The sequence below is a fragment of the Marmota flaviventris genome, chromosome Y (genome assembly GCF_047511675.1).
Source record: "Marmota flaviventris isolate mMarFla1 chromosome Y, mMarFla1.hap1, whole genome shotgun sequence".
NCBI classification, from domain to species: Eukaryota; Metazoa; Chordata; class Mammalia; order Rodentia; family Sciuridae; genus Marmota; species Marmota flaviventris.
The window spans coordinates 17809628-17879342 of record NC_092519.1 but is presented as its reverse complement, the minus strand read 5'-3'; the positions used below and the strand labels follow the sequence as shown (position 1 = coordinate 17879342).

Here is a 69715-nt window from a genome sequence, read left to right as displayed (position 1 = left end):
TGGATGACCCAGGTAAGTGCCCATGTTTTCAGTGGGGCTTGGCCTGGTCCCCGCTGGGCCAGGGCTCTGGGGTCAGCTGGCAATCCCTGGGGGCTGAGGTCTGCTTTCTCTCCAGGGAGGCCAGCCTCCTCGGGAGACCCACAGATGCCCTTCTAGAAGCCTGTCTGCAGAGGTCCACTTTGGCCATCGGTTCCTACCCTTGTCTCGCTAGATCTGAGCCTGTGGTCCAGGGGTACGCAGGGGACTTTGGTGAGGCACTGGACTCCTGAGCCCCGTCCCCAGCTTAGAAGAGGAAAAATTTATTTGGGGCTCATGGTGTCCAAGGTCCAGTCCCTGGTGGCCGACTCCATGGCTCTGGCCCAAGGGGAGCAGAACAAGATGGCGGCAGGGCCTGGAGGAGGAGAGCAGCTCAGGACAGGGCACCAGGGAGCAGAGAGAGCTCTGCTCACCAGGGACAGGACAGAGACCCCAAAGGCACAGCCCAGGGACCCCCCTCCTCCAGCCACACCCCACCTGCTGCAGTCACCACCCAGTGAGTCCAAACAAGTGGATTAATCCACTTATTAAGCTACAGCTCTCATAACTCTATCATTACACCGCTGAAACACAGGAGATTTGGGGTGTCACCTCCACCTAAACCATAGCGTCCACACAGACAGGAAGTAGATTATGGGGGGCTCTGGGAAGGAGGACTGGGCATGCTGCCCCCCGGTTCCCGTTCTCCAGCCACTTCCTACCAAGGGAATGCCAGACAGCTTTTCAGACAGAACTTCCAGTAGACACTCGGGTCCTTGGAAGGACTCTGGCCGTTGGACACCCGGGATGTGTGTCCAATCTTCTCTGCTCTGTGAAGACTGCAACCCCCTGCTGCCCCCACACGCCCACCTGCACCCACACCTAAGTCACAGAGCAACGTTGCACCTTGAGCACTCCCCACCTGATACCCGCATCCATGAATTCTGACCACCCAAGGCTCCGGATGTTCCCGTGTGCACCGTGGGGTGATCTGGGTGTCCAGAGGGACCGGCACCTCTTCTGGTACTAGTGGGCACCCAGCTCATGTTTGCAGCGTGAATCAATGAGTGGGTCAGAGGGAGTGAGGAGACGCACCATTTCGAAAGCTGAAAATATCTCTTGACTTGCTTTTCCCAATCCTATCAAGGGTGGCTTTATCTAAGCTTCACAGATGCAAACACCTGCCGTCCCAAGGCCCGCGGCTCCCGTCCTGGGTGCTGTCGTCCCTGCTGGCCATCTGTGGGCACCTACACAGCCCCTGGGCAGCTGGCGGACAGACAGCCATTCCTTATAGCTTTGCAGTTTCTCTTCATGGTTTCTTTTGAACGAGGACGTGGACGCCCTTTCTCCGAGCAGCCGATAAATCTTGGCGGCTCACGGAATCTGTCTTCTCTCTTTGTTCGCAGAACCTACCCCGAAGCCAAGCTCAGGTGAGTGGCCGCTCCGGGCATCACGGGGGGCCGCACCCTGGGCTGGAGGCTTTGGCAGCGATGGGTGTGGACGCTTTGTAGGGCTGTTGTAGGGTGTCGGGGGGAGGGACGGGGGGCCGGTCAGTGGACGTTACAAGCAAATGCAGGTCACCGGGCAAATGCAAATCAAAGAAGCCACCGTGAGAAGGTCCATCGTATTCACTAGGAGGGTTAGGCTTTTAGAAATAGATAACGTCAGGTTTTGATAACACAGCAAGCCGTGTTTGTAGAAGCACGATTCGGTAAAGCCAAAAGGTGGGCATGGGGCCCATCAAACGATGGATGGATGCACACGATGTGGTCCGTCCACGCTGTGGAATATGACTAGGCCATGAAAAAGGAACAAGGCGGCCCATGTACCCTGGAATATTACCGAGCCATGAAAAGGGATGAAGCCCCGACACCAGCTACAACATGAACATCAGTCTCTCGGTGACAAAGGCCAGACCCCAAAGGGCACAGAGCCCAGGATCCTGTTTATATAAAGTGGCCAGAACCGAGAAATCCAAAGAGATGGGAAGTGGGTGACTGGTGGCCAGGGGCCGGCCCAGGGGCGCACACCTGTCATCCCAGCGGCTCAGGAGGCTGAGGCAGGAGGATCACGGGTTCAAAGCCAGCCTCAGCCAGAGCGAGGCCCTAAGCAGCTCAGGGAGACCCTGTCTCTCAATAAAATGCAAAACAGGGCTGGGGACGGGGCTCAGGGGTCGAGTGTCCCTGGGTTCAGTCCCTGGTGCCGCCCACCCAACCCTCCAAAAAAGGGTCACCATTGCCCGCCCTGCAGTTCCTGAGCCGACCACTGGGGGCGGTAGTGAGCTGCTCAGGTCGGTCTCAATGACAACTCGCGGATGCAACGCGTTCTGTTTGGCGCGCTTTGGGGACCCGGGGCTGGTTCCCGCCCTGGGGGCAGTGCGTGTCCTGGTCCATCCAGCTCCTGGGCAGCTCAGAGTACCAGTCAAAAGGACAATGCCAAATAATCCTGGGGGCCGCTGGGTAAGTCAGCCAGCGACAGTTGGGGACACCTGCCTTGGGCCCCAGAGGGCGTATTTCGAGGACCAAAATGATGTAGGGGACTGACCAAGGAGGCCTTTAGGAAAATGGCCATGCGTGGGTTTAGGGTGATGTGAGGCATGGAGGGGCCCCAGGCTTGCGATAAGTGACAGGTGTCCATGTGGAGTTGGTCACCGTTGAAATGCAGAGGGACCCGGGTGCGGGGCGCACGCCTGTCCTTCAAGCCACTGGGGAGGCCGAGGCAGGAGGATGGCGAATTCAGAGCCAGCCTCAGCCACTTAGTGAGGCCGTAAGCAGCTCAGGGAGACTCAGGAAGGGGCTGGTCAGGTAGGAGCAGGTGGGTACCCAGGGCCAGGGATGGGGTCCCCCAGGAGCGTTTCACAGAGTCTACATCCACTATGAGTCTACACCTCTGTAAGGTGGTCATGTCACCTCTGAACCTTCCTGCTTGGTCTCACCCGTGACCTTTGGGGACGCCACCTGTCTAGACGGTAGCAGGACGTGCACAACAACTGTATAAAGAAATATGGAAACAGAGGGCGAGTGGCACCCGAACTTGGAGCCCGGGACAGGGCGCCCTAAACAGGACTCGGTGGCTCTTGGGCGGGGCTTGGAGCTCCGTGGGGCGGCACCTGCCGGGCGCCAGGCCCATCCTGGGGAGCCACTCGTGGGGCGTTTTGCAACCAGGGACGGAAATGACCTGATGGAGGGTGACAGTTATGATCATTATTTTTAAATGATAAAATACTTAGCGACATGTCAGTCAAAGGCAGACGTCGGGGACCTGGCGTGGGGTTCCCCGTCACCAAAACCACCACAGTCCCCCGCCCGGAGCTCCGTGTGGGACGTCCCGGCTGCGGGGACATCGTGGTGGGTGCCACACGGGCCGCGGCCGCGCTCTGGGAAGACAGGACCCGGTCGGTGTGGTTTGGATACGAGGGTCTCCCGGAAGCTCATGGGGACCCCTGCAAAAGTGCTCAGAGGTCAGACCATTAGATGAGGACAGGTGTGACCTAGAAGTGGATTAATCCACTTGGATGGACTCACTGGGTGGTGACTGCAGCAGGTGGGGTGCGGCTGGAGGAGGGGGACCCTGGGCTGAGCTCCATCTCAGAAGCACATAAAAAATAAAAATTAAAATTAAATAAATTCACGGAGGACAGAGAAGGAGAGCGGTGTGGACACCCGGGAAGGGACTTTGAGTGGACTGTGTCTGGGGACTTGGGAACCGTCCTCGTCGCATAGAAAACAGGGCAAGAGACCAGGAAGCAGGGTCAGGGCCGGGCAATGGGCTGGTCCTGAGTTGCTTAGAGCCTCGCTAAATTGTTGAGGCTGGCCTCCAACGTGCCATCCTCCTGCCTCAGCCTCCTGTGCCGCTGGGAAGACAGACGTGGGCCATGGCACCCAGCCTGAGGTGAGTGTCCCGCAGAAGGGTCATGGAAGGATTTGGGGGGTCTTCTAAGCCTGCACCCTTGTTCCCACAGATATCTACCCCAAGCCCAGGCCCCCTCACGGCCCCCAGCCTGCAAACCCGGACAGCGGAGGCAGTAAGTTCCCTCGAGCCAGCCTCGGCCCCAGGAGGCTCCCAACCCAGGAGCTTGGGGAAGACAAAATTCAAGGGACACTTTTTGTTCTTGTCCCTGACACTGAACGGGAGGGACCGCGGGTCCTTTCCCTAACACCGGGGGCCGGTTCTTCTTCTTCCCAGCTCTGACCACTTGCCCCGGGGCTTTCCCTGCGCAGGACCTGTCAGAGCCACGGGGTCTGGACGCTGGCCCTTCCCCTCCCCGAGTGACTCACCAACCCGAGGGCCTGGCCCAGGTCCCAGCTCGGGCAGGGCCCTGTGTGACTCAGAGCTGCATGTTCCCATTCCTGCCTCCGCGCACAGGAAGGCGGCTCCCTGGCTCCGGTTCCGGGGTTTGAATGTAGCGTGCAGAGCTGGACGGTTAATTTGCAGCCCCCCCCTGTGGCCGGTATCCAAGAGGGTGTGTCCAGAGCATCCCCAATGTAGGCAGTGCTGCCTGCAATGTCACTCCAGTGGTGACTGACAATCCAGAGGTCCTTTACCCCACAGCCACAGAGGCATCAGGCAGAGAGATTCCCGCCGAAAGAACACCCCATGCAAAGGTCCTGGGGCCGGCAGCTGGTGGTGTGCAAAGGTCCTGGGGTGGGCACACGCTCGGGGTGAGCGTGTCACGCTTTCCCTGAAATCCCCGCGCTCTCTTCCTGCAGATATCTACCCAAGGCCGAAACCCCAGCCTCGCCCACAGCCTGGGAGCTCCGATAACAGCGGAGGAGGTAAGGACCTTGAGTCCCCGTTCCGATTCCGGAGGTGACTGATCCGGGAGCACTTGAAACTCCATACGCAGCGCTCCTCGGTGAATTCCCCTCTGGAACAGTTTCACAGCGGGCTACATGGGTTGCTGGCCAGCGCCCGGGGATTGCATGACATATAGGTCCGTCTGGCTTTGCCCGTGTCACGTGCTGACATATAGTGGCTTTATCGTGAGGGAGGTCATTTTGGACCTGAAAGAGGAGGAGGTTCTTGGGCCGTGGGGAGCAGGGGCTGAGGCTGGAGACCCCTCCAGGGCCGAGGTGAGGGTCAGGGGGCTGCATTGGCCATTGGAGGCCCCGCCAACCAGGGGCGGGAGGAGATAGGGTGGCGCCTGGGCAGGGAAGGGGCACAGCATCCTGATGGGAGACTCTGAGCAGGACGTGCCCCAGGACCCTTGCACGGGCCCTCCCAGGTGACAGCAAGGCAGGCCCCTCTGTTTGCAGAGCGCAGTTCCTGAAGGCTGGTGGCCAGTGTCCCCGTCTGCCCACAGGACACCCAGCCGACGTGTCTGTGGGGTCCCTGGGTGTCCTGGACCTGCACAGGGCTTGTCCCCGACACAGGCTCCCGACCTGTGGGTCCGGCAGGGGTGTGTGGGCGGGACGTGAGCCTCACGCTGTGCCTCTGCCCCACAGGGTACCATCACAACGACGATGATGGACGCTACCCGCCCAGGCCCAGGCCGCCCGCAGGTACGTAGGTGCAGAGCTGCTTTGAGCCTCAGGTGTGTCCAGAGAGGGTGGGTGTGGACAGACCCCATGAGGACGGAGGTCACACCTGCAGGACACAAACAGGGTCTGTCCATCCCTGCATCGGGGGCTTGTGCACCGACCCACCTCTCAAGACCTGTGCTCACTCAGGGCACCAAGGTGCATCCCTGGGACTCGGGAGGCAGAGGCAGGAGGACCGCAAGTTGGAGGCCAGCCTCGGCAACTTAGCAAAGCTCTAAGAGACCCAGCGAGACCCGGTGTCAAAACAAAAACTCAAAAGGGCCGTGGGTGTGGCTCAGAGGTTAAGCTCCCCTGGGTGCAGTGCCCAGGACGGAAGGAAAAGAAAATCATGGTCATTTTCAGGTAAAATGACCTACCTGTGGCTATACAGAAGGGGGTTAATAGACCTTCATGTGTATACAAATGGATAGAACTTTGTGCATATGGACCATCTTTCTATATAGGTCTATGAATCTTTCTGCATTCAGCATGTGCAGAGCTGCCCCTAAACACACATATATCGTGTCTGTGTGTACATTTTATGTGTCTATTATATGTTCATGCATATTCACATCATATTTGCATATAATATCCATATGCAAATATATGCCTGATATTTGCACATATTATTTATATGTAAATATATGCACGATATTTGCATATAATGTTTATATGTAAATATATGCATGGTGTTTGCATATATTTATATGCACATATATGTATGATATTTATATGCAAATATATGCATGGTATTTGCATAGACATTCATACGTATATATGCGTGGTATTTACATATGATAATTATATGCAAATGTATGCCTGTCTGACCCTGCAGGTACCTTTTTCTGTGAATTTGCATGAATGTCTGTATGGCCCTATACAAAGCATGTCTACCCTCAGGTATGCACCTTTCTAACACGTATGCACACATTTATATGTTTGTACCCTTTAATGTCACATGCTTATATCTCTTGATGTGACTTTAGGTATCCACAGATATCTTTATGCAAAGATCTACATTTTTCCACGTGTGTACCCACATATGCGTATATCTAAAGAGGTATGAAGACATTACATATATATAGGATTTTTTTTTGTACTAGGGATGGAATCCCTAAGGGACAATGTATTGCCGCACCCCCAGCCCCTTTCTACATTTTATTTAGAGACAGGGTCTCGTTCAGTTGCTCAGGGCCTCGCTAAATGGCTGAGGCTGGCTTTGAACTCACCAGCCTCCTGCCTCAGCCTTCTGAGCCGCGGGCATGACAGGCGGGTGCCACCGCGCCTGGCCAGAAATAGATCTTTCTGTAGGTCTCTATGTGAACTTCTAATGCAAATTCTCTGCGTTTGGAAGGGGACGGTCCACACAGACCCATGCACCAAAAAAAATAAAAAATAAAAAAATAAATAAAAAATAAAAAAATAAATAAAAAATAAAAAAATAATAATAATAATAATGAGAGCGTTCACGATCGGGATCCTCGGAGGGGCTGTACTTCCGAAGCGGGTCATTCTGGCCCGGGGCTGCCGGTCCCTCAGAAGTCTCTCTGCAGTAGCAGCATGCACCCATAGTGATTCAATGTGGCAGATCCGGTCGTGTGAAGCCAAGGAGTCTCCACAGCTGGTCCTGGTGTGAGATTTATCACGTGGACGACGTCACTTTGGCGGGATCACCTTGGCCATCCTACCCGTCGGTCACCACTGCCCGTGAGACAGGCTCGGCCTGCTGACCCTAAGTCCCTCCTTCTCTGTCTGACAGGAGGAGGTGGCAGCGGTGGATATAGCGGTGGATCTGGTGGCTACGGACACACAGACGGTGCGTCCCGTGGGCTCTGGGTGGCGCTGGGCAGCGGGGACCCAGGTGCTGGAATTTCTGGTTCCCCTTGGGTTCCGCCTGGGCCTGGTATCTGGGGTCCTCTGTCAGCTGGGCCGCCTTGGCTGGGGTCAGGGCCTCTGAGCATCTGTCTGTGCTGGGAGGACCCCGTCTGTCCCCCGGGAGCCCAGGCTCTGCACCCACAGCTCTGTTTAATGGGGAGCGAGACTCTGATGCAGCGTCACCCGAAGGAGCCCACGCGGTGACATGGGAATTCCTTGGGTGGTTGGCCTCCAACTCGTGATCCTCCTGCCTCAGCCTCCCGAGCCGCTGGGATGACAGGCATGCACCTGGCCCGAGCTCAGTTCTTGTAACTCTGGTCCCAGGAGACTGGGAAGCTTGGGGCGTGAGAGAGACGCGGTATTTGGGAGTCTGCAGTTGGAGCTCTGCTTGCTAACGTCACTCTCCACCCAATGGAAGGCCCAAAGCAGACTTCATATGTCAATAGCCTGTGGCATTTCACTAATGCAAAAGGTGGGCCGTGTTATCAGTGGACGTTGGCACAACCCTGCAGGCTCCTCCCGAGGCCTCTCTCTCCCCTGGGCTGGCAGCCGCCGTCTTCTCCCTGTGTCCTCCCGGGGCGTCCCTCTGTGTGTGTCTGTGTCCTCATATCCTCTTCTACGAGGACCCCAGTCCTGCTGGGTCAGGGCCACCCTGGGGACCTCAGTGCACCTCCATCCCCTCTGCAAAGACCCGTCTCCACACACAGCACGTCCCAAGGTCCTGGGGCCAGGGCTGCATCATAAAATTTATGCTGGGACCTGGTGTGGGAACAGGGTCTCTGCAGAGGTCGTTAGTGCAGGGTCCCGAGATGGGCTCCTCCTGGGTCAGGGGACCCTCATGCAATGGCCGAGTCCTCCCAAGAGACAGAGGAGGGGACACAGGCACAGAGGAGGAGCCCCGTGGAGACGGAGGCAGAGACGGCAGTGAGGGGCCACCAGCCCAGGGCCACCTGGAGCCCAGGAGCTGGACAGGCAGAAGGAGCCCCCTGGAGCCCTGGAGGGAGCTCAGCCTGGGAGCCTGGTCCAGCCTCTGCCCTAGGGGCTGCAGGAGCTGTGAGCTCTGGCGCTGTCCTGCCCGTGTGTGTCCTAACCTGGCCGGGAGCCTTGGGGACTGGCCCTGTGTCTGGTCCAGTGGTCTTTGGAGCCTCACAGGGAACAGGCCCGGGAGCCGCCTGGACGGGGCCTCCGCTGCTGGTCACTTACGGGGTCCTGGCTGGGTCACTCCTCACCGCTGGGCGGGGCTGCCTGTGTCCTCCGGAAGAGGGAGAGGGTCGCAGGCCCTGGAGGCCCCGGGTGCCCGGGAGCCAGTCCCTGGGGGGCTTGGGCAGGGCTGGGCTCGGGTGTGGGGCCTGCGCCCTGCGGGTCCCGGGGTCCAGTCCCGCCTCTCACGGGTCTTTCTGTCCTGCAGGCAGAGGGGGTTACAGACCCAAACCTCGTTATGGAAATCCCTATGGTAAAGGAAGGGACGCGCTGGGCGACGCTGTCCTCGCGCCCCACTAACCCTCGGCCTGGCGTGGGAGGGGGCCCGCCTGTCCCCCCGCGGGGCCACTAACGTACCCAGGTCTGCGATCCCTGTGCTCACGCACCTTGATGCTCGGGAGCTGTTTTGCACGCAGCCTTAACATCTTGAGGGGAGCTGCGGCCCTCGGGTGCACGTGTGTGGGCACCTGTGAGCACGCTTTGCGCTCACACGCGTGTGTTTGGGCACGCACACGTGCTCGTGCAGAATGTGCATGATTGCGTGCGTGCACGCAGGTGCGTGTGCATGCACTGTGTTCTAGTGCTCGGTGTGCACGTGAATTGCACACGTGTGTTCTTGCGTACGCGTGTGTGTTTGACCGTGGAGCTGAGGGGTGCGCACGTGTGCAGTCGTCTGTACTATGGTGCGTGCGTGTAGGTGTGTGAGCGCGCGTGCCTGCGTGTGTTTTCTGTGCACACGGAGGTGTGTGGATCCACACTTCTGCACACGCTTGACCGAGTGTGTCAGTGCTGTTCTGCCCTCGGAGGTGCAGCGGGCACGGATGTGTGCGCCTGTGTGTGGACGGGCACACGCGTTGCTGTGTGTCTGCGTGTGCCACGTGCCGTGGTGGGTGTGCGTGCACACTGGTGTAGCTCGCTGCGTGTGTGTGCCTGCGCTGTGTGTCGCACACCCGAGCGCCCCTGCCCACCCCGAAGTCCCTGCGCCTGCCCTCGGCCGGGCCACCTCGCCCCCGTGGCCCGTGCGCTCCGCTTCCGAGCGCGATGCAAACCCTCCGCAGCCCCGCGCCTGCGCCCTGAGCCTCTCAGACGTGCGAGGGCGGAGCTAAGCACGTGACCGTGTCCTGTTCTGTTTGCAGGTGGAGACGGACAGTCCACCTATGGCAACCCACAAGGTGAGCCAGCCACGTCTCATCGGACGCGGGTGGGCGGCTGCGGTATAGACAGGCGCTGCGCCCACCCCGGTGGCCGTCCCCTCGTCCCCCCCGACTGCACTTTTCACGTGTCCTGTCCACAGGCTGCGCCACCCACGGGCATTCACAGGAAGCAGACGTGGGGACAGCCAGGGACTGAGGCGCCTTACAGCCCGGGCTTGGCCTGAGGGTCCTCATGGCGCCTGTGCAGGGGACACTCACTCAGCACCCGGGACAGACAGCAGCGGGCTGGGGGGGGGGGTGTCGTTCTGCTCAGTTAAGCCCTCAAAACCCCCATCGGCCATCTCAGGGCAAAGGACAGAGGACGCTGCGCTCAAAAGGCCAACTAGCAGGGGGACAGGGTCCCCGCCCTCCCAAGGACCTGGTTCCAACCCGCTTGAGCGCAGACGGAGGATGATCGCGACCGTGCTCCCAACCCCGAGGCTGTCCTGTCCACTACGGGAGAGGACAGCGGGACCGGGCATGCCCAGCGGTCACAGTGTCGGCGTGGCCATATCTTAGGTGGACTGGGAAGCAGGTGCCCGGGTTTGGCATCTCAGGAGAACCCCTTGATTCCTTATCATAGCCCCGCTGTCTCGGCCATCTCTGTCCCCTGACCCTGGGAATCGGGTGTGGAGTTCTGGGTGAGGACACCTCGTGTCCCCCTAAATCACAGAGAGCCGAGAACGGCAGAGAAGGCCCTGCAGCCCAGGCTGACCCACCATTAGGTGCCGCCCCTGGGATCCTGTGACTCATGGGAAAGAGGGAGTCTACACGGGGTGGGTGGGGGCCACTTGGTAGAAATGACGCCCCCAATGACGTCTAAGGGGCGCAGAGAGGAAAGCGGTGAGTATCAGTCAGCTGCGCTGCGTAACAAAAGAACCCCCCCAACTGTTTGCTACCCTCGCGGTATTTGATGATGGTGGTTTAAGGCCCACCTGGCCTCCCTGCTCCGAGGTGCTCGGATGGAGGCGGTTGGCCCTCTTGGTTGAAGGGCCGAGTCTCCCCGTAGACCTGGGGCTTCAGCTGAGGCCGCCCCTCTCTGCCTTCGCTGGGATCTCACATCCCTGCAGGGTGAGGCTCGTTCCCTTGGTGGCCAGCAGGGCAGGGCGCCCGAGAGAGAGAGAAGCCACACCCAGCTGAGACCAGCCCAGCCTCCCTTCTGCCAAAGCCCAGCCTCCGGGGAGGCCCACCCAGAGCCCGCCCCCAGAGGAGGAATGCAGCCCAGCCGCCCTGCACAGGGGTGTGGACCTGGGCAGGCGAAGGAGGGAGGCCGGTCCCCCTGGGGAGGCCTGAGAGGCAAGGTAAACAGATTGCGAGGTGACAGTCTTCCCGCCAACACGGTGGCCTCGTCACGGGACATCCATGTCCGTCACCTCCTGCACCCAGACCTGGGCTGGGCGGCTGGAGCCTGTCTGCAGGGACATCGCTGGTGACTCCAAATGCAAACTAAGCTTCCTCCTCTTCTCATTGATCAATCTATTGATCAATCAATCTATCAATCAATCAGTCAATCAGTATATGAACCTACCTACCGATCTACACAGGGATAAGTGTAGATAAATATAAAAACAGTGACATAGTGACATATACGCACCTTTTCTCTTCATAAATACACATACATACGGCTGTGTATGTATACAGAGGTCCCCAACCTCTGTTCTCTGTGCGTGGACACTTTGTAGGAAGGGAGGGTGTTTATGTTTCAGGGCACCAGAGAATCAGCCTGGTTTTGGAAACAACTCTTAGCAGGAATGTTCTAGTTTAAAAAAAAAAAAAAAAAACTATACACACAGCCGGGCACCGAGATGCACGCCTGCCATCCCAGCAGCTCGGGAGGCTGAGGCAGGAGGATGGCGAGTTCAAAGCCAGCCTCCGCCAAAGCGAGGCCCTAAGCAGCTCAGGGAGACCCTGTCTCTCAATAAAATGCAAAATAGGGCTGGGGACGGGGCTCAGGGGTCGAGTGTCCCTGGTACCCAAAATAAAACAAAATAAAACCCTATATACACACACACATGCACACTTATAGATGCACACATAAGTATGTATGTAAATGCATTTAATAGTTATGTTTGTATACATGCAAACACATCCATCCATGTGTGTGTCTATGCATGTATGGGAGTAATTATAGATATAATACATAACGATACATTATATATATTATATCACATAATCACATATACATCACATATCTGATATGATAATGAAATATACATCTCAGATACTATATATATATAATATAATATAATATAATATATTGTATATATGTATAACTATAATATACATCTCATATAATTATGATATATAATTATCTACATAATTATGTAGACTTGATATATTTTACATATTATTTAATATAATTATGTGATTGTTATATATTATACAATCACATTTTATATGTTGCATATTACAATAGGATATGTATCGCATGTGATTATATAAGCTATATAATCACGTGTATTGTACGACATACATTATTTATGCAGAATGTGCATTATGTATATTGCATATTAGATTTTACATGGTCAATTATCACATGTCACACACATAATTCACATATAATTAAATGCTTCTGTTATGCGACACTTTTCTGCCCTGTCCCCCCATGTCTGTGGATTCTACGGCCACAGATTGAGCCCACCAAGCACGGATTGAAAATTGTCCTTTAGCTGGGTCATCAGCTTCCAGCCACCCTAAGTCACCTAGAGGTGGTTTCAAGTGCCCCGGAGGACAGGGGTCCGTTCTGAGCATCCGGGGCTTCGGCAGCCCCGACAGCATGCTGAGGCACAGCCCTGCGGCTGAACCCGAGCCCGTCCATCAAGGGCTGCAGACCCCGGAGCGGACCGTGCAGATCGCGGCCCTGGGTGTCTGTCCCCTGAAGGACGCGGTTCACCAGGCGGCTCCCGGCCAGCGTCCAGGCGCCTCTCCAGGCCCTTCTCCGACCTGCCCTTTTTAGCCGCGACCTGCTCACCAATTTTTTGTCTCAGGCAGACTTTCTTTGTCCACCCTGCAGGCAACACGGTGGCCAGAATCGTGTCCCCGATCGTGTCTGTGGTGGTGGTGGCCTTGGTGGGGGCCGGGGTCAGCTACTTCAAGTCCAACCAGAGGAGAAATTGTTTTCGGGCCAGTGGTAAGTTCCTTCTCTTGTCCCTCTCGTGGTACGGGCTGCTTTAAGCCAGCCAGCAAATGCTTGCTGGTGGCTGCTTTTTACAAACTGCAGGGGCTTAGCCCCTGGGGACCGAGGGAGCCATAGACACTCTCCAACGACAGAACCCAGAACCGGGGGTGGGCCGCTGATGGCGAAGGACCAGTCACATTTTTCACTGGCGTCTCTGGGGTCTGGACGGGAGACCACCCACGTGGAGGTCTGCCCGGGCCTCCGCGGGCGGCCTCCCTCCGGGAGTTTGTGAGGGTCTCCAAAACCTGGCCTCGCGCGCCCTCTGCTGGCCGAGACGCGGTACTGACAGTCCCTGAGCCACTCAGGGAGCCCCTGTCTCTCAATAAAACACAAAATAGGGCTGGGGACAGGGGCTCAGGGGGTCTGAGTGCCCTTGGGTTCAGTCCCCCCTGGTACTAGGAAAAAAGAAGAAAATTACCCTCCGCACTTCGGATCTGATGAGGCCGCATTAAAAAAAAAAAAGAGGCTCACACAAATATTAGTTTTAACTCAAAAAGCAAAGCTTTCGCTGAAATCCCCCGAAATGCATTAGGGATGATGGATGCAGCTTCTCCCCCGGCCCCGACCTGAGACGTCTTCCTTTGGCCCCTTCCCTTCCAGATCCAGAGACGGTGTGAAGGGGGCCAGATCCTCCCGAGGTCCTCAGAAGGACCCCAGGACACCGGGGACCGTCCCGCGGAAAGGCTCCTTTTATATTTCAGTGCATTCCCACCTGCGGAAGGAGGCCAGCTGCCTCCAGAAGGATTCTCTACCTGTGGCCTCCACCCGGCAGCTCCTGCCTTCACGGGGCAGAGCAGGGGGCCTCCACGGAGGCTGAGCCCGGCTGCGGAGGCCAGGGAGCAGATGGGTCTCGGGCATGGAGGCTGGACCTGCAGCCCCTGCTCGGCTGCGGCCATAATTAGTGACACTGACCCTTCGCCCCCTGCAAGGGGCAGGAGGGATTCCCAGGGCTCTCGGTCCCCTGTCTGTCCCCTCCAAATGGAATTTGAGGTTTTAAAATGTAAAGTCACGGATGTTAAAATCCACTTCGTGGAAATGGGCCTTGCAAGACTTTTTTTCTAGAAAATTCTTTCTTTTTTTTTTTTGTACTGGGAATGCAATCCAGGGGTGCTTTACCACTGAGCTTTGTTGCCAGCCTTTTTTTTCAAAAAAAAAAAAAAAAAAAAAAAAATTAAAATTTTGAGACAGAGTCTCGATAAGTTGCTTAGGGCCTCACTGAGTGGTGGAGGCTGGCCTCCAACTTGCCATCCTCCTGCCTCAGCCTCCGCCTTTGGTTTATACCTTTGTCTATTCACGGAGGGGAAACCTCCTAGATCCTTCAACATCTAAAGAGTGTCTGAGCCATTTGCTCTATTTTTAGGGACACTTTGAGGGACAGGGGAAAAAAATGGCCTTCGGATCCAGTTTGATTCAGGAGTGGTTTGTAATGACGTAAGTTTTTACACTTTGACCCAAATATCAGAACCAAAGTTTCTGGAAGTAATGACAGGCTGGAACTCGTACAGAAGACCCCCCCCCCCCAAGTCCCCAACACTGACACTTTGGGTTCACCTTGTCATCCGGTCTCCAGAGAGATGAGTGAAATAGCCTCGATTTGAAAAAGGACACAAAACTTGCAATCCTGGTGGCTCGGAATCAGGTTCCTCATTTTTTCTTTTTTTGGTACCAGGGATTGAACTCAGGGACACCCGACCCCTGAGCCCCGTCCCCAGCCCTATTTTGCATTTGATTGAGAGACAGGGTCTCCCTGAGTTGCTTAGGGCCTCCTTTGGCGGAGGCTGACTTTGAACTCGCGATCCTCCTGCCTCAGCCTCCCCAACAGCTGGGATGACAGGCGTGAGCCACCCAAGAGTCTCAGGGAGACCCTGTCTCTAAATAAAATACAAAATAGGGCTGGGGACGGGCCTCAGGGGTCAAGAGCCCCTGAGTTCAATCCCTGGTACCAAAAAAAAAAAAAAAACCAACCACCCTGAGATTCCTACCCGCACACTGAGGTAGAATCTAAACATTTTTGATGGACAGCTGCCCATTTCCATGACTGTCCTAAACCACTTTTAATTCCTTCACATAAGAGTGGGCGCTGGGGGTAGCCCAGGGACAGGGCGGGCACTTTGCAGGCTCCGGGCCCTGAGTGTGAACCTCAGCATGTCCTCCAACTCTCCAATCGACAAATAAATAAATACAAAAGGAAACTCTTGGCTTTGACTGTTGCCCTGTGTTAAGTTTCACTTTAATGAATCCCTTTCTGGGTTGAGGATCAAGGACTTAAGAACATATAAAATAGGGTCAGACCGTGACAAGATCAAACCCCGCCCCAGGACAAGAGGGTGAAGATATTGGGATATATGTTAGATCTCCGTTACTGTGACAAAACACCCGAGGTAAGTCAACTTATCACAAGGATTTCTTTGCGACTCACTGTTTCAGGGGCTCAATCCGGGATTGGGGGGTTTGAGTGACCTTTTTCATCACTGTCACCAAAAGACGTGAAAAAAACAGCTTGTTAGAGGAGGAAGAGTTTATCTGAGGCTCATGGTGTCCGACGTTCTGTCCACGGTTGGCCGACTCCATGGCTCTGGCCCAAGGGGAGGCAGAACAAAACGGCGGAAGGGCCTGGAGGAGAGCAGCTCAGGACAGGGCACCAGGGAGCAGAGAGGGAGGAGGAAGAGGAGGAGGAGGACGACAAGGAGGTTTCTTGAAGCTGTGCAAACTTTTATAAGTTTCACAACCTCTCTGAGTCTTAATTACCCCATTCCAAAAAAAAATAAACACGTTGGGAATTTCTTAGAAATGACTGGAAACTCTACACCATGAAATCAAAACCGCAGAGGAAAACTATGGCTCTGGAGAGTGGAGAATCCAAGCTGTTTGGCCCAGTTTTTCCTTCCCAATAGTTTTAAATCCGCTAAACTTGACCAATGGGGCCCGGTTCCTGGGCTCACAGAAGAACTACATTTCCCAGAATCCCTTGCAGTCAGGCATGACCATGTGACTCGGTCTGGCCAATGGCAAGTCGCCTCCGTTTTTTGAAGCCTAAAACTCTTATAAAATCCTAAAAATCGTGTAAAGATTTCTAAAAACATGATACTAAACACAATAAAAATTATTAAAATGATAACATTTTAAAATCATTTCTAAATTATTAAGATCATATACTTGAAGAATCATTTTAAATTATTAAAATACTTTTTTTTTTTTTTTACTGGTGTATATTAATTAAGCAGAACAGCGTGTTTCACTGTGGGCTACGCATATAACATAATTTGCTTAAAATTACAGCCCAGTTCTGCCCCATTTCTTCCCTTTCCTCCTCTTCCTGCAAATGTCATTCTTCGTGGCTGAGTAATATTCCATTATATATCACATTTTCTTTATCCGTTCATCCACTGATGGATCCCCAGGCTGGCTCCGTAGTTTGGCTGCTGTGAACTGTGCTGCTCTGAACCAGGGTGTGCGTGGATCATTGCCGTGAGATGACTTTCATGCTTCAGGATAGATGAAGCTGGCCTTTTGAGGAACCCCCCTACCGAGTTGCGTAGTAGTTGTGGGAATTTACAGCCCCACCAACCGTGTAAAGAGTTCTTTTCTGCCCCCACGCTCTCCGCCGTCCATTATCACAGATGTTCTTGACGAGCACCATTCTGACCCGCGTGAGATGAGGTTTTTCAGCCTAGATTTAATTTGCATTCCCACCGCTCTTTTCCCCACATTCATGGGCAGCCTGCGGTCTTTCTGAGCTTGTCAATCAGAGAACACACCGGGTACCCCCGCCCCCCAGTCGAGCATTCGACATCCCAAAGAGGGAGAATTGGATCTTCCTTTTTTGAAAAACGTTTTTATCATCGAAATACCCCAACAGTAGTCAAAGCACGCTGTATTCTGCTTGTTTGCAGAGATAAACCTTTTACATGCTGAAGACCAATCCAGGTCACGATTTTGCCCAGGCAAACAGCAAGAAAAAAAAAGTTCAGGGTGTGATTGCCCGCACCTGACATCCCAGCGGCTGTGGAGGCTGAGGCAGGAGGATCGTGAGTTCAAAGCCAGCCTCAGCCAAAGCGAGGCCCTAAGCAACTCAGGGAGACCCTGTCTCTAAATAAAATGCAAAATAGGGCTGGGGAGGGGGCTCAAGGGGGTTTAATCCCCAGGAAAAAAATATTTTAAAGATCAACAATTGCTAAGGAACAACTTTTATCGACATATGAACGATTGATACAAAGTGGCGACTCTGACACACAGAAATTTGCATATTTGTCACAAACACTTCCTCTCCTTTTTTTTCTTCTTTTCTTCCGGGTGGCAAACTCATAGTGTCAATCAAATAGGTTGTCCCTTTTTTTAAAATGGCTTTTCAATTTGTCATCTGTCTTCTCAGCTTGCATTTGATGTTAGATCAGGGTCCCCTGGATTCTCCAGTGACGTCACCCTCTCCGTGGTGAGGACATCTTGAGGACATGTCTCCAGGGGCTCCCTGGGAAAGCGCCCGCTCAGTGTGGCCGTTGGCCAGCGCCTTCTCTTGGGAACCCTCTCTCCCTGGTCTAAACGCGCACCTGCCCTTTCACCCGGGAGCGAGGGGGCTGCCTGTCCCCTGCTGACTGGGCACAGTGTCATTTCGAAAGAGGCTTTTGCTCTGCTTGGAGAGGAAACCCAAGAGTGACTGTGGGACCCAAGAGTGACTGTGGGGCAGGGGACGGCAGCACATGGACAGAAGCTTGTGTTGCAGACCCAGCACCTCCAACCTCTGTCCAGTTTCCCGCCTTCCATTTCCCTCCCGGGCTGACCTTGAGTGAGATGGACACATCCAGCTTCCATGTTCCCAGCAAAGACACCTGAAGACAAAGTCCAAGGAGCTCTGGGGGGTCAGAGGTGAGTGGAGAGACGGGCTGTGTCCCCCGGGCCTGGCAGAGGGATCCAGCCAGGTGGCCTCCCACCCAGAGGCCTCTCCAGCCTCTGGGCACTGTTTCCCCACAGCCCGGAGTGTGGCTGGTGTAGTGTCACCTCTAGGGCCATTGGCCATGTCTGGAGAAGGTTCTGGATCTGACTGTTGGGGAGGGGCCGCTGTTCCTAGTGTCTGGTGTGTGGAGCCCAGAGAGGCTGCTCCACTCGGGGTGCATGCACAGGATTCAGGCCCACACCTACCTGCACCCCTCCTCGGCCCGCCCACGAAGGGCCCTTCACCTGAACCATCAACCCGGTCCCCGCAGTAACCCGAGGCTTCAAGGACACATTGTGAGGGGCCACCTGGCCCCGTGGGTCTCTGCCTGTCCCCCAACTGGATGCAATAAGGTGCTTGGTCCGGCTATGCGCTGTCCCTGGAGCCGGCCAGGCCCACTGGCCTACAGGAGGGCCAGCCTCTTGGGTCTTGTGACCCCGGGTTGAAATACACTGTCACTCAAGGGACCCTTCCTGGGCCACTGGATCCTTTCTCTAGCCCAGCTGCAGGCTCTGCAGGGGCTCCCACCTGCTGGGTGGGGGTGGGGGTGGACGCAAAAGGCCCAGGGGAGGCTGGTTTGCATCTGAGGGCATCCCGCACCCCCACGGGGGCCAGGTGGGAAGTCACCTTTATGTATTCTACTCGCCCCCATCCACAGGCCACCTGCTCCTTCCCCCAGCTCACCTGGATGCTCACCTGCATCTGTCCATCCACCTCGTCCCTCACCTTCTCATTCACTCCTACTTCCTCCAACCCGCCTGCTCAGGCCCGCATTCCTTCAGCGGAACCGCTCCTGAGCCCATTCGTCCAGCTCGCCTGTCCAGGTGCGCATGCGCACATCTATCCATCCATCCACCCATTCATTCATTCAACTCAGCAGCTCATTCATTCAGTGAAACCTACTCCAACACCCATTCGGATCACTTGTCCAGGTGCGCATGCGCTCATTCATGGATTCATTCATTGATTCACCTGTTCATTCTGGCACTGATTCATTCATTCCCCTCACCATCTACTTAGTCAACTTAGCTGCTCCTTCAGGCATTCATTCATCTGCTCCTTCACTCATTCATTCAGCTGAAACTGGTCGTGCATTCTTTCAACCCATCTGTTCACGCAACCGCGTGCTCATTCATTCATTCATTCATTCGACTCACCTGCTCCTTCACTCATCAGTGCAGTCGTTCTTCATTCAACTCACCTCGTCCATCCATTCATGCATTCAAGTTATCTGCTCATCCATTCATGCATTCAGCTCATCTGCTCACGCGGAAGTCTCTCATGCACTCATTCATTCCGCAGATCTGCTCGTGCATCTCTTCATTCCGCTTGTCTGTCCACATGTGCAGGCGCTCACGCCTTCATTCACCTGCCTGTTCATTCATTCATCCACTCAGAGGAATCTGGTCATGCTTTCACTCAATTCACCGGTTCATGCACAAACGCGCTCATTCATTCAACTCACCTGCTCACTCATTCATTCATTCACCTACCCGTTCACTCATTCATTTGTTCATCTGCTCATTCATTCACTCAGCAGGATCTGCTCGTGCATCCATTAATTCCACTAGTCTGTCCATGTGTGTAGTGCTCATGCATTCATTCCACCTGCCTGTTCATTCATTCATTCATTCATTCATTCATTGGAATCTGCTCCTGTACCCATTGGGTACAACTCATCAGTTCATGTGCACACGTACTCATTCATTCATTCACCTGCTCACTCATTCGTTCCCCTACTCATTCATCCATTCCCCTGCTAACGCATTCATTCATTCCCCTGCTCATTCATCAGCGGAATCTGCTCACACAATTCATTTAGCGCAACAGTTCATGCGCGCACGTGCTCATTCATTCGTTCGACTCACCTGATCAGGCACGCATTCATTCATTCAAGGCCCCTGCTCATTCACTGTTTCATTCAACTCATCTGTTCATTCATGCATTCATTCGCTTATTCGCTCAGCCGAATCGGCTCGTGCACCCATTCATTTTACTCATCTGTCCATATGTATAGGGGCTCACGCATTCAACCTGACTGTTCATTCAGTCACTCAGCGGAATCTGCTCGTGTACCCATTCTTTCAACTCATCTGTTCATGCGCACACATGCTCATTCCTTCGTTCGTTTGCTCATTCATTCATTCACTTGCTCATTCATCCATTCACTTGCTCATTCATTCATTCACTTGCTCATTCATCCGTTCACGCGGTCATTCGTTCATTCACACGCTCATTCATTCAATCACAGGCTCATTCATTCATTCACACGCTCATTCATCCATTCACGCGCTCATTCATTCATTCACTGCTCATTCATCCATTCACGCGCTCATTCATTCATTCACGCGCTCATTCATTCATTCACTTGCTCACTCATTCATTCACGCCCTCATTCATTCATTCACGCCCTTATTCAATTCATTCATTCACTTGCTCACTCATTCATTCAATCCCCTGCTCACGCATTCATTCATTCCCCTGCTCATTCATCAGCGGAATCTGCTCACACGATTCATTTAGCACAACAGTTCATGCGCGCACGTGCTCATTCATTCGTTCGACTCACCTGATCAGGCACACGTTCATTCATTCAAGGCCCCTGCTCATTCATTGTTTCAATCAACTCATCTGTTCATGCATTCATTCATTCGCTCATTCGTTCATCGGAATCTGCTTGTGCACCCATTCTTTCAACTCATCTGTTCATGCGCATACGCGCTCATTCCTTCCTTCACTTGCTCATTCCTTCCTTCACTTGCTCATTCATTCATTCACCCACTCATTCATTCATTCACTTGCTCATTCATTTGCTACTCATTCATCCAAGCGCTCACTCACTCATTCATGCGCTCACCCACTCATTCATTCATCATGTCATTCCGTCACTCAGCGGAATCTGCTTGCGCATCCATTCTCTCCACTCATCTGTTCATGCGCGCGTGCTCATTCCTTGGTCCACTCACCTGCTGAGGCACGCATTCATTCATCGGGGCCCCTGCTCATTCACTCTTCCTTCGACTCTCCGCTCCTGCACCGGCTCACTCAGCCCACCTGCTGATGCAGCCTTCTCCCAGGGCCTCCTTCATTCCCCAGCCCATCCGCTTAGGTCCGTGCACGTGCTGACCGGATTCATTCATCATCCTCCCACTCATCCCCCAGACACCCACGCACTCCTCCCGCTCCTTCACGCATTCGGTTCATTCCTTGGTGCATGCACGCTCCCGAGCACTCGCTCATCCTGCCGGCCGGCGTTAACACGCGGATTGACACGCTCGGCTCATTCATCTGCACGCTCATCCACACACTCACTGCTCCCGCGCCCACTCGCTTTGCAGTCCGTTGGCTCACGCATGCGTCGTTCCTGCGTTCCATTGGCTCGCGCACGCACGCGGCCTACTCGGCGTGGGTTCATTCACACATCCACGCATGCACGCCCCGTATCCATTCACTCATGCCCGCATTTATTCCTGCACCAAGGCGTGAGTCTGCTCACTCCATCCTGCACGCACGAACTCAATCGGCCCTTCGCTCCCCCACGCACGCACGCAGCTCTTTCGCTCATTGGCGTAGCGGGTCTTTCACGCACGCATCCGTTCACGCTGTCAATCATTGGCGCCTTCCCAGCCGGGGTTTACTCTCTGGTGAGTCCCGGGCTCCCTCCACCATTCTCCTCACGTGTGCTCAGGAATGCGCTTTCTCTCTCTCTCTCTCTCTCTCTCTCTCTCTCTCTCTCTCTCTCTCTCTCTCTCTCGCAGGCATCCACCCTCCCACGTGTGCACGCGCTCAACCACCCACGCACCCAACAGCTGAGCCGGGCTCGCTCATTTATTCCCCTTCTCTCCCGCGCGCATTCAATCAGATGGGGACTGGAATCCCGCCTCCCGGGCAGGGGGCCTCCCAGCCTGGCCTCCGCCGAGCCGCCCGCTGGCCTGGGGCCCGCGCCGGGGAAGCCACAGCAAACATTTGCTTAGGGGTTGGCTGAGTAAAGGTTAAATGTCCAAACCCGGGAGCCAGGAACCGCTGGCTGCGGCGGCGGGGAGCGGCCCCCGGGGGAGGGGAGGTGGCACTCGGGAGTGGAGCGCAGCCAGGTCCCCTCTTCTGTCTCTTGGCAGCCAGCCCAGGCTGGGCGACAGGCGGCGCGAGGGCTCTCTGGCCGGGGCTGCGACACCGCTGGGCGAGACGAGTGGCGGCGCGGAGGTGGGGCCGGGCTTCCTGCGACAGGCCAATCGTGCCGCGCGGGCTGCGGGGCGGCGCGGGGGCACAGGCCGCCCGAGGGCCGCGGAGGTGCGGGGACTGCAGGGGGAGCGGGGCGTGGAGTCCGGGCAGCCGCGGAGGCCTGGGATGGAGGCTGCCGAGGGCGGCGGGAGCTGGGGGCGCGGGAGGGCAGAGGGCTGGGGAGGGGGCGCGGGCCCTGGCGCAGGCTGCGGGGCGAGCGCCCAGGAGCTGTGGAGGGAGCAGAGGAGCGTGGTTCGTGGAGGTGGCCTGGGCGCAGCGGAGGCCGGGGACGGAGGCCGCCAGAGAGCGTAGGGGACGCGGGAGGGGTGGAGGGAGCGCGGCGCGGCCTCTCCAGGAGCCCGCGGGAGGTGAAGGCGGCGAGGGTCCTGGGCGGGCCGGGGAGGGCCAGGGCTGCTGCAGGGTTCAGGCATCTTGGGGGCAGCAGAGGGGAGGCTGGTTGGGGAGGCAGCGGGAGGCGCCCGTGGAGGAGGTGAGCCGGGCGCTGGGGACATAGAGGGAGCAGGGATGGCGCGCAGGGTCTGGGGGGGGGGGTGCTGGGGCGCCGCAGCGGGAGGCCCTGCGCGGGAGGCTCGGGGGAGGCTAGAGGCCCGGCGAGGTGGGAGGACTTGGGGAGTGCAGCGCTCAGGGCGCAGGGTTGGTGCGGGAGAGGACCAGGAGCCCGGTTCGCGGTCCGCCTTGGTGGCAGAGGATGCGGGCACTGGAAGGAGGTGTGGGGCGCGGGTAGGCGACTGAGGACACCCGCGTGGGGCCCTGGACACACCGGGTTCAGAGGCTGCCCTGGGACGCACAGGGGCTGAGGTTCGCGGGGTGGGCTGCACCCACCCGGGCCACAGGTGACTTTGGGGAGGTGGGGAGCCCAGGTGGAGGGTGGAGGCTGACCCTGCGCTGGGGAGGTGTGGGCGCAGGTGACAGGGGCCTGGGGTCTGGGGACTGTGGCCGGAGCTGCTACCCAGGGTTCCTTCCGCAGGCCTGAGCCAGGAGGATCCATCCACTGCGCCAGGGTTCAGGCTCTTCTGGGAGCCCGCAGCGTCCGCGCCTCCCAACATGTCCGGTGAGTAGCCACTGCTGGCTCCAGAAGACCCCCCTCCCCCCGTTGACCCTGACCACTGCCCCCAACCTGAGTCCCCAACTGGCTGCCGCGCCCAGGTCTCTGGGGCCCGAGGGAGGAGCGCTTCTGATGTGGCCGGAGCTGGGGGGGCGGGGGACTCAGCAGCCGTGGGAGGGGGTGATTTATGGCCTGACAGAGGGGGGCCTCCAGATGTCACAATTGTCCTCCTGTGAAAGTGTCACCTACAGGATCAGAAGAGCTGGGTTCATAGGAGTAATAGTAAGCTGAGAGTCTCACTGCGTGGGAGAGGGTTGGGAAGAAATCGAGGCTCCATAATGCAGGAGGCCGGTTCAGAGTCAGAACATGAGTTTTATTTATTTTATTTAATTTTTTGGGGGGGTACCAGGGATCGAACTCGGTGCTTAACCCCTGAGCCCCGTCCCCAGCCCTATTTTGCATTTTATTTAGAGACAGGGTCTCCCTGAGTTGCTCAGGGCCTGGCTTTGGCTGAGGCTGCCTTTGAATCCACCATCCTCCTGACTCAGCCTCTGCTGGGGTGACAGATTTATTTATTTTTTCTTGTCCCAATGATTCCCCCAACAGGCAGCAGGCCTGGGCTCGATGACCAACTTGCAGGGATTGCAGCCTGCTCGGCCCCGGGTCTCCCTGCCCTTGAGCTTGGGCAGGGGACATTGGGACAGTTGACCAGAGACCTCGATCCTGTTTCTCCGAGCTCCGGGCTTTGCAGGGTCTCTCTCTCTCGGGGTGGACTGGGAGTCTCTGTTCCCAGCAGCCACAGAAAGGGTCCTCTGTTCCCAGAATCACGGTGGAGCTCTCCTGAGTGGCCACCACATGTCCCCCGCCCCCCGAGGCCGCTGGGGGTGTGTACAATGCCAGCATTCAGCCGGCCCACCGCAGGACACTCCTTGACCAGGCTCGGAATGTCCTGCTGGACCTGCTTTGGGGGTTTTGAGCTCTTTGCAGGAATCAAAAACCACCTTTGAGCAGAGAAGACGCCCCGGGAGAAGGCCGTGGTGTTATTTGGGGGGGAGAGATGGAAGGTGGATGCAGGGCGGAGGCCAAGAAATAACCACTTTTTGGCAGACTCCGTTGAAGACTCTTGGCTGAGCCTCGAGTTGATTTTTTAAGAGTGACTCTGCTTTGCTGACCTGGGGCCTGGAGCCTGCTCCTGGGTGCTGCCCCCCAAAGCTGGTCACCCCGATGTCTTAAAAGCAAACTGCATTCAAGTCTGTGGAGCTGCTTTTGCAGCTTAGATGGCCTCCAAGGGCCCGGGGGAGGCTGCGCTCCCTTCACGGGTGAATGTTCTTGTCCGGAGGGACAGTTGGAGGCCGGACAGAGGGCTCTTCCACTCGCGGGTGCTGTTAATATGAGTCATAAGCCCGGTCTGTGGTTCTTTCGTCCATCTTGGGTCCTAGGACATTTATTGCCCCTTGGTCCCGGAGGCTGGAGGCTGGAGGTCCGAGGTCCAGGCTGGGCAGGGCGGGCTCCTCCCGAGGCCTCTCTCTCCCCTGGGCTGGCAGCCGCCGTCTTCTCCCTGTGTCCCCCCGGGGCGTCCCTCTGTGTGCGTCTGTGTCCTCATCTCCTCCTCTACGAGGACCCCAGTCCTGCTGGGTCAGGGCCACCCTGGGACCTCACTGCACCCCCATTCCCTCTGCAAAGACCTGTCTCCACCCACAGGCACGTCCCAAGGTCCTGGGGCCAGGGCTGCGGCAGAGGACTTTGGGGAGATGGGGTTCAATGTGTAATATCCACCAGGGTCAGCGGTCCTTCCTGCTGTGCTCCTGTGGAGCTACAGACCCAATGTATGAAGCTATCAATTGCTGGTTTGATAGCTGACGCCCGTGCCCTCCCTGTCCCTTGCTGTTAGGGCACCCAACCCCGTCTTCCTCCTCGCTGGAACACGGTGTCCATAATGCTATTTGCAACCCTCTGGAATTAAAGGACCTTTGGGAGAAAAGACGCTATGGTTTGGATACGAGGGGTCCCCCTAAAGCTCATGCATGAGACCAGGTGTGAAATGTTCAGATGTGAAATGATGGGGTTGTGAGACGTGTAGACTCATAGTGGATTAATCCACTTGGATGGACTCCCTGGGTGGTGACTGCAGCAGGTGGGGGGTGGCTGGAGGAGGGGGTCCCTGGGCTGTGCCTTTGGGGTCTCTGTCCTGTCCCTGGTGAGCAGAGCTCTCTCTGCTCCCTGGTGCCCTGTCCTGAGCTGCTCTCCTCCTCCAGGCCCTGCCGCCATCTTGTTCTGCTCCCCTTGGGCCAGAGCCATGGAGTCGGCCACCAGGAGCCCAGATCAACTTCTCCTTGTCAGCTCCTTTGATCACACTGATGGGGGGTGGGGAACAACTAAAGCCAAAGCCAAATTCTGGGTGTCCCCTTCTTACCGGCTTCCCACCACCCCGTCCCCGGGCTCCATGGAGAGCTGTCTCTCGTGGGACCCCACATCCAGCCTGCGATCCCCGTGTCTACTTCGCTGGGACACTCGTCTGCCTTGGGTGGCCTCGTCCCTCTCGGGTTATTTTTAATCTAGTTTCTGTTGGAGGCTGGAGAGAAAAGTTATTTTGGGGACTTTTGTGGCTTTGCAATTACAGGTGACGTTCGGCTCAGTGAGGCACGGGGGGCCCCGATTTCTCTGGGCTTTGAAACCCGTCTTGGAGTTGGGGTGGGAATGGACGATGGGGCGGACACACGGCGTGTCCCCGCGTTCCTGGGTGGACGGGGGTCTCTGGATTGGCGTCTGCCAATCAGGTGTTGGGAGCTGCGGTAAGTTCTACTGGTTTTCAGCCCTTAGCCGCCTCCTGGATCAATGTCCATGTGGCTTTGAAAGTGTTCATGGCTCAGGTTACTGTCCCCTGTTGGACTGCAGCACCTAAGGACACAGATTGTGGCCCCTCACTGCAGTCTCTGCCTCTGTCTCCACGGGGCTCCTCCTCTGAGTCTGTGTCCCCTCCTCTGTCTCTGGGGAGGACACGGCCATGGCACGAGGGCCCCCTGACCCAGGAGGAGCCCATCTCAGGGCCCTACACTGACGACCTCTGCAGAGACCCTGTTCCCACACCAGGTCCCACTCCCAGGTGCTGGGGTCCAGCTGTGGACAGGACCTGCCTCTTACCATGGTGTCCAGCTCCCTCCAGGGCTCCAGGGGGCTCCTCCTGCCTGTCCAGCTCCTGGGCTCCAGGTGGCCCTGGGCTGGCCCCTCACTGCAGTCTCTGCCTCCGTCTCCACGGGGCTCCTCCTTTGGGTCTGTGTCCCCTGTGTGTCTAGCAGCATGGACTTTGGGAGGGATCTTCCTCCTCTCAGCCTAAGGGGTGGGCATCAGAGGGACATCAACGCCAACTTTTTGTGTATTTCTTTTGGGTACCAGGGATTGAACTCAGGGGCCCTCGACCCCTGAGCCCCCTCCCCAGCCCTATTTTGCATTTTATTTAGAGACAGGGTCTCCCTGAGTTGCTCAGGGCCTCGATAAGTTGCAGAGGCTGGCCTCTAACTTGCAATCCTCCTGCCTCAGCCTCCAGAGCTGCTGGGATGACAGGCGTGCACCACGGTGCCCGGGTTTAAGTCTTTCAAGGTGCAGCCTGTGATTGAAAACAAACACGAAGACGTATGCTTCCGAAAACATGGGTTTTCAAATGAACTGAGTATCATCCCATAGTGGGATTCAATTTCAAAGTCCCCTATTTTCCAACCCGAGATGACAGTCATTGCATTTTAAACCTTGCGCCCATTTCATTTTACGATCATCGCCTTTTTAATCGGACGAGCCGCGCCCATCTTTTGGCAAAAAAATATTCGAAGATGAAACCAACCCTTTCTGTGCGGGACCTGGGTCATGCAGTGGCTCCGTCCCACAGGAGGGAAATTTGGAGAAGCCTGGCTCTTTAAGGTCTGGGTTTAGGATTTTAAGTTAAAGAACGTGTGACTCAGGATTTCAAGGCCGGTGCCGAGGAAGATCAAAAGTCTTGTTCATATCCCAGAGATTGAACTTGGGGACACTGGACGGGTGAGCCACGTCCCCAGCCCTTTTTTGCATTTTATTTTGAGACAGGGTCTTGCGAGGTTGCTAAGTTGTTGAGGCTGGCCTCCAACTTGCCATCCTCCTTCCTTAGCCTCCTGAGCTGCTAAGATGACAGGCGTGTGCCCAATTTGTTCCTTGGATGTCTCTCGCGTGGGACGTCCGGTCCTCTGGGAACCCTCCTTCCTTCCCCCATCCCTTCCTGCCCTGTTTGGGATTCAAGTTCTCGTGCACCTTTCTGTCCCCATCAGCTCTGCGTCCGGGTGTGTTAGCTGAGCAACTGTCCACGTCAGTCCTGCCCGTGGGCGGGGCTTATCGGTGGGTCTGAATTTGAGGGGTGACGTTGTGCATGAGGGATTAGGGGCTCCCTCTTCCACGTGGGGGTGACTTTCTCTCGGGGACCTTCCCTTTTCTTTAGAGTCGATTCCACTTTGAGTTTTCTCCTGGGGATGGGGGGGGGTGTTGGATTCTGAGGATCCCATCTGTGACCATCCTGCAGGGGACACCTGGTCTCTGGCTGTCCATCGGTTGGGTCCTTTGGTCCCTTCCCACCAGAGCTCAAGCCACCTGCTGTCCTAACCTCCTCCGGGCTCTTTCAGCCACAGACCTGTGCGAGCCACGTGGGCTGCTGGTCTCTTTCCTTGCTGGTGGCTTGGGGTGACCACCTGGCTTTGTGGGAAGCCCTTTTAGGGTTTTTTCCCCCGTAAAGTCTCAGGGGTGCTGGAGGGGAAACCCAGACCCTTTCATCTTCCCTGTTTCCTTGGGAGAATCCCCCGAGCATCTCGTCAGATGGCTTCGCTCCATCGTGGACAACCCAGTGCTTTGGAAATATCCAGATCAATGCTGGTAGCGGGCCAATGTGGCAAGGTGACACTCTCTAGGGACAGAGGGGACCTCTCAGAGAGGACAGAGACAGCGTGCCCCTCCTGCCCTCCAGTTTTATTGGGGTCCCAGGGAGTCTCCAGAGAGCCCCGCCCAGGTCCCCCTCCTGACTTTGACGGACAGCAGGGTGACATCCCACTCTCCAGTCCCCACGGCCATGGCCACTCTGGGTCACCCTGGCCCCTGCTGCCTGGTTCTCAGTGGAACCTGTTCTTGCAGATTTTAGGGTTGGAGGAAGGATCCTCGTCCCCCTGGGTCCCGGGACCTGGTCTGCGTCAGGGTCACCTGGCCCCTCTCAGGGACATGACTTCCCGCCTGCATGTCCCCTGCAGGTCACAGGAGGTGTGTGAGGAAGGTGGCGGAGACTGTGCCCGGAGGCCAGGCAGGGCTGCAGGTGCAGGGCTTCTGGGAAGGAGGCTGTGGGGTCAGCACCGGGGGCCATTGATAGAACTGTCCCCTGGACCTCGGGTCCCACCAGACAAGGTGTCTCTATCAGCTTTTCCCTGATGTGACTAAGTGACCTGAGAGGAGCTAAATGGATCCTCTTGGGCTCATGGCTTCAAAGGTAAACTCCATGGTCAACTGGCTCCAAGGGAGAAAAAAAACATGGCGGAAGGGAATGGAGGTGGGAAGGTCCTGTCAATCAGGAAGAAGAGAGAGGGGGAGGGAAGGGAAGGGAAGGGGCTGGGGAAAAGGTCAGCCCAGGGCACACACCTACTAACTAGTTTCCTTTAACTAGGTCCCACCTCCCATCATCCATCCAGCCCCAAATGGATTAATCCTTTTGATCCATGGGACGCTTGATAGACTTCAGAATATAGTTGTGTGGACTTTATCCAGGTGTTCTCAGAAGTGTGTTATTAGGGGATTTTTGTGGTGTGGACACCGTAGCCATTTCGTCGGTGTAAGTAGATTGTGTGATGCCCACACGACAAAATCCGTCAAGTGGATTAATCCACCCATGAGGTCAGAGCTTCATGATCCCTCATCACCTTAAAGCCCTACTTCTGAACCAGTGTCTTAGGGAATCTCTCAGGAGAGTAACCCTCATGTCCTTGTCCTACCCCCAGTGACCACACAAGCCTTCGTCACGCTGGCCACCAACGATATTTACTGCCAGGGGGCCCTGGTGTTGGGCCTGTCCTTGAGGAATCACAAGACGACGAGGAAGCTGGTGGTGTTGATCACCCCTCAGGTGTCCAGCCTGCTCAGGTAAGAGCTGGGGACTCCGCATGCACCCCGATGCAGTAAAGGTCACCATGTCCAAGGGGACCCAGGACATACTCTCAATCCCCACTTGCAGGTTGGTTCCCAGGAGCCGATGAGCATTTCTGTCTCCAATGTGGATTTTTCAGTCCATCGGAACCACCTAGAACTCAGGGGGGTCCTCCTGAGGCGGAGGCAGGATTGGAAGTCTGGTCCTTTCCTAAGGAGTGGTCGAGAACCACAGTGTTAGTCAGTTTGCATTGCTGTAGCAAAATACCTGAGAAAATCCAGGTTTATTATGTTGGACGAAAGGTTTATTATGTTGGCTCCTGGTTTCAGCAGGTCTTAGTCCGTGGTTGGTGGCTCCATTGCTCTGGGCCTCAGCCAATTGTTTCTTTCTGGAATTTTCCGCCGAATAGCTTGGGATCATGGTTGATGGCAGGTCATTGAAACCAGGAACAACCCCACCCAGGTTGTGACAACCACGTAGAATTGATGGATGAGAGACAGATGATAGGTAGGTAGGTACACGTCCTTAAGATATTTAGATGGTAGATCGTAGCTGGATGGAGAAAGAGATCGATATGCAAAGTGGGAGAATGCAGAGTTTGGCTACCATCCTTCATATGTAAAGAACTCTTATAAATCACTAAGCAAAGACAGAGTAGCGGGCGTGCGTGTGTGAGATGAGCACGTCTCCATCCCTCTCAAATAGTCACACCGTATCAGTCTTTGCTTTAGTCTTTGAGGTCTTTGCCTCCCGAGGTTGGCCAATGTCTTTTAAAATGGTGGCCTCCTTGGGTGGATCTCTGAGCTGGATGCCCAGCAACATGATCAGATTTGGACCCTCTTGGCTGTGACCCATTCTCTTGAAGGTCCTCCCAATGAATGGGTGCCGAGGTTGTATTTCCTCTTGATCCAATAAGTCTGTCAGCGTCCAAACAGAAAGAGATCAAGGGAAGAAAATACATTTGGTCACAGTGGACATTGGCCCTGGGTCCATTTAACTTTCGCATTCATACAGGAGATGTCAGATCTGGGCAAAATGACCATGCATGAGAAGTCAGTGCACCCGGGTCTCTGGGGAGGGGACCCTGTGTGATCTGCTCCCTGTCCCTCCATCCCTTGAATGATGCCCATCTATGGATTTTTGATGCAATCCCACAACCCTTGTGTGATTCTCATGATTTCTATGTCCTTAGCAGGGGTCAGTGTTGTTCATATTTATGTGTCTCTCTCTCTCTTTTTTTTGGGGGGGGTACTGAACATTGAGCCCAGGGGTGCTTAACCCCTGAGCCACATCCCCAGCCCTGTTTATTTTTTATTTGAGACAGGGCCTCTGTAAGTTGTTGAGGCTGGCCTCCAACTTGTGATCCTCCTGCCTCAGCCTCCTGAGCCACTGGGACGACAGGCTTGCACCACCGTGCCTAGCCATGTGTATACGTCTTAATGTTGACTCCAAATGGTCTTTTAAATATTTAGAGAGGACAGCACAGAAACCGTGGGTAAGGTAGGACGTCGCAGACCGGGTTGAATTTTCATGCACTGGTTAAGGGGGCAGAAGACAGCGAGTGGCTCCTGACCACAAACCACCAGGGGTGTGAGGCCAGGAGACCACCCCTCTCCCAGGCATTGTGGTGCAAGCCTGTCTGCAAAGGCACAACCTGAGTTCTTCCTGACTGTATGCACGAAACATATTCCACTTCTAGGAGATGGGCAGAGCCGCACAGCAGGGTTTGAGGTCACAGGCCACAGTGCGATTTATGGTTGGAGGAAGGATCCTCGTCTCCCTGAGTCCCGGGACCAGGTCTGCATCAAGGTCACAGAAGTCCCCCCTTCAGGGTCACCTGGCTCCTCTCAGGGACATGATTTCCTGCCTGCATGTCCCCTGCAGGTCACAGGTGGTGTGTGAGGAAGGTGGCGGAGCCTGTGCCGGGAGGCCAGGCAGGGCTGCAGGTCCAGGGCTTCTGGGAAGGAAGCTGTGGGGTCAGCACCGGGGGTCACTGATAGAACTGTCCCCTGGACCTCGTGTCCCAGCACCCAGGTCTGTCTGTCCCCTTCAGAAACATTGACAAAGAATAAATGAAGTAGGCATAGTTGGCATTCTCCGTTATCAAGTTATGATTTTTCCCTTTATGGAGAATAAATATCCTGGGACAGACATACGAGGTTTATGCAACCAAGTGTTTCTCCTCAAACATTCACGCACGTATCTAAGCATCCGTCAGTGAGTCTGGCTTGCAAGAATTATTATGGTGCTGTTTGCTTACCGTAGATTTTCTCTGTTCCTCATTCATTCTGTATTTATTATGTGGAATTCTTTCCCAAGATCATCCTCCTCCCTCTTCCCTGGTTGTCCATTGCAAAAACTTTTGAATAGAGACCCAGAAACATTTATTTTAATGCTTTGTGTATGTTATTTTGCTGACCAAATTGTTTCTGCTCTGGAAATTGGAATCTTTTCCTCGTCGGGTCTTGGTGTCCTGTTCTCATACTTTTATCCATTTTCTAGCGCTTGCTCAAATTAAAAAAAAAAAAAAAATTATCATCATAACATGTTCCAGGTCACTGTGAAGTAGAGTGTCAGCCAAATCTAAAAAAAAGAATAATCATAATGGACCAGGGATAAGTTTATTTTGATAAAAAATATAATATTTCAAGATCTGAGCTTCAAACTTGTATGCAACTAACAATGTGGGTTTTGAACACGTAAAGCAAAAACTGACGGGAGATTGCAGTGGACATCTGTGGGTTCCCATCACTTTGGCGTTCACACCTCCCTGCCCACACATTTTATGAAGGGAGCTACCTTTCTAAGAGATGACCTGAGTCAGTCTATCTAGAACAGTTCCCTTCAATCTGTATGCTTTTCCCATCTGGGGTCATTTCCAGAAGGAGTGCAAAGTGTGCCCAGTTGAGAGACAGCCATGGAAGACAACCCCAAATGCTGAGTCTTCAGTGGGCGTGGTGGGAATTGGAGCTTTGTTCCGTGTTTGGGAGCAGCTCCAGGGTATCTTCTGGCAGGACAGCGTTGTCCTGGGCTAATGGTCCTCTGCTGACCCATGTCTTTATCAGGGATGTCCTCTCACGGGTGTTCGATGAGGTCACTGAAGTCAATCTGATGGACAGCGAAGACTACATCCACCTGGCATTTCTGAAGAGACCTGAGCTGGGGGTCACCCTCACGAAGCTCCACTGCTGGACCCTCACTCACTACAGCAAGTGCGTCTTCTTGGATGCCGACACCCTGGTGAGTGCAGGGAGTGGAGAGGTCCAACTTCTCGGCTTGATGAGGAGGCTTTGATGCCTCTAACGTCATAATATGACCCTGTTCCTAAACGGCATGGCAGCTCTTGCGGGTCAGTTCTCAAGAGGTGGTGAGCGCTTCTGTCTGCACCATGGAGATTCAATTTGCCCAAACCACCCAATAACATAGGGGCAGTAGGCTAGACCCTGGTGAGGACAGGAAGGATTTGAAGACTGATCCTTTCTCGAAGAGTGTTCGAGAACCATGGTGTTGGCTTTCCATTGCCATGACAAAAATACCGGAGAGAATCAACCTAGAGGACGAAGGGTCTATGTTGGCTGATGGTTTCAGAGGTCTCGGTCCATGGTTAGCTGGCACCATTGCTCTGGGCCTGAGTTGAGGCAGAACATCATGGCGGAAGGGAGTGGTAGAGGAAAGCTGATTGGCTCAGGGGAGCTGAGAAAGAAATAGAAAAGGGCCAGAGATATGATGTACCATTCCACGGTCTACTCCCCTCAACGAGGTCCCACCTCCTACAGCCTAGACCACCTCCCAATAACCCTTTCATCTAGGTAGCCATCAATGGATTAATCCATTGATGAGCTCAGAACCCTCACGATCCAATCACTTCCCAAATCCCCAGCTCTGGACATTGCTGCTTCGGAGACCAAGCCTTTAACACAGGAGCCTGTGGAGAACATTCCAGATCCAAACCGTTCCAGCCACATTATCTCATCTGCTCAAAAGAGCATAAGTGGAAAAATATTTTTGTCTCGGCTGTGTATTGAATTGTAGATTCCGGATTGGACAGCGCGCTATCCCCGAAATTGCAAATGGTGGCATCCCCCGATGTCATTTGGGGGGTAGTACCTTAGAACTATCATGGGATGGGCATTTTCAAAATGGCCACTGGGGATTTGGAACGCAAGACGGAGTTGGTCTACCGCGAGTCAGTTTTGGTTAAGCAAAAGCACCTCTTTAGGAAGAGGTAGTGAAGCACCCTGTCTTCCAAAACACGGTCGCCCCCTGCCAAATGGCATGATTTAGAAACCAGTACGTGTTAGACGGAGTTGCAATTAGGGGTCAAGTTCTCAAGGGCACAGTGTGTTGCTGAACTGGGCTGTTGGGTAGCCTAAAGGTACTAAGTGCATTTTGGTCTCGCTCTGAGTTTCGTGGAACGGAAACAAATCCTAAGCGGTTTTTGAATGGGCTCCAGGACACAGGAGGCAAGCTAAGAGTTTTGCAAAAATAAAAGAAAGTTCTAGAACCCCCAAGAATGGGTGCTGGCTCAAGATGGCGTATCCCAGAGGCTGGCATTGAGGCTGGGGAGATCATTTCCACTCCGCGACCGAATTCACCCAGTATCTGCTTGATATGGATGGTCTCCATGTCCCTTCCTGGGATCCCAGTTCCATTTTGCACACTTGCTGATGTAAGTAAGGATGATCCTCCTCACTCTAGAATCTTAAGATCCGTGAGAAAATCGTTCCAGACCCAGTGCAGACTCAACAACTGCAGGTAAACTGGAGAGGAGTCTTTCTCACCAACGTTTCTCATTTCACCTTAAAAGTTTTAAGAATCTCACAAAAAAAAAAAAAAAAAAAAAAAAAAAATTGGTCTAAGGTTTCCGGGCACCAGAGGTGCATTGGGCTCACTCTAGGCCCCTGTGGAATTTTTCGGTTGCCCAATGGAGGCGACAGATGTGTGGCTTTGCCTCGCCAGGTTCTGCACAACATCGACGAGCTGTTTGACAGGGAAGAACTCTCCGCGGCCCCGGATCCGGGATGGCCCGACTGCTTCAATAGCGGGGTGTTTGTCTTCCAGCCTTCCCTGGAGACCCACCAGCTCCTGCTGCAGCATGCCACGGAGCACGGCAGCTTTGACGGTGAGTGAGGGCAGCCTGGAAGTCGGCAGGGCAGAGAGGACCCGTTGCCGGAGTCCGGTTTTATACCCAGCTCAACGTGTCTCTCGCATCCACGAGCTGCAGCCTGGAGACAAAGGTGCACATTGAGAAGTGAGCCAGGCAGGGTGACAGGGAGACATCAAGAAGCTATTATGTCAATGTGCAGCAGCCAGGAGAACCTTTGGAAAACTCCCTCCCAGGTAGAGAGAGCACCTTGGCAATGCCGATCGTATACAACAGGCGTTCCAACCTTCCTCCGAAGGACCAAATAACCGATGTTGTCCGCTTTGCAGGGTGCACGGTCTTGGTTGCAAACACTGTCTTCTGCACGTGTAACTTGGAGGTGGACATTGGAAGAAAAACAGTGAACGTGGCTGACTTTCAATAAGACCAGTTTGGAAAAAGGGGCTCAGGGTGATCCCTGAGAGGGAATTAGGGGGGGGAAATGGTTATCATCAGATTTTTTTTCATCACTGTGATCAAAAGACCTCATAAGAACAGTTAGAGGAGGAAAAGTTGATTTGGGCTCCTGGTGTCCGAGATCCAGTCCGTGGCTGGCCGACTCCATGGCTCTGGCCCAAGGGGAGGCAGAACAAGATGGCGGCAGGGCCTGGAGGAGGAGAGCAGCTCAGGACAGGGCACCAGGGAGCAGAGAGAGCTCTGCTCACCAGGGACAGGACAGAGACCCCAAAGGCACAGCCCAGGGACCCCCTCCTGCAGCCACCCCCCACCTGCTGCAGCCACCACCCAGTGAGTCCATCCAAGTGGATTAATCCACTATGAGTCTACACCCAGTGAGTCCATCCAAGTGGATTAATCCACTATGAGTCTACACCCAGTGAGTCCATCCAAGTGGATTAATCCACTATTAGGTTACACCTCTTCTAATCATTTCACCTCTGAACCTTCTTGTCTTGTCTCACACATGAGCTTTTGGGACATACCTCATATGTATACCATGTCATTGTCCCCCCAGGTCCCCCAAAATCTCATGCAAAATTCATGTAGCCCATTTCCAAGAGTCTGCACGGTCCTAACATAACAATGGGGAAGCCATTTTAACTACCAGATGGAATTCACTGGGGGTGAGTGGAGGACGCTGGAGGTTGTATATAGTTTTATTATTAATTTTGGGGGGCAATGGATGCAGATCTTGTAGGGAACACACCCTGATTTTTAGTAATGGTATGGGTAGCCGATCACTGTCAAGAAGAGCAGGAACACTGTAGCTGGCAGAGAGGACCTCTCAAGGCCAGTGTAGACCTTAGGTCCTTCTCATACCTCGGGCCAACCTGAGAACTGCACCCAACTCTACTGACCTCTGTTTGTGTTGGCGGGTGGCCCAGGCGCAGATCAAGGCTTGCTCAACAGTTTCTTCAGTGACTGGCCGACGGCGGACATCCATAAGCATTTGCCTTTCATCTACAACCTGACCAGCAACGCAGCCTACACCTACAGTCCAGCCTTCCAACAGTAAGCCCTCCGCCATCTTGAACCCCAACTGGCCGTAGCCACTTGGTTGTTTTTATCTCCCAGATTAGATATCAGCTGTTCGTAGAGGAAAGGGAAATAGATTACCCTGTCCCCGTATGCCAGGCAAGTGCCATACTCCTGAGCTATACCCCCAGGCTTTTTTAAAAAGTTTTATTTTGAGACAGGACCTCAGTAAGTTGATAAGGCTGGCCTCTGACTTGCGATCCTCCTGCCTCAGCCTCCTGAGTCACTCATATTCCAGGTCTGTGCACCACGGCACCCAGAAATGTGTTTGTTTTGAATACAGGGATTTCCTTTTTGTTAAAAAAAATAATTATGAAATTTATGTATAGTGGGTTGCTTTTAAGGAATGGATGACGGTATTCCTTAATTTTTCAGTCTTAGATTTTATGATGGTAAAGTAGAGAAGATGAATTCCATGGGGTTGTACCTCTTTGGGTCTTCAGTGATTTTTTTTTTTCTTCCCTGGGGTCCTGGGACCCCAAAATTTGGAGCTCTGCTGCTAGAGGAGACGTTAAAATGAAATCAAAATGTGATAATGATCCAGGAGATGAATAACTCCAGAGTATGCATTACCCAGCAGGGGTCCTGCTGCTTCCAGGGAGGCAGAAATTGGTTCTGGGGACGGCAAATAGTCTTTTTTTGTTGTTAATATATTTTTTTTAAAAAAATAATGTGTGTGAATCTCAGACCATGCGACTTTGGTGTTAAAATTTCATGGGGAGTTAATTTTTTTTAAAAAAAAGTGTCCAAAAAGCACTTGGGGAGTGATAATGAATGGCACCGGAAAAAGGTTCAGAAGGGGAGATTTCAGAATCTTTGATCCTTTTTCTTTTATTTTGAGAGGCGTTTGGTTTGCAGCTTGTGTTATCTGCCACGAAAGCTCTTTATTTTATTTTCTCGTCCCATCCTTTGAAGGATGAGGTCATTGAAGCTGCCCCAGCGTTCCTGTATATAGGACTGATGTGTGGACGCGGGGTGCAGCTCAGAGGTGGGGTGCTGGACCAGCCTGGGTACCATCCCCGACCGTGGAAAACCAGCAGCCGCAAATCACCTTGCAGTCTCCTTCCAGTTGGGAGGAAGACCTCAAGGGAGACGACACAGGTCTCTCGGTTCATAGAGAATGAATTACCAGCCGAGCGTCCTTTGTCAGAAAACCCCAAATCTGACACACTGCAGAACCCAAGATCTGTACCCACATGTCATATTGTGTGTGGGTCCCGGGCAGAGCGCAGGTGTGCTCCAAATACCGTGGAAAATGACCTTCAGGCTGTGCGTGTAAGGTACAGGTGAAGCAAATTAATTTCATGATGAGACGTGACACATACCCAAGACATCTTATGACGTTTTCATTATTTATTTATTTATTTATTATTTTGGGTGTCAGGGATGGAACCCAGGGGTGCTTAACCACTGAGCCACATCCCCAGCCTCGTTTTGATATTTTATGTTAAGACAGGGTCTCGCCAAATTGTCGAGGACCTCATGAAGCTGCTGAGGCTGGCCTCCAACTTGAGATCCTCCCTCAGCCTCAGCCTCCCCAGCTTGCAGGGTCGACGGGCATGTGCCACCCAGCCCAGCTCAGGATATCTCATTATGCACCTATGCTGTTTCCAAGACCTGATAACATCTGAGATCCAGAACACTGTTGATGCAAAGCATTTCAGGGCAGGGATGCTTTTTCTAAAAACTGCACATGTGGATTTTTTGAATGATCTTTAGGGGGCCGGCGCGGTGGCGCACACACCTGGGAACCCAGCAGCTCGGGAGGCTGAGGCAGGAGGATGGCGAGTTCAAAGCCAGCCTCAGCCAGAGCGAGGCCCTAAGCAACTCAGGGAGACCCTGTCTCTAAATAAAATGCAAAATAGGGCTGGGGACGGGGCTCAGGGGTGGAGCACTTAACCTCGAATGTAGAGGCCCTGGGTTCCATCCCCGGCACCACACACACACAGAAAAAAATCCCCCCAAAATGTTATTCCCTTTACCCAAAGTAACTGTCAATCATTGCCCTACTAAGGTCCCTGTCAACAGTGGTAGCGGGTCAGACGGTTCCCCTCCAGGTGGCTCTTGGTGAGGACCTCCACCGTCGTGCTCGGGCGCCCTCTGGTGTCCTTTCCTGGTGGAAAATCGGAATCTGTCCTTTCTCCTTCTCAGGTTCGGCTCCAGCGCGAAGGTGGTGCACTTTCTGGGGTCCACTAAGCCCTGGAACTGCACGTACGACCCGCAGACTGGCTCCGTCTCGGAGCAGGGCGCAGGGTCCGGCCCCCGGCAGCACGTGACCTTCCTGAATCTCTGGTGGAGGCTGTTCCAGGAGGGCGCACGGCCTCTGTACCCAACCGCCTGTGCGCAGGAGAGACAGGGACCTGCGGGGCTCCGCGTGAGTGGACGCTCCTCTGCAAGTTCGGCTGAGGACCAGCCTGTCCCCTCCAAGACCCACAGCTCCCCTGGCTGCTCCCCATTATGTCTAAACACGAGGATGCTCCGTATCCGCGGATGCTCCGTATCCGCGGATGCTCCGTATCCGCGGATGCTCCATATCCGCGGTTCCCTTCCAACCGCGGATGCAAAATAGAATATTCTTCAAATAGCTGCATCTGCACGGAACCAGTACACAGGTCCATTTCCCCCCCTCTTTCTTACTCCCAAAACAATCAGACAGGTATTTACACCCCCTCCCCAGCCCTATTTTGCATTTTATTTAGAGACAGGGTCTCCCTGAGTTGCTTAGGGCCTCGCTCTGGCTGAGGCTGGCTTTGAACTCGCGATCCTCCTGCCTCAGCCTCCCGAGCCACTGGGATCACAGGCGTGGGCCACCGCGTCTGGCTGGAGGTCAACTTTAATTTTTGCTTGAAAAAAAGAAATCAGTGGTTCCAGATGCTACTTCTCGGGAACCTTTGAAGGCTTTTGACAGGAGCAAATAGGAAGGAGTTTATTGGTTCTCGGGCCACCTTGTGGGTGAGTGGCAGCCACACAGAACACTGGTGGGTTATTTACAGGTTCTTGGGAATCCAGTTGCACAAATCCTTCCATTTGATGGGCAGCTCTTGCACACCCACGGGGCAGGATGACCGGGGAGACCAGAGCAGAGCGGACTAGTAAAAATGTGTCCTGTGTGTGTGTGTGTGTGTGTGTGTGCGCACAGGTTTGCTCAGATGGCCTCGAGGTGATGCGTGCAAATTCAGCCCCCAGTGCTGCAGAGCCGTGTGCAAACTCACCTGCCCCTTCTGAGGTGCCGTGTGCAAATTCTGCACCAGGATCGGGCCACCTGCGGTCTGCTCTGGAGAACACGTCCACCACGGTGGCTGAGACCCCGACGTCCCCTGAAGGATGGGAAGATGTGAGTACCCGCCTCCCACACTCTGCCCAGAGGCGCCCACGCCCTGACCCGCACAACCTTGTACGAACAAAGGGGGTTTTGCAGATGGGATGGAGTCAAGGATGTTGGGGTTGCAGAGAGGGTTGTGGATTATCCCAGGGGACCCGCCTCATCCTAAAGGTCCTTATAGGAGGGAAAATGTAGAATCAGCCAATTCCCAGAATCAACAGCTGACTCCATCTTGGGAGCTGCCCCCCCCCCCCCCAGCCTTCCACCTGCTCCGATTTCAGAAAAGCCCCAGAGACCCGGCTCAGGAGGGAGCCCCTGCTGACCATGGGCTCAGGTCCTGCTGAACTCATCATGAAGTAAAAATAATACAAGTAGAAAATTCATTGCTTACGTTCAACCTACCAATCCTGGCAATGTGGGAGGCTGAGGCGGGAGGATCGCATGTTGGAGGCCAGCCTCAGCTACTTAGTGAGATCCTGTCTTAAAATTTAAAAAAAAAGTAAAAAGGGCTGGGGGTTCAGCTTAGTGGTGGAAAATTCCTGGGCTCCATCACCAGTACTATCCCTCCCCGCATGAAAAATAGTGAAGAAAATTCAATATTTCTTAGGAAAAGAACAGAATTTAGAATTCCAAGCAGAATTCGTACCGAAAACGGGTCCCTTTCACACTCCTTTAGAGTCCAAAGCTGGGAAGTCAAAGCCATTATGAGTCAGTGTGTTTATTTATCATTGCTCTCATAAACTACCTGAGACCGAGGGATGGATAAAGGAGAGAGGTCCAGACAGGTCAGGATTTTTGGGGGCTCTTCAGTGGGTCCCATGATCCGATGTGCCACCTCTCAATGTCACCGCACTGGGGACCAAACTTCTAGAGTGTGAACACTTGAGGGACACGCTAGAATCAGAGAGAAATCTATGGTCCAAATAGGAATGGGGACAAAAGTGCTGGGTGTAAATCCATCTTTCACCTTTCAACTTCCTGTCCCCCTCGGCCGCCCTGGCCTCTGTGAATAGTGGTTGGGCACATTGACTCTGGCCTTGGCCCATTTGACGTTGCTATAACAAAATGCTGTGGAGCGGGGAAACTGATAAAGAAAAGAGGTTTCTCGAACTCATGGCAGAGATGTCCCGTGGGGAGACAGAGAAAGCAACCGAGCTCGGGTCTGTCTCCCCTGTTCTCCTGAAGCCACTTTGGGGGGGTGGTCCTACCCTCATCAGTTCACGTAGCCCCAATGACCTCTCCAAACGCCACCTCCAACACCATTAACCCATAGTTCTGGGGGTTACATCTGTCTGTCAAGCATGAACTTTTGGGGAACACCTTCGTACCACGGCGCCTGTGTATTTTATGAGGAGCCTATTTCCCTCCAAAAAATGACGGTCGTTGCAGTTTTAAATGGGAAGGGTTCCCTTCAGCGCCCCGTGTATTTCCTGAATGAATTTTTTTTCTGAATGAATTTTTTTTTTCTGAATGAATTTTGCAGCCCTGCTGCCCCCTTATGGCCATTTATTGAATTGCAGATTCTGGAGTCTTGATTTTTTTGAGGAGCCAAAACCAGACTCACCCCTCAAAAAAAAAAAAAAAAAAAAAAAAAGTTATTATTATTATTAATTTTTATTTTTTTGGTGAGGTTGAGATACTATTTTTTTTTAAAAAGTCCTCATAACTGCAGAAAAGCTGAGTGTAAATTCTAGCAGTCTCTATTCAAAATAGCTACCTTTGAGTGTTTAATGATGGCCATTATCTAACCCCGGGACATTTTTATATAAAATAATTAGCATGGCGATTTTTCTCCTAAAAAGAGAAACTTCCAGAATTTTGGCTGGGGTTTCGTTCGATCTATAAACCAGTTTTAGGATTATTAACGTCTCCAAGGTACTGAGCCTTCCAACTCTATGAACTTGGTCCATTTCTATACTTATATCTTTAATTTCTCTCAACACTGTTAATATTTTTTTTTTTTGCAGTGGACTTTTGTGTTTTGTTAGGCTTGTTAATTTTTGAGTCTAGGTAAATAGCATTGCTTTTTTTTTTTTTTTTTCTGATATCGGCATGTAGAAATGCATGTGACTTTTGAATCCAGACGGTGTGCTGAAATTTTTCATGCGACGACACAAGATTCTCTTTGGTTTTCCTGCAAACAAAATTACAATATATGCAGGTGGGAAATTTGTAGTTTCTTTGAACATTAAACATGCACCTACTGCATAATGCAGCCGTTCCACTCCGAAGTTTGCTCAAGAGAAATGAAAGCTTATATTTTATTTTTATTTATATTTTATTTTTATATTTGATTTTGAGGCTGGTTTCAAATGTCCATAAAGATGATAGCACTTTTATATATAGTAGCTTTGCAATGGAACAAGTGTCCATCAAGAGGTGAATGTGTGAACCAATCGAGGCGAATTCCTAGAGTGGAATACTATGCAGCCATAAAGCGAGCAGATGTGGATAAGTCACAACAAAAACTGGCTGGAGTGTCATTACCTCATGGACATTCTGTGGCTAGTTCCCGATTTCAGAGTCTATTTCTCGCATTGCTAATGGTCTTGTGTCTGAACCATCATTTTTCTGCGTTCCTGCAGGTCTGATGCTTGTTGTTTGGTTTGGTTTTTCTCTTGGTTTTCACTCATTTGATCTTGTCTTCTCACAGGATGGTTAATTTTTTGGAAATCGAAGGCCAGACATTGTTTATGGGAGAAAAAAAATTCTTGCAAAAATAATTTGAAATTCTGAATCAGACTATCCTTGCCCAGTAGAGGATTCTTTTGGTATCCCTCTTCCAACTGTCACACGTTTCTGGACGGAGAGCAAAATTTTGGTTTCCTTCGATTTCGTTTCTGGGCTTCTCTGCTCCGTCCGCCTGTCCTTCCTTACAGCTACCCACGGGTCTCTGGACTGTGCCCCAGGTCACGGTCTCTTCTTTCAAGGTGAACTGAATGTCAGGCAGTGGATGAATCAGTCCCGTAATGACAAACCCATTTGTTCACCGGCTTCCTGAAACCTGGCCGAGAGGCTGTGTTGGCCCCATACTATTGCTAAATGCTCATCTTGGGTCTCTCTCTTCATCTTGTGTAAAGAGGGATGTGTTTCCTAGTTATTGGTAAAAATAAGGGGGATATTGATTTGACAATTTTTTTTAGGTTTATGTTTTATTTAGTATTGTTTTCAATAAACCTGTGGGGTCAGGCGCGGTGGCACACACCTCTAATCCCAGTGTCTCAGGAGGCTGAGGCGGGAGGATCCCAAGGCTGAGGCTGGCCTCAGCAACTCAGCCAGGAGGCTGAGGCAGGAGGATCCCAAATCTGAAGTCAGCCTCAAAATCAAATATAAAACAAAAATAAAATATAAATAAAAATTAATAATAAAAAAGGGCTGGGGATGTGGCTCAGTGGTTAAGCACCTCTGGGTTCAATCCCAGGTACCAAAAAAAAAAAAAAAAGTCAAATTATTGCTTCCTTTATCCTCCAAGGCCACCGCGGGTCCCTTGCATGACCAAAGCAAGCGAGTGGCAGAGAGCAAGGCGTCCACGCAGGTCCTTTTCCTTACGTGGGCAGGGTTAGAATTTAGGACATTTCCTTCGCAGTCCTGACGGGTCAAAGCAGCCCTTCATTCCTGTGGGATTTACGTGCTTCTGACCCGTGAGGCCCCAGGGTGCGTGGACGCTGTGCCCAGCGCAGGGTTCAGGAGCAGGGCCCGGGGGGACACAGGCTCAGGTCCTGCTCTGTCCTTAACGAGCTCCTGTGTGTGGACAAGTGTCTCCAACTGCAAATTAGACCCCTCACCACCAAGAGCAAGGGGGTAACCAGTGTCCTCAGAGGGCTGCGAGGAGGGTCAGGAATGTGCAGGACCTTGGTACTCAACCTTGAACCCACAGAGCCACATCCCCAGCCCTTTCTTTTATCTTTATTTTGAGACAGAGTCTCACTAATTTGCTTAGTTCCTCGCTAAGTTGCTGAGGCTGGCCTCCAACTTGCCATCCTCCTGCCTCAGCCTCCAGAGCCTCTGGGACGACAGGTGTGTGCCCCCACACCTGGCCCCATTTTCATTTTCATTTTTTTATTTTGAGACAGGGTCTGGCTGAGTTGCTTAGGGCTTCACTAAGTTCCTGAGGCTGGCCTCCAATTCGCAATCCTCCTGCCTCAGCCTCCTGAGTAATTGGGATGACAGGCGGGCATCATTGTCCCTCCAAGTTGAAAGCTGGCTTCTGATTTGAGTCGCATCCAAGTTTTGGGTGGCACAGGTTTCCTGGGCTCCGTGAAGCTGTTCAGGGACCCGGGGTTCTGCTCTGTCCTTGCAGCTGTGACTCTGTGAGAGCATCAGGACTTTGTGCTCAGAGCAGCTACGGCAGAGAACATTGCCTGGCACCCGCCGGACTCGGTCTCCATAGCTCTTCCTTTCCCGTGGCAACCGACCGAGTGGGCACAGGTTGGGGGGGGACATCTTGCCCTTCACTAGGAAGGGTGCGGGAAGCACGTGTCTTCCTGCTGCCCAGCACGGAGGGGCGTCCTGCCCCAGCTGCCCAGTCTCAGTGGTCAGATGGAGATGCACCACCCTGTCCAGGCACCAGGAGGCTGCACCCCGGCATCAGGTGGGATCCCACGGGAGAGAACAGAGAAGGATCCACGTTGGACACCGGTGAGCCCGTCACTCTCAGCGCCTGAGGTCAGGTGCCCCCGGCACCCTGGAGGCAGGGACCCTGCCCACCTGTTGGTAAAGCTGTGTCCATGCCGAGGTCCGGGTCTCACCTGTCGGCTCTTCCTTCATAACAGACGGGAGGCTGCCCTGACACCCTGACTCCGGCCGGGATCCCGTGTGCGCCTCGGCCACCGCTGGCCCTGCCATCTCCAGACGTCGCTGAGACCCAACCCACCCGGGTACACTGGCCCCTTCTCTCCCACGGGCTCCTGTCTGTCGCTTGTCCTTTCTCTCAGAAGATCTGCATCAGCCGAGCAGACCGTGGGTTTTCCCATTTCACCCTGAATCGCCTAAGGGCTTTAGCAAGGAACAGAAAAGAGCCACGTGGTAGTGCACGCCTGCGGCTCTGGAGGCTGAGGCAGGAGGATTGCCAGACGGAGGCCAGCCTCAGCTACTTAGCAAGAACCTAAGCAGCTTAATGAAACCTTGTCTTTAAATTTAAAAAAGAAAAGAAAACCAATAAAACCAAAACAAAAAAAACCAATATGGCAGGGGCATCTCACTTAATTTTCAAAACTTTTGGAGGGAGTTGCAGCCGTGCCTGAAATCATGACTGGGACACTCTCCTGTAACCACGGCATTGCCTGATAGGGTTCCAGTCACCAAGGATACTAACCTTGCCTTGGCTCTTAGGGACCTGCCTGCGCATCACGTTTATTAGGGTCTAAATGCCGAGTTTGTTCCATTGCATCGGGAGTGTGGAGGACACCCGTCGGTGCCCAAATTTGCAAATTCAGCTTTATCAGAACTACGCATAGGTTGGGGAAAAAAACCATACACAGGGTTCCGTACTGTGCAAGACTTCTGGCATCCACTGGGGGTCCTGGGAAATAGCCCCTGTGAAAAAGAGGAGCCAACTGTAATTGAAAATTTTTAATTTTTAACTTTAATTGCAATATTTTCATTCTTTTTTAAATTTTTTGCCACTAGGTTATTGAACTCACGGGTGCTGAACCACTGAGCCACATCCCAGCCCTTCTAAAATATTTTGAGACAGGGGACTGGCTAATTTGCTTAAGCCCCCTCTAAGTTGCCGAGGCTGGCCTCCAACTTGCAATCCTCCTTCCTCAGCCTCCTGAGCCGCCCATTATTTATTTATTTATTCTTCTAAGCATTGGTACTCCCCTCCCCCCAAAGGCTATCTAGTAGGGCGTCTTAATTTTTATTTCGTTTCCTCCGTCCTTTGGGCTAAGGTGAGAATTCCCTGCATCCTCTTGAAGACTAATGATGGAATGGTTGTGTTTCTAGCAGGCAGCGAATCAAGTCAAAGGTGGCCCAGCTGAGTCGTCTTTGGATCCGAGTCAGGAGGTCCCTGGGGAGCCCTGCAGAGACCCCGGTGCTCAGGAAACCCTGGAGGTGACACCTGCATCCCTTTGCCTTGCCCATCACTCCTGATGGATGCTCTCAGCCAGCTCTGCAGCCAGCCCAATGCACACATCCATCCTTAATCCAAAATTTCAGCCTCTGCTTGTCCAACTCAGGCTCTGTCTGCCTCTGATCCACCTGTCTTCTCTCTGCCATTTGCTGGGGGCTGGTTGGTGTCCTCATTCCTGTCTTTGGCTCGGATCTTGCCTGTTGTGTCCTCAAAAGCTTTCCATCAGAAGTTGATCTGAAGAAAGTTTGGGGGTAGATTCAAGATGGCGGGCTGCATGCCGAATTGTCCTGTGAAGAAACGTTGGGGGGCTGTTTAGGGGGGAATGCATAGCTGCAAATCAAACACACTATTTCTTCCGTGTCTGAGAAATGGGACACTCGTTCTTCTCTTCCTTCCTCTTATGATCGTTCGCATCCTGCATTTCATTCTCTCTGGTGCGTTGAATGAAAGCCATCAGCAACTTTTTTTCTTTGTAAATGAACGATCAAATCATGCCTTTTCTCTTTAGGCAGCAGTAAATCCGTTCAAGGTCATAATCCCCTTCAATGACACCCCTCCAGCATTGGGAACTGGGCCTGGGTTGAATGTATTTACCCACCGATTTGGAATATCGCCTCATCTATCATGTATCCATCAGCTTTCTGTTACTAGAATGAATACCTTGAGATAATCGACTTAAAAAGACGAAAGGTTTTGGATGATACTTTGAGAGCTTTCTCTTCAAGCTCAGGTGCTTTGGGGATTGTGTGAGGTGGAGGAAGCTGGTCCCCTTCCCGGGGCCAGAAAGCAGAGAGGAGAGGCTGAGGTTCCAGGCCACTCCCCCAATGACCTCACTTCCTCCTCCTAAGCCCCACCTTTTAAAGGTCCCACCTCCTTCCAATAGCACCAAACCCGGAATTAAGCCTTCCACCCTTGTGGCCTTTGGGGGACATTCCACATCCAAACTGTAGCATACCATAGGGGAACTCACCCTTGGAGAAAGTGTGAATGCTGCTTCTCCTCCTCACCCGGTTGGGTTGGTGAATTCCAGGTGTCATAGTGTGGACTGGCATGGAACGCTGTTGGTGACGAGAATTCTTGTAAAACTCCACCTGTTATGATGTGTGAGTTTGTCCCTTCAGCACGTTCAGCCCTTGTGCGCTGATAAGGAGACTCAGGGAATCCTCTCTGTAGTTGGTGGTGGGTGACATGGCGTGGGAGTAAGGTTGGGTACATCTGCCTGGTGGCCCAGCCATTGGTAGGTTTGGGATCTTGGGTGAGTGGGTCTCATCCTTTGAGCATCTGTGGGAGGAGGAGCTGGGCTACCCACCTCCAAGAACTGGGGGAAGCGTGGAGAAGGCAGGACGAGAAGGTGAACTGGAAGAAGCCCTACTGTGTGTCTGCCTCCCGTACACCATCAGGACCCCGGTCACTCATTTGCCCCCAGGGCCCATGTCCTGGGAGCGTGTCCACCCATATATTTATCACCTATCGATTTCTATGTATTTCATCTGTCCATAGTCCATTTCTCAAGTATCTACCCAAACATCCATTCATCCATCTATCGTATCTATTATCTATCTGTTATCATCCAACCATCCTTCAGACCACCCACCTGTCATACGCATCCATCCACGTATCCACACAGCCACGTATCTATCCTGCTATCTGTGAATCTATCCAGCAATTCCTGTGTGTCTAAGTGGCCATCAATTAATCTATGGATCCATTGGTCTTTCTATCCTTCTATCCATCTGTGTGTGTGTGTAGACAGAGACATAGAGGAGAAAGAACACCCAGGGCACAACTGCCCAGCACCAAGTCTACCCAACCCAACCCACATCTGGGAACAATGTGTCAAATTACTATAGCTTTCTTTTTCTTTTCTTTTTTAAAGAGTGAGAGAGAGAATTTTCTAATATTTATTTTTTAGTTTTCGGCGGACACAACATCTTTGTATGTGGTGCTGAGGATCGAACCCGGGCCGCACGCGTGCCAGGCGAGCACGCTACCGCTTGAGCCATATCCCCAGCCCCTTACTATAGCTTTCTATCCACCATGTAAATCTACCTACCATCCATTTGTTTCTATGTATTTCATCTGTCCATCTGTCTTTCTCCTTATCTCTATCTGTCCTTCACCCATCCACCCCTGTATCCACTCATCCATCTATTCATTCATTGATCTGTCCATCCATCCATCCATGCACCCACACAACCAACCACCCACCCATCCATCAGTGCACCCATCCATTCATCTATCTACCCACCCATCCACTCATCCATCCACCCGTCCACCCACCCACCCACCCACCCATCCATCCACCCATCCACCCACCCATCCATCCACCCATCCAGCCATCCACCCACCCATCCAGCCAGCCACCCATCCATCCACCACCCATCCATCCACCCACTCTTCCATCCATCCACCCATCCATCCCATCATATGTATCCATCCATCTCTATGTTGTATCTATCCTTTTATTGATCTTTCTGTCCATCCGTCTATACGTGTGTCCGTCTACGTGGATAAATACCCAGATCGATGATATACATGCATGTCTGTTATGAGCACCATGTGCAGACTTTTAAAACTCTCATTCTAGTCCTGTGAGAAGTGATTATGTCACGGGTTCTTTTTGATCCACCTGAGCACCAAATAGAAGTGAGATGCGTGTGTTTGCGTTTACACACTTGTGCGTGGATATACATCCACCTACCCATTAGGAAAATAGAACCTGCTGTCCTAGGGAGAAAATTGAAGTCAAATCTGTATGTGACTATTTCGGTGATCCTCCCTAGACGTGTAAAGCATTGCAAATTTTATTTACATGTGGTGCCATTTTTCTTCATCTTTTTTTCTTCTTCTTTTTTTTTTCTTGGTTGTTCAAAACATTACAAAGCTCATGATATATCATCTTTCATACATCTGATTCAAGTGGGTTATGAACTCCTATTTTTACCCCAAATTCAAATTGCAGAATCACATCGGTTACACACTCACATTTTTACATAATGCCATATTAGTGACTGTTGTATTCTGCTACCTTTCCTATCCCCTACTATCCCCCCTCCCCTCCCCTCCCATCTTCCCTCTCTACCTCATCTGCTGTTGTTCAATTCTCTCCCTTGTTTCCCCGCCCCCTTTCCCCTCACAACCTCTTATATGTAATTTTGTGTAACATTGAGGGTCTCCTACCATTTCCATATGCTTTCCCTTCTCTCTCCCTTTCTCTTCCCCCACTCGTCTTTGTTTAATGTTAATCTTTTCCTCATGCTCTTCCTCCCTGTTCTGTTCTTAGTTGCTCTCTTTATATCAAAGAAGACATTTGGCCTTTGTTTTTTAAGGATTGGCTAGCTTCCCTTAGCACAATCTGCTCTAACTCCATCCATTTCCCTGCAAATTCTATGATTTTGTCATTTTTTAGTGCTGCATAATACTCCATTGTGTATAGATGCCACATTTTTTTTTTATCCATTCATCTATTGAAGGGCATCTAGGTTGGTTCCACAGTCTAGCTATTGTGAATTGTGCCGCTATGATCATTGATGTGGCAGTATCCCTATAGTACGCTCTTTTAAGATCCTCAGGGAATAGTCCGAGAAGGGTGGTAGCTGGGTCAAATGGTGGATCCATTCCCAGCTTTCCTTTTTTTAAGATGACTCAGGAGCATTGAGGTTTTTGCAGGTGAAAGTATTTAATCTAACGAGTGCTGGTGGGGAGTGGGGTTTAGTGGTTAGGGATTCATTCTTAGGGGAAAGCAAACAGGAACACAGTTACGGTTTCCAGCACCACGGACAAGCTAGGCAGAGCTCACCTTGCCAGATTGTGTGACATCCGGCATGGGTTTAGTTTGGAGCCCCAGACGCAGCCGTCTTGCAGAAGTGAGGGCTGAGTGCGTGGATGGTGCAGCCTCTGTGGCTGCTTGACTGACAGCTGGTGACCCTGTGCGGTTGCTTGTGTCCCCCAGGTCGATGTGGCCGCCTCCGTCTCCAAGATTTCCATCCAGGAGAAGCTAAAGGAGCCCACCTCCGAGGAGGAGAGGAAGAAGTGGGAGGAAGGTCGCATTGACTACATGGGGAAGGACGCCTTCGCGCGCATTCAGGAGAAGCTGGACCGCTTCCTGCACTGATGCGCGTGCGTGGCGGCCACCGCTGACCCCTCCCGGGGGGAACCCTGTGCCTCTATTTATGATTCACCAACTCCAGTGCCTGCCCTGAGTTATGTAGATGCTGAAGGTCCAGCTCCAAGCCACCCTGGCTGCCCCCGAGCTCCCTACCCTGCCTCTTGGGCTTTCCTGAGAGGTCAATCCTTCCCTTTGTCAGCAAAAGAGAACAAGCCTATAGCCCTAGTGGACCCCGGATGCTGGTCTCCGGTCTTACTGGAAAGAGTTCTCCAGTGCTGTGTAGCCTCAGTGCTGCCTGTCCAGCCTTTATGGAGTTCCACTTCGGTGCCTATCTTAATTATCTAATTATGCATATCTTAATTATCTGGTTAACCTCATAACATTAGACTGCGTATTCCGTACCTCTGAGCCTGTCATCCCAGCAGCTCGGGAGGCTGAGGCAGGAGGATCTCGAGTTCAAAGCCAGCCTCAGCCAAAGGGAGGCCCTAAGCCACTCGGTGAGACCCTGTCTCTAAATAAAATGCAAAATGGGGCTCGGGGACAGGGCTCAGGGGTTGAGAGCCCCTGACTTCCATCCCAGGTACCACAAAAAAAAAAAAAAAAAAAAAAAAGACTCTCACTCGGAGGGGTAGCAGCTTGATCTGCACTAACAGAAACTAGAGATAGATGCTTTTTGCTAAGCGATGACATCAGCAAGAGGTGGGTGACCTCTGAGCAGTCCTTCCTCGGTCTCTGCATCTCTACCTCAGTGCCAAGTACCTTCGGTGATCACTCTCCAAAGCCATTTCCTCTGGGCTCCTCTGGGAGCACGCTCAGTGTCCTGGGGATGGGACAGCTGCTTCCAATTCCAAACCACCATTTCACACCTGTCCTCATCACTGGCACCGATGCAAAGGGCTGCGTGTGTCACTGGGTGGCCATGATAGGGGATTGGGTTCTAGGGGATCCCTCTCCAACAGGCTGGGCTGGGACATGGTGAGAACAGTGTTTTATGGTGTCTGTCTGTCTGGCCGGCCTCTGTCACTCAAAGCAGGTTGACCATTTAGGGAGAGCCCTTGGGGTGAACTCATGGTGTTGACTGAGGCGTCCGCCGGTGATCCCCATCCAAGCAAAATCGTGAATATATCACAGAACAAAAGAGTGTTGGTGCTATGAAACCAGAAGCCTCCGTCGAGCAAACCAGATGGACGGTATTCCAGAAAATTCATACTCGTAAATGAATGTGCATCTCTGGAAATGGGAATTCGTGGCAATGGTTTAGTGGGCTTTCAGGATTCTAGCTCCATCTAGAATGTGACTGCACCCCCGGTGCGCGCCAGTCAACCTCCTTGGAAGAGCGCTGATGGATTTGAATTAAAGTCTTAAAAAGCCGCGGAGTCTCCTCTTAAGTGTGGCTGCAAGGTTCTGAGCAATTGGGATCGTGTTTTAGAGGGCACAGCGGGAGGGGAGGTGGCTGCCTTGCTCCCAGGACAGATTCCAGTGGTCCGGTGGATTTTTCAGAATCCCTGGTGGTGGCAAAATGCCAAGCATCTTTACTTATGGTCCCTCTGAAGTCTTTTAAGGTTTTTCTTAGAGGAGCTTTTGGATTTGGGGCTCTGTGTTCTCAATTACATTTATTTGTTCCTTCATTGCATGGTTGTGGAGTTACCTCTATAGGCTAAGATATGCAATCAATCAATGCATGAGAAGTTTGAAAATACTTGAAAGAATCCCAAAACATCTGCATGAGGAACACAAAATCGGGCTGGGGTGTAGCTCAGTGGTACATGAGCTTTGGGACTGGAGTTCCTAGGTTTGCTCCCCAGCACCCCAAAAAGAAAAAAATATAAAAGGTATAAAATAATGTTATTGCCTGAAAACAAATGTCACCATTTGAGATGGTGGAGAGGGGTAGAGTTTGAAAACTATGGCCCCGGGCACAGTGATGCACTGCCGCAGTCTGGCTGGGCACAATTCAGGAGCCACTTGTCAAAAGAAACGAACTTTATTTTTAGAACACACACTGCACCACACAGCTCTTCAGGAATTCCCTCAGAGCCCAACTGCCACCACCGGCTTCCCACAAGCCTCTCAACCTCCCCCACTCCTCCTGCTCTTGAGGCCGATTGGCTGGGTGAAAAAAAAATTCCCCCAATGAGCAGCTCCATGGTCTGAAAGGGCGGGGAAACAGCCTAATGAGCATCACGGAGGAGGAGCCAATCAGCTGGCAGCTGGAAGTTTGCTGGGACCCCCTCAGCTGTGACTCTCAACAATGCACACCTGTCATACCAGTGGCTCTGGAGGCTGAGGCAGGAGGATCTCAAGTTGGAGGCCAGCCCCAGCAACTTAATGAGGCCCTGAGCAACTTAGCAAGACCTTGTCTCTAAATTAAAAAAATAAATAAATAAAAAGGGCTGGGAATGTGGCTCTGTGGTTAAGCCCCCCTGGATTTAATCCTCAGCACCACAAAGTCAGGGAAACGGAGGCAGCTTGATCTTAAAACCGAATCTCTCAAGCTAGAAATTGAAAGGACTGACATTTGCCCTGGGGCATCGTGGGTACAAATCACAAAGCATCCCTCCCAAATCTCCCGAGTCCCTCTCCCCAAAGGGAACCAATCTCCTGCACTCTAACATCATTGACTGATCTTGCCCTACTCTGGAATTTCATGAAAATGGAGGAATTCCATGCCTAGCTTTATATGGCAAAATTTTTTTTATTATGGTGCCATATTCTAATGTATGAATCTCCCACATTTTATTAATCCTTTCTGGTTTGTTTTTCTGGAGTATTTTCCTATGTTGCACCTGTTAACTATACATCTTAATGGGATTCAGCAAGATGTTTTCATACATGCATATGCATGGCACGTGCTAACCCAAAACATGCAGTACTTCTCTTTCTGTGCCTGGCTTATTTCACAGAATATGATGTCCTCCACTTTCACCATGTGGCTGCAAATGATGGGGTCTCCCTCTTTTTTATAGCTGCATAATATTCCATGGTATATATGTACCCCATCTTCTTTGACCGTTCACCCATTGATTGGCATCTAAACTACATGTGCTTTCTCTCATTGATGAGTACTTGTTTAGGACACTTATAAATGATGCTACCATGAAATCCTTGTCTGTTGTCAGAGTGGCTTCTGATTCCTTCAGAATGCCCACTGCATCCCAAATGGTAGATCTTTAAAATAATAGTAATCTCCTTCAGTAGCTACTGCTAAAGTGGTCAAAGCAATTTGCACTCCACCAGCAACATTGTGACATTGAGGGCATTCCACGTCCCCTCTAGGTACTGGACCTCATCCATTCTTGCAGCGTAAGCTATTCTAGAGGATAGGTAGTTGTGCCTCATTCAGATTTAAATTTGCATTTGTCTTGTGGTCTCTGTTGAATGCTCCCCTTATTTCTCTGTGGCTGGTCTGGTTTCTAATCCCTTTATAGCCTTTCTTTATGTACAGTATATACTAGTCCTTTGTTGGTTATGTGCAGAGGGAATACCTCTTCCCAATCTGGGGCTTGTCTTTCTCTCTCTCTCTCTCGATGGTGTCTTTGATGAATTTGAAATATTGGCCCTTCATCTTGCGGACTCTGCATTACTAGATTCAACTGATGGATGGAAGATATTTAATTAGAAAATTATATCTATATTGAAAATATGCAGATTTTTGTCATTATTGTTAAACGATGCAAAATAGTAACTATTTAGAGAGATTTTCCTCTGTATTAGGTATTATAAGTCATCTAGAGACATATACTGTGTGAAGTTTAATGTGTGGAGCTTCTATGCAAATGTAATAGCCTTTTATATAAAAGATTGAGCACCTGCAGATTTTATCTTTGGGTTCTTGGAATGGATCCTCCATGAATAGTGTTATGGTATAGTCATGAGATGTCCCTCAAAGCTCATAAATGAGACACTGCAAGAATGTTCAGAGGTGAAATGATGGGATAGTGAGAGCTATAATCCAATCAGTGGATTAATCCACTTGAATGGACTGACTGGATGGTACTGTAGCAGGTGGGGTGTGGCTGGAGGAGGGGGTCCCTGGGCTGTGCCTTTGGGGTTTCTATCCTGTCCCTGGTGAACAGAGCTCTCTCTGCTCCCTGGTGCCCTGTCCTGAGCTGCTCTCCTCCTCCAGGCCCTTCCGCCATTTTGTTCTGCCTCCCCTTGGGCCAGAGCCATGGAGTCGGCCCACCAGGGACTGGACCTCGGAAACCATGAGCCACAAATCAACTTCTCCTCTAAATTTGTTCTTGTCAGGTCTTATGGTCACATCAGAAAAATTTAAAAAAACTACATAATAAGGTCTAATTTTATAGACCTTTGAGATGATAATTGATATAGCTCATTCATTTCTACTCTGATTTATTTCTATTTTTATGGAAGAAAGTAAACAAAATACAGAAAAGTTTAAAGAAGGAAAAAAGAATACCGTTCTGCACTGCCCTTAAACTCAACAATGGCTAGCATTTTATCATGTTAGCTTGACATGTTTCTTTGTTATATATATATATATATATATATATATATATATATATATATATATATATATATAGTTGAGCCATTTCAAAATAACATGTGATTCTTCAGCTCTGAAGATTTTCAACCTGCAACTCCTAGGAATTAGGAGGTCCTTCTGCATAACTGCTTCACTGTTACCTCACCTAGAAAAATTAAATATAATTATTCCTCGCACCTATTCCATATTTAAGCTCTCCAGATGTCTGCCAAGCCTTGCTCTTCAACGCACATCACCAACGCAGACAGTGACTCGAGTCTGCCGGGAAGTCCAAGGTGACAGTGTCACCTGGCTCAGTGTCTGGTGAGGGCTGTTGTCTACGTTCAACAAGGGAATTTGTTGTTGCATCTACCAGAGGGGAGGAACAGAAGGGCCAAGAGAAACCAAACTCCCTCCCAGAAAAATCTTTTCAAATTGCATTCACCCATTCATAATGGGGGAGCCTCAGGACCTCAACACTGCCCCAAAGTCCACACTCTGAACACTTGTATTGTGGATTCTATTACCAGCACCTGACATTGGGGGACATATTCAGACCCTAGGAGTCTACAGGGGACTGATGTTGAATGTCACACTTGGCAGGTAAGAGCTAATGGCCTCAATGGGTTGAAGCTGAGATGTGGCTCAATATCCTATACTGCCCAGGAAGGACCCCACCACTGAATGATCCAGTCAAATGGTGACATAGTGTCATTGTTGAAAAAAATGGCTGTAGGATCCAGTTAAATTTTTTATTTTCTGTTTACTTGCTCTGTGCCCCTGAATGCATGCCACTACCATGCTGTTTTGATAACTGCCGCTTTGTTGTGTATTTTTTTAAAATATTTTTTTCTTGTCATTGGACCCAAGACCTTTATTTCATTTTTTAAAATTTTTATGTGGTGCTGAGGACCAAACCCAGTGTCTCCATGTGCTGAGCCCCAACCCCAGCCCCAATGTTGTGTATTTTTAAGTCGGTACATAGAACACCTCCTACTTCATTCTTTTTGCTCAAAACACCTTTGCCTCTTTTGGGATTTTTTTTTTTTGACTCCTAGGAATTTTAGGATTGTTTTCTCTAGTTCATCAGTTCTTCGATAGAAATTGCATTGAATTTGTACCTGGCTTGGGGTAGTATGGGCATTTTAACAATATTGAGTCTTCCTATCCATGAACATGGGATGCCTTTTTCTGTGTATGACTCTGTCTCCAGTTTCTTTCCTCAATGTTTTATAATTTTTCATTACAGAGATCTTTCACTGCTTTAAGAAATTTTTGTTCCTGTGTGTAAGGAAGTTATTTTGCTTTTCTTTTGTTTTGGTATTTTGATGGAGAAAGGTTGATCAGTGAGTATCAACTTATTGTTAATTAGTAGTAACTTTGTGATGTACTATTGCACCTGAGCATGACTGTTAATAACAATAATGTCTGGCACATTTGGAAAAGTGAGAAGGAATTTGCATGTTTTTATCATAAAGAAATGATAGACATATAGAAAGATAGTTGTTTACCCAGATTTAAACATTATGCAACATACTCATGTAGTGAAACATCTCCTGGTACCCCATAAATATGTACAATTTTTATGTTTGTACATATTAGCTAAAAATACATTTAAATTGTGATTTTTTTCATGAGATTGAGTTTTGAAAATTCCTGAATAATTTTTTGTAAAATGCCCCTGATTTGGGATTCATTTCATTGCTGATCCCAGAACTGAGGAAGAGGAGGGATCGTGCTCCCCTTCATGATGGGCTCCCTTGGAAAGTAGCTGATTTTATAATGTGTACCAGATTATAACCTATAAAAAAGTCCAGAGATATAGATCAATAGCTGCCCAATGGAGTCAAAATGACTCAAGGCTTCCCCTTCAGGTGTGGACTCAACAACTGCCTGGCATCCTGCAGTTACCCTTCTACCTTCCTCCTGCTGGAATGTGTATGAGATGTGTCATACTGTGGCAGTCATCTTGAGACCATGAAGCCAACTTTACCTGTTAAAAATGGTAGAGCCCATATTATCTAGGAAAGAACATACTCTTCTCTCATTTAAGACATTCTTGTTCCCAGTCTCCTCTAGTCCTCTCTAATCATTTAAGCAGTGAGTTCGTGACTGCCATCTAGGATTTCCAAGAGGAGAATTTGTTAATTCATTTTCTCTCCATGAATACATGGCAAAAATCTGGTAAGTTACTCAAAGTCAGGGGGTGTACGTAGGAGAAGAATTTTGAACATGGACTACAGGAACAAATGAAACCACCCAGGGAGAATCTATCAGAATTTCAGAGTCCTGAGAAATGGCCTTGTATCCTCTGTACCCATTGTTTCTGCCTCCTCTTGGGCCAGAGCCATGGAGTTGGCCAACCATGGACTGAACCTTGGACACCATGATCCCCAAATACACTTTTCCTCCTCTAAGTTATTCTTGTTGAGACTTGTGGTCACCATGTGGTAAGATCTGACTACAACAGCATCAATTTGAATGTTTTCCAGTTTGATGGAGTGGTTTTATCCAAAACCAACCTAAATCAGGTAAAAGATGAGGGAGCTCTTGCAACCCATGCTCCATGACAGTTGCTATTTTGTCCCTTTAATTTGTGTTGGGACTTCCCTGTTCCTCTAGATGTTCTCCAGGATGGATTCTGAAGCCTGAACTCTATGCACCGCCTCCCTTGGCTCACATTCCCTGTGGCTGCAGGTTAAATCCAGCCAGCAAAGAACTTGGCTTAACTTTCCATCACTGTGACAAAAAAACTGGCGAGACCAATTGAGAGGAAGAAAGGTTTATTTTGGCTCCTGGTGTCCGAGTTTTGGTCCATGGTTGGCCGACTCCATGGCTCTGGCCCAAGGGGAACAGAACAAAATGGCAGAATGGCCTGGAAAAGGAGAGCAGCTCAGGACAGGGCAGCCAGGAAGCCAGGGGTTGGAGAGAGAAGGGGTCAGGCACAAGAATAATGTGTTCTTCAGTTCTTTGTTGCTGTGACAAAATACCTGAGCCAAGCAAGTTAGATTTATTTTGGTTCACAGTTTCACAGATCTCTGTCCGTAGTTGGCTGGCTCAGGGCTCTGGGTCTGAAGTAAGGCAGACCATCATGGTGGAAGGGTGTGGAGGAGGAACTCAGCTTAGGACAGGGCAGGAGGAAGGAGAGATGGGGGAAGAAAAGCCAGGGACAGGATATAGTCCCCAAGGCCACACCCCCAAGGAAGCATTTCCTCCAAGTAGGCTCCATGTCCTACCATCTCCCAGTCGCCCGTTCAGCCCTCAATGGACTAACCCACTGATGAGCTCAGAGCTCTCGAGATCCAATCACCCCCCCAAAGCCTACCTCTGCACTCTTGCCCTGGGGACCACACTTTCAACACAAGAGACTTTGAAGGACATTCTGGATCTAAACCACAACAAAACCCTCTACCTATAATTCATTTCCCTCCAAGGACTTTAAGAGCCAGGGCAGGTAGGGTCAGCTGCCTGGTTAGCAGAACCCTCCGCCCTTGTCTGGGACCCTCGCCCAGGGAGACACTCTGCCCCCCTGATCTCTGGATGACAGAAGCTTCCATGGCTGGGTATCACAGTGGCTCCTTGGTTGGGTCCAATTTCAAGTTGGTGGCTAGAGACAGAACAGGAATGCATGTCCTGTGCTTGAGATGAGTGGCAGGAAGACCCTCGCCAAAGAAGTTCTTTGTTCAAGACCAGCAATGGGAGAGCTGGGAACAGGTGCAGGGAGATCTGACCACAGCTGCCTGCCCAGAAGTAACTGGCCTCAGCAAGACCCACATTTACATGCTAAGAGATATGTCAGAGGGGGCCCTTATAGGATGTTAGGCACACTTTTGACCATGTGCAAATTGGAATAGGCTCACTGAGAGAGGGCTATTCAGCCAGTGTCAGTTTCTAGTCCCCAAACCTATATGTGCTGATTGTCCCTTGATTTCCTTGCTATGTGGATCAATGCAAGAAATAATGCTTACTTTGTGTTAGCTGGGTTGCATTTCTGTGCTGCAGGACCTCACAAACCTCCCTGCCTCCCTGTTCCCTCGAATACTGCTCTCACTTGGTCCCTGGTACGAAAGCTCTGGATTTTTAATTTATTTTTTAAACTCAGGGGTGCTTAACCACTGAGCCACATCCCCAGCCCCCTTTTTAAAAAAATTTGAGACAGGAGTCTTGCTAAGTTGCCGAGGCTGGCCTCCAACTGGTGATCCTCCTGCCGCAGCCTCCAGAGCCAGTGGGATTACAGGTGTGTGCCACCACGACTTTAAATAATTGAAGCATGCAAGGTGCCTTTCTTTGATCTATCTGAAGGCTCTAGGGCTTTGTCCAAGGTGGAAACCATACATCCAGAGGCCTTCTGCTCTTTTGACGATCGTTTGCTAATAACAGGTACTGGTATTTGCGTGTGCTTCCCAGCAGGATGAGATAAAGGGTGTTTCTTCTGGCAGTTTTAGTGATACATCAAAAACCTCGGCCCACTCAAGGAAGCTGTTCTCATTTATATGCCGCAGAGACTTACTCTCGCTTCCCGAGAGCCAGGTATTTCTCAATTTCCGGTTCTCTCTACAGAGAGCTGAAAGCCAAAAGTTGTGGGTTCTGTGATAATTATCCTTCACAGGGACAGACTCAGAGGAGAGGAGGCCTCTTAGTTCTGGCTCTATCCTATTGCCTGGATTGGGTATGGGAGGGCCAGAGCTGCAGCAACCCTCCTGACACCATGGGGCCCACTCTCCCATAGTTAGGGCAGTACAGCAGGAAGTTGGGATGAACTTGTGTCCCTCTGGGCCTCCCATTTCCTGGGAGACATTATCCTGCAATCTTGTTGAAAGTTTTCTTATTCTCTGGGACTTTTGTGGATAGCCTGGAGGCAATTTCTAAGTCACACAGCAAGGGTACCAAGACAGTGACCCCAAGAGGTGGCCACGAGGGCCAATCCTCAGCGATCACTGATTCCTAAGCACAGAACAGGATCTTTACTCGGCCAACCAAAGTGGACTGGGTGCAGACCCGTTTGCCTGGCCTGTGGTCAGGCTGGGTGTTCCCAATGCAGCTCTGTGGTGATTGGCAGCTGAGGGGACAGGAAGTCAGCCCCTGTGAGACCCCAGGGTCAGGAGAGGGGTGGTCCCTGGAATCCTCTCAGAGCAAGATGGCTCAGTGACCCACTCCCGGCTGCCGCAGGGTCCTCAAGGGGGGAACGGGGGAGGGGTCTCCTTGGAGACGCTGTCCCCTGGTGGCCCTGGGACACCTTCTCATGGCGCTGGCTCTTGGGAGGAGCTGTCCCCGTCGTCGCTGCTGCAGGAGCAGAAGGGGAAGGTGCCGCAGCAGGGCTGCAGCCAGGGCTTCCACAGGACGTTGTCCAGGGTCAGCTGCTGCGGGACAGGGCGCAGGGTCCCCCGGTGCCGCGCCACGGCCTCGCCCACGCGCTGGACCACGGCGTGGAACAGCGGCTCCGAGTCGGGGGACAGTGGCCGGGCCTCGGAAGGGTCGCTGGAGAGGTCGAAGAGCAGGGGCGGGCTGTGCTGGGTGACGCCGTCCCCGGAGCAGGGGCACAGATGCTGGTCCCCGCAGGCGCCCGAGCCCGCGGGCTGGAACCTCGGTGTCGTGTAGTGGACCTTCCAGAGCCTCCCACCTGTGGGCATAGCGGCGACAGCGGCGCGGCTCAGGGTGGCCCTGCGCCCCACGTCCCTGTCAAGATCGCCGGTGTCTATGGGCGTGCGCCCCGGCAGACAGGGTAGGCGGCAGGGGGACTCGGGGATGGACAGATGGTCGGACACAGGGTTGGGATCCGCGCAGGACAGGTGATATATGTATAGACATGGCGGGGGGTGGGGGGGGGGGTTGACAGACAGATATATATATATATATATATATATATATATATATATATATATATATATATATATATATATATATATAATCTCTGTGCATTTATCAGTCATCTAGGTCCGGCTGTCTGTCCACCAATAATCTATCATCTATTTTTTCTATTCTGTCTCTTTACCTTCCTAACTTCTGTTAATTATCTATCTATCTATCTATCTATCTATCTATCTATCTATCCATCCATCCATCCATCCATATCCATCATCTACCTACCTATCTGTCCACCTATTCATTATCTGTGAGTCTGTGTACCTGCCAATCATCTCTGCCAGCACCCAACCATTCTATCTATCTATATGTCTGACTCTCTGCACCCATCTGTCAATCATCACCACCCGTCTGCGCATCTGTGTATCTCTGTTTGATGGTCGATCATCTCTCCTTATCTATCACCTAGCAATCTTTCCACGGAGCATCTGTGTATCTGTGCTTCTATCAATCATCCTGATTGGAGTCTGGATGTCCCTGTGAACGCAGGTTTTCAGATGAGATTAGCATGTACATCAAAATAACTAGACAAAAGCAGGGGACCCCCCTTGATCAGTGGTGCATATACCTATTCTTTAGATCCATCTCTATGTCTATCCATCCACATAGCATCTGTCTATTTACCTATCCATCTACCCATCCACCCATCTATTCATCATCTATCTATCTATCTATCTATCTATCTATCTATCTATTCTCCTGCTCATCTATCCATCCAACCATCCATCTATCCACCCACCCATCCAACATCCATTTATCCATCCACCCATTATTATCTATCTATCTATCCATTCACCATCTATCTATCCACCCTTCCATCTATCCATCCATTCATCTATCCATCCATCCACCCATCATCTATCTATTCACCCTCCTGCCCATCCATCCATCCACCAATCCACCATCCATCTATCCATCCACCCTCCCATCCATCCATCCATCCACAATACATCTATCCACCCACTCACCATCATCTATCTACCCGTCCATCCATCCATCTATCCATCCAACCATCCATCATCTAGCTAGCTAGTGATCCACCCATCTATCCACCAATCCATCATCCATCTGTCCATCCATCCATCTATCATCCATCTATCCATCCATCCACCCACTCATCCATCCATCTATCCTTCCACCCACTAATCCATCCATCTATTCATCCATTCCCCCATCCATCCATGTATCCATCCATCCATCCATCCATCTATCCATTCCCCCATCCATCCATCCATCCATCCATCCATCCATCATCCATCCATCCATCCATGTATCCATCTACCCATCCACTCATCATCTACCTATGTATTCCATCTATCTATCTATCTATCTATCTATCTATCTATCTATCTATCTATCTTCCTGCCCACATATCCACCCACCCATCCATCCATCCATCCATCCATCCATCCATCCATCCATCCATCCATCTACGTGTCTATCCATCCATCCATCTATCCATCTTCCTCCCTCCTCCGGCTGCATCTCCCAGCGCCCCCTGGCGCCCGGCAGCAGGACCTGCGGTACTCACTCTCCCTGTGGTGCCAGCGGGCCGCGTGCAGGAACTGTCCACAGTAGTGGAAGAGGAACTCGTGCTCAGAGTGCTCCACATCTCCTCGCAGCAGCGGTACCAGGCTGCGGCCGTCAATCACCCTGATTGATGCAGAGAGCAAGGGCGGGGTCAGACCAAGGATGCTCAGGAGCAGTGACGGCCAGTGGGGGGATGTGATCCCGGGGCTAGAAGGGCCCCAGATGAGTGTGTCACGGAGACTCCTCAACCGAGTGGCGCTGGGTATTCTAACAAGAGGTCTGTGGTATTCTAAGACACAACGCCATCTCGTAGGCAGCACCCCCTAACCATTATGCACACCCGCCCGCACCCCGCCATGGCCCTGGATATGCATGCAGAGTCTCCTGAGTCCAGCCAGACAGCCAGGAAGTCCTGCTTTGTGATTTAAAAACAATCTGAATATTGAATGTAGAAATGCAAGTGTTTTCCTCAAAAAAATATTTTAAGCCTATTAATTTATTTTTGCAGTGCTGGGGGTGGAATCCAGGTGCTCACCCCTGAGCTCAAGGTCCCTGGCCCTGTTATTTTATTTTTAGTTGGAGTTGTCCCTCAGGGTCCCAGGGAGGCTCGGTGCCAGGACCCCTGTGGATACCCAAACCCAAGGGTGCCTACATCTGTTCCATGAGGAGACAGGATGTCCTCCTAGGACTCACGGATCTCCTCCTGCATGGAATTGCTGTAGTTTAGGGAATGAGACCAGAAAAATATCTGTCCGTGTTCAGTATGACTCAGTTCTTAAAATACTTCCCATGTGGACTTGGTGGAATTGTCAACACAGAACCCCAAGACACAGAGCACCGGGTGTGTAATCATGTGGCTGGGAAGGTATTTGGTGGATGAGAGCAACCACCAACATCATTTGAGTTTAGGTTGAACTGCTAACCCACAGTAATGTTGGTGGGCATTGTCTAAGTAGTTGAAGGCCTTCAAGGCAAAGAACAGGTCTACTGGAGAAGATGGGATTTTTTTTGGTCTCAAGACTGGCATAGAAATAATGTCCAGGGGTGCAGTCTGCTCGCTGAGTGCAAGGCTTTTGGATTTACTACTGGCTGTCACACGCCCGTGAGCCAGCTCTTTAAAATAAATGTCTTCAGTAGACAGATTGACAGAGGATAGATAGATAGATAGGTGACAGATGTAGACAATGAATCGATAACAAATGTTAGATACACAGATGGAAGATGGAGGGATGTTGATAGACAGCAGATAGAAACATGATGGATAGGTAGTTAGATGATGGATAGATAAATGATAGGTTGATGATAGATAGATAGATGGCAGATAGATAATCTCCACGGAGACATATTTTTATACACACACATACCCTAGTGACCAATCTGTCTTCAGAGACCTCATGATCCCCTGATATATAATACGAAAATTCTGCCATGGAGTGAGAAGTTGGGGGGACCCTAGACCTTCCATTAAATAGGGGAACTAGTCACTGTAAATGTAGTTGAGAGCAACTCAGCATCAGCATACTGATTTTCCCCTCCCTCCCTTCCTCCCTAGTGCTGAGCATGGAGCCCAGGGTCTCTCAGTGCCAGGGAACTTTGCCGGTGCTCACCACTGAGCTGCACCCCACTTGTCATAGAGCATTCCTTAGTGGCATTTCCAGCCCTGAACTGAGAGCGAGGGGGCTCATAGGAGGGAGGGAAGACGACCTTGTGAACACGGACCTGTCCTGGGGCACCTGGCCGCCCCCCAGCTGGACCACGGTGGGGAACACGTCCATCAGGCTGGTGGGCTCCTGGATCACACGGCCAGCGGGCAGCACACCAGGCCACCGGAAGATCCCAGGGACTCGGATGCCCCCTTCCCAGCCACCCATGCCTTTGCCACCTGCCAGGAGATGACATCAATCATGGTTGGGCCTCTGCAGGGACCGTCCTACCCTAAAGAGGTGTGTGGCTGAGGACATTAGGGGTGGGGACCCAGCAGGCAGGCATAAGGCAGGGCGCCATCTTCCTCCTTTTCCATCTCTACATCCACCTCCTTCTTCTCCATCTCTTCCTTTACTATCCCCTCCTCTTCCTCCTCCTCCTCCTCCTCCTCCTTCTGCATCTCCTCCTCCTTCTTCTTCTCCTCCTACTGCTCCTTCTCTTCCTCCTTCTCATTTCTCTCCTCCTCTTCCTTCTTCTCCTCCTCTTCCTCCTCCTGCTCCTTCTTTCTCTCCTCCTCCTCCTCTTTCATATCCTCCTCCTTCTCCTCCTCCATCTCATCCTCCTCCTTTTCCTCCAACTGATCCTCTTCCTCCATTTCCTCCTGCTTTTTCTACTCCTGCTTATATCGTCCTCCTCCTCATCTCTCTCTCTCTCCTCCTCCTCCTCCTCCTCCTCCAGCTCCTCTTTCTCCTCCATTTTCTTTTTTCTCCTCCCTTTCCTCCTCCATCTCTTCCTCCTGCTCTATCTCCTCCTTCTCCTCCTCCATCCCCTCCTCCTTTTCTCCCTCTCCTCTTCCTCCTCCTAATCTCTCCTCATCCTCTTCATCATCATCTCTCCTCATCCTCCTCCTTCTTCTCCTTCTCCTCCTCCTTCTCCTCCTCCTCCTCCTCCTCTTGCTCCTTCTTCCTCTCCTCCTCCTTTTTTTATATCCTCCTCCTCCTTCTCCTCCTTCTTCTCCTCCTTTTCCTCCTTCTCCTTCTTTTCCTCTTCCTCATCTCTCCTCCTCCTCCTTCTCCTCCTCCATCTCCTCCTCCTCCTCCTCTTCTTCATCATCATCCTTCCTCTCCCCACTTTGTAGTCTCCTTGCTCTGGCATCTCAGATGCGGGCTCCTCTGGCTCCCTGTCCCCGTCCCTCCCTGTGGCCAGCCCCTCACCTTTATAGATCCCGTTGTACCCCCCCAGCTGCTGGTGTTCTTCTGTGGCCTCCAGTAGCCCTCCATGATCAGAGGCAAAATAGGTGAGCGTGGAGTTCTTCAGACCGTTCTCGTCAAGGGCATGGAGGACTTTACCTGTGGAGAAGGTGGAAGGTGTCAGAGGGAGCGCCCACACGGGTCTCAGCTGGTGGCATGCACTTCCCATTCTGTGCGCAAGCCACCTCATTCTGGACAGTCACAGAAAGAGCCCCCTGCCCAGAGCTCACAGGGGCATGTGTGATGTGTGATGTGATGCTGAGACTGTTTTGCCCAGGTCTGCTTAGCACCGTGTCGCCTCGAAAACCAGGAGAGACTTGCAAAGAAATATCCAGGATGTCGCCAGGAGGCGTGCTTTCGACGTGCGCTGCCTGTGGGGGTCAAGTGCCCTAATAAAAGTGTGAGAGGGTGGCCCGGGGCAGGGAAAAGCCATGACAGATTCCGGCCCACGTGGAAGGAACCACAACCAATAGCAGTCAAATATATGATGGCCATGATCAGCAGAGCAGGGGACACCCGCAAACCTAGCAGTAGCTCCCTGCACCATGGAGACCAGCGGTCCTTCCTACCCCTGAAGGCACAGAGGCCAATTCACGAGGGATGTGAGCTGCTGTCCTCCTTGGGGACATCTGCCTCTCACGTAGCTCAGATGTCAGGAAGTTCATGCGAGGACGTGTCACCTGACCTGCGGGGGCTTCCACGTCTCCAAGAAACCCTCACAGATGGAAGGGTCTGCAAGTTCTTGCTTCTCTCTAGCGTGTCCCCAAGCCCCGAAAGCAGAGCCCTTTTTCTCCACGATGCTGAGAGCTAACGTTGTCTCTCTGCTTCCTGTAACCACTAAGGGTGACGCGGAACGACAGCTTCTCACAAAACTGACTGCTAGCAAAATGATTGGTTTCGTGCAAAATTAGACTATCACTGGGAATAAGTGAACAAACAAGGCACAGGATTGGGGTGTACTCTCCCCCATTCTTGATCTTGACTTACCTACAAACCAGTCCATCTCCTCCACGTTGTCTCCGTATAAACCGTGGCGGCTTCTCCCGAGGAAGGCTTTCGAGGTCACCAGAGGAGTGTGGACGTGCATCAGGGACACAAAGAGGAGAAAGGGCCTGTCCTTGTTTCTGAAAGAAGAAAACCAACCACTTGAATTATGGACGGGAGATGATGGCCTCCACAGTGGACCTTGAATCTGATGCGTCCATGACCTGGGGTCACCTGCTGGGATTTCACTGTGAGGGGTCCCCCAAAAATTCAGGGGTGAGACCATGCAAGAAAGTTCACAGGTAAAAAGATTAGATTATAAGAGGTGTAACCTAATCAGTGGATTAATCCACTTGCATGGACTAACTAAGTGGTGACTGCAGCAGGTGGGGTGTGGCTGCAGGAGGGGGTCCCTGGGCTGTGCCTTTGGGGTCTCTGTCCTGTCCCTGGTGAGCAGAGCTCTCTCTGCTCCCTGGTGCCCTGTCCTGAGCTGCTCTCCTCCTCCAGCCCTTCCACCATTTTGTTCTGCCTCCCCTTGGGCCAGAGCCACGGAGTCGGCCACCAGGGACTGAACCTCGGACACCATGAGCCCCAAATAAACTCTTTCTTCTCTATTGTTCTTGTTGGGTCTTTTGGTCACAGTGGCAATTTTGTCTGAGTAAAACAGCATCCATGGTCAGTATAGTACCGGAAGAAGTTTTGAGAGGGAGGGATGGGACACCTCTCCACCCACCTCGTATTAGAGAACATTGCCACATTTACTCCATTATATGATTAGGTGCTGCTAATTCTGACTTTCCCTGATTTATAAATTAAATATCTTCATAGGTATGTATGCATATGGAAATAGCTATATATTATAATATATGTATGAATATTGATTTATAACATATATATGAATGGTTGGGTACTCTCCGGGGTTTCAGGCATTCCCTAGGCCTTGGAAGGAGTCCGTGGTGCATGACCACTACTCTGATACTTTCCAATGCAACCCCAGTAACTCAATACAGAGACGTGAGTGTGGAAACCAATTCATAGGAAGAGGTCGGACCTTTCCTTTTTCTTCTTTTTTTAGCACCAGAGATGGAACCCAGGGGTGCTTCAACACTGAGTCCCATCCCCAGTCCTTTTGATATTTTATTTACAGAGTCTCACTGAGTCTCTTAGGGCCCCGCCAAGTTGCTGGGGCTACCCTCCAACTTGCCATCCTCCTGCCTCAGCCTCCCAAGCTGCTAGGATGACAGACGTGGGCAAAGTGACTCCATAAAGAAATCCTGCAGCATATACACTGTGGAATACTATGTATCCATGAAGAAGGAAAGCTTCCTTTCATTTGTGAATGAAGTGTGAGGTTGGACCTTTCCAATACACCTGCTGCTATTGGACCCCAGAGTAGCTCATGGCTCAGAACCTGCCCCCCGCCCCATCGTGAGGGTCCCCACCTTTGGATGTAGGCCGTGGCTTCCTGCAGCATCCGTCGGGTGGTGCTCCCCACATCCATGGGCTGCTCGGTGACCTGGTGGTTCCGCATGAGCACGCAGTTCCAGCGACGCACGAACCCACAGCTGGAGAACCACGTGATGAAGAAGAGGAAGACGAGGCCGGCCGCGCCCCCGACTACCGTCCAGGGAACCGAGAGGAGGCCGCTGAGCTTGGCGGCGGCAAGCGTCAGGACGCCCAGAGCCAGGACGCGGGTGTAGCGGCTGAACCGGGCAGCCACGCTGACCCACAGGTCGGGGGGCCTGTCGGGGTCGCAGTCGTTGATCAGGGTGAAGGGCAGGCCGTAGAAGTAGTCGAAGCCGTGGTTCAGCGGGTGGTGGCAGTGGTCCCCGCGGGATGCGCAGCTCACGCCCTGGTGCCACTTTCCTGCAGGCGGGGGTGGGTGGTCAGCCACACCAAGGGCGCATGCGTTGCCTGGGACAAAAATCCCCGGGGCCATTTCGATGCGGTCAGGGGAAAGAAAACCTCCAAAAGAGCAGATCCTGAATCAGCGGAGGCCATGAGGGATCTCAGCCAGGATTTGCTTTTGGTCTGGGTACCAGGGATTGAACTCAGAGCCCCATCCCCAGCCCTTTTTGTGTTTTCTTTAGAGACAGGGTCTCGCTGAGTTGCTCAGGCCCTCGCTAAATGGCTGAGGTGGGCCTCCAACTTGCGGTCCTCCTGTCTCAGCCTCCCAAGCTACTGGAATTACAGGCGGCGGAGCCAGGCTCTGAAGAACTTTCTGATTCCTTGAGGCTGAAGAAGATAGACAGGTCCAGAGAAGAAAAGAGGACAAAGAATATATCAAAGAACCTTGACCGTCTGCAATGAGGAGAACTTCTGAACTGGAAACCATCCGAGAGCGCCAGAGCCAGGCCAGGTACCGACTCGAGAGACGGAGCAGGATGAAAGTGTTTTTTTTTCCTCTGGAGGAAATTGGTCCCTGGACAATTGGATGGGAGGGGAGTCAGGTGTCCGCATACCTACGAGGCCGGTGGCATAGCCTTGCTGCTTTAGGATTTTTGCAAAAGTGGTTTCGTTGGCAGGAAGCCCGCCAGAGCCCGCGTTCCAGTAGAGGACCCGGTACTTATCGTTGTCCATTCCTGTGGAACCGACAGCAGAGCAAGGTTCACGTTCCCTTTGCCAGGAACAGGTCTTAGCAAAGGGATTCTGGGCACCAGGGGACAGTGGGCAAGGATCTGGCTGTCAGCACTCGGGGAAGGTCGGAGGTGGTGCTCTGGGTATGAGTGGGTGCAGATCAGAGAGGTTGTTAAATGTGCTGTCGTGCACAGCATGACCCCACCACAGAGCACCATCCGCCCCAATGTCAGCTGCATAAGTTGGACACACCTTGCCTATCATGAGAACCGACCCAGTATCTATCTATCTATCTATCTATCATTACCTATCATCCAGGTATCATTATGTCGCATCTATCCCCTTTCTATCCACACATCATTTATCTGTCACCTGTATGTGCATTACGTGTCTGTCACCTCTATATACCTCTATCACCCATCATTAGCTATCACCTGTTCCTCTATTATCTATTGACAGGATTGCTATCAATTGAGCATCATTAATACGTATTCCTTCATTGATGGTATCACCATCATCATCTATGGAGCATTGTCTATCACCTGTCAATCACCATATATCTGCTTCTCATCCACCAATGATGGTGGTCAACCCATCCCAGAAGGCTCCCTCCGTACAGCCTACTAAGGGCACCTACCTGGCAATTTGATGAGACAACAGCCGGTACATGGAAAATATCGGAAGGAAAAGAACCTTTCTCCTGCACCAGACATGCAGACATTTGTGTTGGGTGTTTTTTCCCTGAGTAATTTTTTTTCTCTGAGTATCAGCATGATTCCCATAGAACCTGCATCGTGCTGCATGTCCCAGGTCAGCTAGGGACAATTTAGACCTCAGGAAGAGGTGTGTGACTCCCATTTGATTAACCCAGGGGTACCTAACCACTGAGCCCTGTCTGCAGCCCTATTTTGCATTTTATTTAGAGACAGGATCTCACTGAGTTGCTTAGGGCCTCCTTTTGGCTGAGGCTGGCTTTGAACTCGTGATCCTCCTACCTCAGCCTCCCAACCGCTGGGATGACAGGCGTGCGCTACTGTGCCTGGCTTTGTGCATGGGTTTTAACAGCCACTGGGGGCTGAGGGTCCTGAGGGGGTGAGGGCATAGGATACCCTGTTCTGAGCACACACTGCAGGAAGGTGACAGGAGGGCACATTAGCCTTCACGTTACCAGTCTCTTGGAGATCGCTACCCAGATAGAGCAGCGATGGGGTCCAGGCTGCAGCCTGGAGCTGCTGTCCATGGTCCCTGGGACACCCACCTGATCGGAGGGCGTATCTCCCGGTGAGAAAGGCAGCTCTGCTCGGGGTGCAGAGCGGGGCGGCCGCCAGGTGCTGGGTGAGTCTCACACCCTCCTCCGCCAGCCGGTCGATATTGGGGGTCCTGAGCAAATCAGATGAATGTCACTTGGGAAAGGGACGGGAACGCTCTGGGCTCCAGAAGAGGCCAGCATGGAACTTCCCGGGGAGGCATGGCACCTGTCTTAGTGCGCCCACTTCTCTGAGTTTGCAAAGGACAGATGAGGCTCACCCTGGGCGGTTCCTCCTACAGCCCTTCCCCACCTCAGCTGTTGCTAAAGCAACAAAGGGCCCCCAGATTTTGAATTTTGACTTTGGCCTGGGGGGGGGGCTGGCACACAGACACCTTGCTGATTTCACTTTCGGGGGGTGATGGATGACAGATGTTGAACAGTGATTATAAACACAGGCTGCGTGAGAAGCTTTTGTCCAGCCAGGAATGAGGTGGGTTCTGAGTCCGCTGGAGGCAGTCTGGGCTCAGCCAGGACCTTGGGTGGGTTCGGGGTATGAAATGCACACCTGCTTGGTGACATTCTCCACTTAGAGTGGGTTATGGGAGACCTCTGGTCACAATAACTCTGTGGTTACATCACAGGGCTTCTTAGAGGAAGATG

At 51.9% G+C, this 69715-nt stretch overlaps 3 protein-coding genes across 15 annotated transcripts in view; 2 read left to right on the top strand and 1 right to left on the bottom strand.

Annotated features, from left to right (window-relative positions):
• The window catches only part of LOC114106907 (glycoprotein Xg), a 17761-nt gene extending 4067 nt beyond the window's left edge, over window positions 1-13694 (top strand). Inside the window, exons 2-11 of one of the 2 annotated variants that reach the window (XM_027954098.2) lie at window positions 1-12; window positions 1422-1445; window positions 3977-4039; window positions 4725-4790; window positions 5460-5516; window positions 7294-7350; window positions 8818-8862; window positions 9746-9781; window positions 12816-12932; window positions 13581-13694. The exon at window positions 1-12 is cut by the window's left edge and continues 30 nt beyond it. In XM_027954098.2, coding sequence (XP_027809899.2) covers window positions 1-12; window positions 1422-1445; window positions 3977-4039; window positions 4725-4790; window positions 5460-5516; window positions 7294-7350; window positions 8818-8862; window positions 9746-9781; window positions 12816-12932; window positions 13581-13597 — 494 coding nt within the window. In that variant the 3' untranslated portion in view covers window positions 13598-13694. The remainder of the gene's footprint in view (window positions 13-1421; window positions 1446-3976; window positions 4040-4724; window positions 4791-5459; window positions 5517-7293; window positions 7351-8817; window positions 8863-9745; window positions 9782-12815; window positions 12933-13580) is intronic. The other variant, XM_027954099.2, reaches the window with a different exon arrangement.
• A 3955-nt stretch (window positions 13695-17649) lies between these two features.
• On the top strand, window positions 17650-49934 carry LOC139703484 (glycogenin-2-like). Of its 11 annotated transcripts, none has more exons than XM_071606967.1 (12): window positions 17650-17843; window positions 23117-23200; window positions 29188-29329; window positions 32399-32573; window positions 34395-34455; window positions 35820-35946; window positions 38122-38344; window positions 39110-39304; window positions 43856-43957; window positions 44065-44169; window positions 45239-45346; window positions 49318-49934. In XM_071606967.1, the coding sequence occupies exons 2-12, from the start codon at window positions 23194-23196 to the stop codon at window positions 49477-49479; spliced, it is 1407 nt and encodes a 468-aa protein (XP_071463068.1). In that variant the 5' UTR covers window positions 17650-17843; window positions 23117-23193; the 3' UTR covers window positions 49480-49934. The 11 variants fall into 11 exon arrangements, with proteins under 11 accessions (XP_071463068.1, XP_071463066.1, XP_071463065.1 ...); XM_071606965.1 differs by having other exon boundaries at window positions 34293-34455; window positions 43856-43930; XM_071606964.1 differs by having other exon boundaries at window positions 34293-34455; window positions 45242-45346.
• Window positions 49935-56725: 6791 nt separating this feature from the next.
• Window positions 56726-69715, bottom strand: part of LOC139703515 (arylsulfatase D-like) — a 19023-nt gene continuing 6033 nt past the window's right edge. The window contains exons 3-10 of one of the 2 annotated variants that reach the window (XM_071607001.1): window positions 69065-69186; window positions 67692-67811; window positions 66672-67095; window positions 65233-65369; window positions 64210-64344; window positions 63071-63233; window positions 61353-61474; window positions 56726-59579 (exon numbers count right to left, since the gene is read on the bottom strand). In XM_071607001.1, coding sequence (XP_071463102.1) covers window positions 59200-59579; window positions 61353-61474; window positions 63071-63233; window positions 64210-64344; window positions 65233-65369; window positions 66672-67095; window positions 67692-67811; window positions 69065-69186 — 1603 coding nt within the window. In that variant the 3' untranslated portion in view covers window positions 56726-59199. Of the gene's footprint in view, window positions 59580-59877; window positions 60299-61352; window positions 61475-63070; window positions 63234-64209; window positions 64345-65232; window positions 65370-66671; window positions 67096-67691; window positions 67812-69064; window positions 69187-69715 lie in introns of those variants that run through there. The other variant, XM_071607002.1, reaches the window with a different exon arrangement.

What these genes read in the sequence shown, in the direction of transcription:
- LOC139703484 (XM_071606960.1), top strand. An exon ending in CGTCACTCTCAGCGCCTGAG is followed by an intron (nt 43,958 to 44,064) that starts GTCAGGTGCCCC and finishes CCTTCATAACAG; the next exon opens with ACGGGAGGCTGCCCTGACAC. An exon ending in CTGAGACCCAACCCACCCGG is followed by an intron (nt 44,170 to 45,238) that starts GTACACTGGCCC and finishes TTGTGTTTCTAG; the next exon opens with CAGGCAGCGAATCAAGTCAA.